This window comes from Antechinus flavipes, chromosome 6 (genome assembly GCF_016432865.1).
Source record: "Antechinus flavipes isolate AdamAnt ecotype Samford, QLD, Australia chromosome 6, AdamAnt_v2, whole genome shotgun sequence".
Taxonomy (NCBI): domain Eukaryota; kingdom Metazoa; phylum Chordata; class Mammalia; order Dasyuromorphia; family Dasyuridae; genus Antechinus; species Antechinus flavipes.
Genome location: NC_067403.1, coordinates 164,887,284 through 164,959,372, shown reverse-complemented (window position 1 = coordinate 164,959,372; position 72,089 = coordinate 164,887,284). Strand labels below are relative to the sequence as shown.

The window sequence follows — 72,089 nt, the reverse complement described above, 5'->3', positions numbered from 1 at the left end:
GTCTTTAATTTCCCCCCAACTATTAATGCTTTCCCCTCAAAATTGCCTTTTATCTGATTTTGTATATATATGTGAATATAATTGGTTTTTGTGTATGCCCAGTTTACCTAAAATGGAGGCACTCTTGTAGGAGAGAGCTGAACCTGCTACCAGGAGAAGACATCCTATGTTCCCCAATCACATGGATATGAGCAGCCTCTTTCCTTTAGTAGTTTGACTAGACTAGGCTAGATCTCCAGACTGGCAAAATCTTGGTTTCTCTTTCCAGCAAAGTCCAGGGGTGGAAGATTCTATTTACCTGTATGAGGAGAATAGCTAACTGCCTTGTCTGCCTGCTTCTTTCCTCCCAATTGTAGTCCTGTGGCTCTGAGAAAAGGCTCTAGATTTTGGTTTGTATCATTTGTCCTTTTCATTTCTAGGCATGGGCAGTAGAGTCTTTGGACCTAGGAACTTAAGCACTGATTTAGAAGCAGGATTCCAGATTGGATGGTACTGCCAGCCCATTAGGGATACTATAAGAAGTCAGGGTGCTAGGACACAATCCCAGGGCGAGTTTAGATTGGGAATTTGGTGAGACCATATAAGAATAGATTTAAATTGTGAAGTGAATCCACCTCCCTCACCAGATACTGAGACAGGGCAGGAAGAGTTTTTGTTCTTGCTATATCTTTAAACTAAGATTAATGGGATCCCTAAATTGGAGCTACACAATTGTTGGGACTAATGATAGATAGACTGAACATCCCTCATATCCTTTAAGGTATTATAGAACTCTGGAGGTATATGTGAAATGTAAGGAATATGAGGGTAGTCACTGTTACACACATACATTTGAATATATGTATACGTATATACATATATATGCATATGCACACAATACATTTATATATATTATATATGTGTGTGTGTGTAAATAACATACACACATGCACACATACATACATATCCATATATGCATACTGATGGTACTGGGGTGACACTCATCAGGGATTCCATGGATCTTTGGATCTAGCCTAAGTGCTGTTCTTTTTTAGCCATTATGGTTTATTATATTCATAAGGAAGCTGGCTATCAACTTGAGTAGGGTCCCCATTCTTATTGTCTCATTAAAACCTCATCCTGGCAGCTAATGTCACAGAAAATAGAGTGCTGAGCCTAGAATTAGCGAGACTTAATTTCAAAACTGGTTTCAATCACTTACTAGTTGTGTGACTCTGGACAAATCATTTCAACTCTGTTTGTCTCAGTTTTTTCAACTGTAAAATGGGAATAATAATATCCACCTCCCAGCATTATTGCGAGGATCAAAAAGGACTTAGTAGGTGCTATATAAATGCTATTTTCTTTCCCATCCAGGGGCTAATGATAATTGTAGCAAAAGCTATAGCTCATATCTGGGTCTCTCCACAAAGGAAAGTAAAAGAGATACCAAATGCATTATAAATCAAATATGAAAGAAACCATTTATTTGTGCTTAGAAAACAGTATTGAACCTAGAAGTATCAGTTTATCAATATAAATAATTTGTATTAAAAGCAATCAAGATTGACTTGCTTAAGGTCATATAGCTAGTACACCTCCTGCCTCTGGGTGCTTTATCCACTTCACCATCTAACTGCCCTTTAATAGAACCATTTGAACAAGATTCAATAATAACTTGTAACTATGATTACACTTGGTTGGGAGGCTAAAGTTTCAACGAACAATAAAACAGTTATGTACTACTGTTAATTAGGCATTTCCCATTTCATTTGGGCACTGGGAACAGTCTAGTTAAATAGCCAAACCTGATTGTCTTTTCAGTAGCTTTTAAACCTTTATAGTGTCTTCTCCCAGATATCTCATTCAAATCTGGCTTTGGACTTTTACTAGTTAGGAGACACTGGGAAAATAACTGAATCAATTTTTCTCAGTTTTTAAAAAAGTTTTTTATTTTCAAAATATATGCATAGTTTTCAACATTTACCCTTGCAAAACTTTGTGTCCCAAACTTTTCCCTCCCTTCCCCTTCTCCTCCCCTAGATAGCAAATAATTCAATATATGTTAAACATGCAATTCTTCTACACATATTTCCACAATTATCATGCTGCACAAGAGAAACCAGATCAAAAAGGAAAGAAAATGAGAAAGGAAATAAAAAATGCAAGCAAATAGCAACAACAACAAAAAAGTGAAAATACTATGTTGTGGTCCATCCCCAGTTCCCACAGTCCTCTCTCTGGGTGCAGATGGCTTTCTCCATCAGAAGATCACTGGAACTGGCCTGAATCACTTCGCTGTTAAAAAGATCCATGTCTGTTAGATTTGATCATCACATAATCTTGTTCTGTGTACAATGTTCTCCTGGTTCTGCTCACTTCACTTAGCATTTGTTCATATGTCTTTCTGAAATCATCCTGCTGAATTTTTTTTATTTGTTAAAGGAGCTGGAGAAATAGCAAATCAGACCAGTATCTTTGCCAAGAAAATCCCAAATGGAGTCACAAAGAGTTGGATAAGACAGAAAACAAATAATATATATATATATATGCATTTATATATTTGTATATGCTTACATATTTACATATACATATAAACATGTACTATATATACATTGCATAACAATTGCTTAATCTTCTTTTCTTTACTGAATATTCCCAATCCCAATGAAGAATAGGTTCAGACTCTTTGCCATCTCTCTCCCTAAAACATGATTTGCAAATATGATCTACTTTTAGAATAGAAATTCATGTAAATTAGTTTAGAGAGGTGTTTCTAAGTAGATTTGATGCATTGTATAGATGGTGTGAATCAATGGAAAATGAATGTGAGCTAAAGTGGAGAATGTATTATAGTATATGAGAAATACATGTAACTGAGTTGGCAACATGTCCCTGTCCTGCCCTCTAGGGTAGTATATGTAGTTTTCTGAATTATAGTGCTGCCATTTACATATGCCTCATTACCTCTCTTTACTATCAAGCTATGCACAGTGTTTAGTTCAGGTTTTTCTCTTCTGCATGTTTTTAGGAGCCCAGAAATGGGCTACAAACTCCACCCCCTTACCTCCCCCCCAACAATATCTTCAACCATTTCAATTCATGACCTTTTCTTTTCTGACATGGAAATTACTGGGAGGAGTGAATGGTGCATCCTCTCATTTTCTCAGTCAGGGAAATCTGACATAGTGGGTATTTTTATTGTGTAGCATGTGACCCCTTTGTCCTTCCAGGTCCCCAATAGATGTAATTATCTCTTCTCCTGTATTAAGATTGATTGCATTCCTAGCATGCCCTAGATAAGCTAGAGAGGAGAGTGTTAAAGAGTCTGAGATTGGCAGAGCATGAACACTGCTTTATCATAGATCTCAGATATGTCCTGAAGCACATTTCAAATCTCTTTTTGACTGACATAAGAGATTAGATCAAAATTCCTATGAAAAGCTCCAACACATTAAGTTGATAGGGCTGGATTCCTTATGGAAGGGAGAGATGAGTGCAGAATATAATTTAGAGTAAATTGCCATCTTATCAGTATCTCTGGGAAAAGATATGCAGATTCTCTAAGAATAAACCCATTTTTAAAAATCTTCCTTTTTTGGGAACAGCTTTCTACAGCTATGAACTGCAGAATGGATGCCAGTATGCATTGACAGAAGGGGTGTTCCTTATGCCAATAAAACCAGAGGTTGTTTTCTGGATGTAAGTAGATAGGTAGAAAGATAGATAATAGATAGATGGATAGAAGGGTAGATAAGTTATATGGGTAGATAGAATTACACATAGATAAATAGAATAAATAGAAGCAGAAAGATAGAAAGAATGGTTGGAGTCAAGATTTCAATATCTGGATCTCAAATCCCCAAATGGAGTCACTTAGGATAATAATATCTAACATTTATATAGCACTTTAAGGTCTACAAAGTGCTTTAAAAATATTATCCAACTTTATCTTCATAACAACTCTGCAAAGTAGGTGTTATTTTTATCCTTATCTTACAGATGGGGAAACTAAGGCAGATAGTGATTAAGTGACTTGCTCAGAACTGCAAATATCTTTCCAACTCCAGGCCAAGAACTCTAACCACTGTGCATCCTAGCTTTGGGGTATAAAAGACTCCAGAGCCAAAATTCCTCATTACTGGGAATATAGATTCTGAATTTGTGTTTTTTTCTTTGAAATTACATAGCAGTACTCCGATCTAGAAATGCTACTGAGGCCAAACCTCTTGGGGTCTGTCTCTGTCTCTCTTCTCTTCTTCTCTCTCTGTCTCACTCTGTCTTCTTTCCTCCCTTCCTCTCTCTCTCTCTCTCTCTCTCCCTCCCTCCTCTCTCCCTCTTTTTCTCTTCTCTTCTCCTCTCCTCTCCTCTCTTTTCTTCTCCTCTTCTCTCCTCTTCTGCCTTCTCCTGGTCTCTCCTTTATCTCTCTCCCTCCCTCTATCCTTCCTTCCCTTCCCTCCCTCCCTCCTTCCCTTCCCCTTTCCTTCTCCCTCCCTTTGGGGAAAAAAAAAATATGCTTTCAAAACTGTCCTGTTGGTCTGGGCTATTGGAATTGGCCTGAATCATCTCACTGTTGAAAAGAACCATGTCCATCAGAGTTAATCAATACATAATCTTGTTGTTGCTATATACAATATTCTCTTCTTTCTATTCACTTCACTTAGCATTAATTCATGTTAAGTGGGATCCAGATTCTTAAAGTTCACGACCCAATATGGAGTCTCATCACTAATATGAGGTTCAAAAAATTATGATTTATTATCAGTAAATGTTTGATTTGCATACTTATTTTATATACCTATACACTTGGGGGATAAAAAGGAGTTGAAAGTGGAAACTGTTTAAGAAGTCTTGTTCTAGGGCATGTGTTTCTGGCCACATTGGAAGGCTACCTCTTGCTGCTAGCTCCCTTTCCCTTGGACATTGGGCTGACTTTTTGTGCAATTGTAGGTGGCTTGCTATAGTTTCTCACTGGATTTCTTTCTTTTTCTTTTTGCTGAGGCAGTTGGGGTTAAGTGACTTGCCCAGGATCACTGCTAGGAAGTATATTAAGTGTCTGAGACCAGATTTGAACTCAGGTCCTCCTGACTTCAGGACTGGTGAGAAGGTGGTTATTTCTATGGTGTAGAAATGTAATCATGTAGTCATCAAAAACCCATTTTCCTATTTAAATATAATATATAATTATTATATTATATTAATTTGGACACATTTAATAGAATACAATTATATTTTATAAATATTAGATACAATATATCAGAAAACATTTTTTAAAACAGTACTTATACTATATTCATTTTCATTTTTGCATTTAATTGGAAAGGAGGGAAAATTCTGTGTAATTCTTATATATAACATTAACATTATTTTTCATGTAATTTTGAACCAACAGTTCAATCTGAAAAAGCTATCAATGAGTTAATAGCACCATTAAAAAATCATTATTATCTCCTGCCCATCCATTTTTAACCAACAGTTTATTAATTAACAAAAAAAGGAATGAAATAGCCAAACATCACAATCAGGAACATAATTTTCATCATGAAGCATAGGAAGATTATGTTAAAGCAATGAACCATTTATAAATGACTTGTTTTTTTTTTTTGGTACTCAGGTAGATCCAATTTCTTGGCTATGTGGATATTTTCTTCACAAGTCCATTCATACCTTCTTTTTCTGTGTGATTCTTGGATATATCCTCCCAATATATTGAGAATCTATTTGGTATGTTGGATATGTTTCTTCTAGATCTATATATATGTCATGGATACCGGATGTAAAGCTTCTCATATTCTGTCAAGCTTTCTTCCTAATGGATGGAACAAGGAAGATAGTGAAGTAGGAAAAGGAGGTTCCAATTCCATGCCCTTCTGCTTGTGGAGGACCTGTGAGTCCTTTATCCTGTATTTTTAAACTTTTCAGCTAAAATAGTGGTTTTCAACCTTTTTATGTGTCTTGGTCCCCTTTTGCAGTCTTGTGAAGCCTATAGACCATTTCTCAGAATATTTTTAAATGAATAAGACAAAACATATAGAATTATGAACCAATTATATTGAAATACAACTATAAAAATATTTTAAAAAACAAGTTCATGAACTCCAGGGTTAATAGCCCTAATCTAATGACTGACCCTACTACAAAAATGTGTTGAAATTTAAGTGGGAATTGTGTTGTATTGCCTACACTCCCCTTTCCTCTCTCAAGAAGATTTTGATGGATAACCAAACAAATTGGAATTCCTGGATACCAAATGGCTTCCTGGTTTAGGTATTAGGGTCATATTTACCTCATTGAAAGACAGGTGGCACAGTGGTAAGAGTGTGGGTTTGGAGTCAGGAAGACGAACTGGAATCTAGCCTCAGATACTTGCTATATGACACTGAGCAAATCACTTATCCTCTATCTGCCTCAGTTTCCTCCTCTGTAAAGTAGCTATATTAATAACATCTATCTTCTAAGATTGTTATAAATATCAGAGAAGATTATATGCAAAGTACTTTGCAAACCTAACATAAATAACATAATACTATTACTGTAGGAGTCTAGGAGAGGTAACAAACACTAGATTTTTAATTAAATTTATGACAGGAGGAAAGTATTCATTATAGTTATTTATGTTTGCCTGTTTCTTGGGAATTGACTCCATCATGTCAGGATCATAGGACCAGAGCTTAGTGTAATTGGACAGTTCAGGATAGAGGTGGATGGGGTTTGCTAGAACTGAGGAGAGCTCAAAAGCTGAATCTGACTTGGTAAATCCACAAACTTCCTGTCAAAGAATAGTTTCCAACATAGTGAGGTCATGCTGTCTTGCAGAGAGAGGGAAGCAAAGCTTAGGGATAGAATGTCATTCTATCCCTGAAAACCAGAAAGGTTGGTGCTTCCAGCCTGTAACTGGTTGGAAATAGGTATATGAAGGCTAGTTCTGGCACCTTCTTTTTAAATTAGAAATTGCCTCTAACACCATTTGGTAGTCAAGAAGAGTAAGATTTAAGTTGTCCTTTTGTTTCATCACTGATCTGCCATTGTTCCCAATCATACATATCCTTTATAATGTCTTTTTTAAAAAATCACTTTTCAAATAGAACCAAGAGAACATTGTACACTACCACAAGAAGATTATGCCATGATCAATTCTGATAGACATGGCTTTTTTCAACAATGAAATGATTCAGGCCAGTTCCAGTGGTTTTGTGATGAAGAGAAAGGACTGGGGACTGAGTGTGGATCACAATTAGTATTTTCACTTTTTTGTTGTTGTTTGCTTGCATTTTATTTTTTCTCATTTTTTCCCCTTTTTGATCTGATTTTTCTGATTTTGTACAGCTTGATAATTATGGAAATATGTATAGAAGAATTGCACATGTTTAACATATATTTAATTACTTGCCATCTAGGGGAGAGGATGGAGAAAGGGAAGGAGAAAAAAATTTGGAACACAAAAGTTTTGCAAGAGTGAATGTTATAAACTATACATGTGTTTTGAAAATAAAAAGCTTTATAAAAAATAAAGTACTAAAAAAATAAAAAATATAAAAAAGTAAAATTACTTTTCATACAATATTTTCAGTGCTATTATGTTGCAGTGCACTTATGTCCCAAATGTGTCTTTCCATTGCCCTTTGTACATCTACAGTTTTGACTTTTGAAATTATAGTGTGTCCATGATTTGGGACATCATGGGAAATATTTGGACGTCATGGAAAATATTTTCCCTTGAATTACATCAGTAGAAAAACTCATTATTTTCTCCTTCCCTCTCCCTGTTACCTATTTTTTTTCTAAGCTTCCCCTTTCTTTTGAGGAAATCATCATACTTCTAGTCACTCAGGTTCTCAACCCTAGGGTCATCTTCAATTCTACACTCACCCCATATATCCAGCTAGCTAACACCCTGAGTTTTATTTCCACAACAGCACTGATGTACTTTCCCTTCTCTCTGGCCATGTAATCATCACACCAATTCAGGCTCTCCAGCCCTCTTGCCTGCCTCCTAATTTGTGGGCCTGCCTCGAGTCTCCCTCTTCTTCAATTCTTCTTCATGCTGCTACCACAGCTATGTTCTTAATCACAAGATTGATCACATCATGCCCTCTGTTCAAAAAAATTTCAGTGTCTCCCTATGGCCTCGGGGATAAAAATACCCACTCTCCTGGCATTCAAAGGGCTTCCCAAGCTGGCTCTGGTTTTCCTTTCTCAACTTATTACACAATATTCCCTGTCATGCAGCTTTTGTTCCACTTGGATTGTCCTACTTACAAATCTTTATACCTAACATTAGATTTTCTATCTTTATGCCTTTTATAGGCTGGTTCCTATGCTTCACCTAAAAAATAGAGACCTCTTCGAATCCCTATCTCTCTTCAAAGCTCAGATCTGGTCAGCTCCTCTCTGAGGCCTTTTCTTTTCTCCCCAGAGACTAGTGGATTTGGAAATTACAAAGTATTTAATTTGCATGTCTTTTCTATTTGTTTATATGTGCATTTGTTTCCCTACATGATAGAATGGAAACTCTATAAGGGCAAGAATTATTATTTTTTGTCTGTATCCCCAACCTCATGAATCCTGGAATCCTCAAGACCTTTAATAAATACTTATTGCTTAATTAATTGATTGGAAAAAAAAACTATCAGAAGAATTGTGCCTGGAAAAAAAGACATAAAATAGGAAAAAGAAAAAATTCTTATAATCAATTATATTGTATTTTCTTCAGATGTTAATGCACATTTGTTACCTTTATTTCCTTATATTTATTATTGTTTCCCTCCTCTTACATTTATTTTCTATATATTTTACTTATACTTACATATATGTACATTGTCTTCCCTTATAAAATATATCTTCCTTGAGGGCAGAAACTTTTTAACACCAGCATTTAAAATAGTGCCAGGCATACAGTAGGAGCTTTATAAACTGCTTATTGCTTGACTGGTAGACTCTTAAACCAATAGTTGTTTATTTAAGTCAATATAAGAAAATGAAAATGATCTGAATATTATTGGGTTTTAAAATATCTCTAATACTTAATCCTTCTCTTTTGGATATTGTATCTCATTTGATTTTTAAACTAGCCCTGTGAGATATGCAGGCAAACATTATTATTTCTAGTCTTAGGGTTCAGAAATTCAGTTTCAGAAAAGTTGCCCCAAAACTCAAGGTCAGTGAGTCCATCATTGAATATATAATCTGAAAGGAATCTTAACATTTTATTTAGAATCAATCTCCCTACTGTATAGATTAGTAAAATGAATAAAAGAGGAGGAATCACTAAAGTTATCAAAAAAGGGAAAAGGACCTATTATATACAAAAAAAGTATTTATAGCAACTCTTTATAGTGATTAAGAATTAGAAATCAAAGAGATGCTGCCCATCAACTGGGAAATGGCTAAACAAGCTGTAACACATGATGATGGAGTATTATTGTGATATAGGAAATGACAAGAAGAGATTTCAGAAAAACCTGGAAAGACTTACATGAATTAATGTAAAGTGAAGTGAACAGAACCATGACATTATACACAGTACCAGTGATATTGTCTGAAGAATGACTGTGAACAATTTAGATATTCTCAGCAATATAATGATCCACGACAACCCCAAAGGACAAATGATAAAGTATACTATCTACTTCCAAAAAAAGAGCTGATATTTTCTCAGTAGAGACTGAAGCATGCTATTTTTCACTTTCATTCTTTTTCTTTTGAGTCTTCTTATACAAAATGAATAATGTGGAAATCTTTTATATGAGTGCACATGTATAACATATCTGATTGCTTACTGTCTCAAGAAAGGAAAAAAAGGAAGGATGGAAAGAATTTGGAACTCAAAACAAAAAAAGAAAACCCAAATATTAAAATTGTTTCAACAAGTAATTGGGAAAAAATATATTTATCAAAAGAGGAGGGATTAGAATCTACATCTTGGAATTCCAATTTGATGTTCTTTCCTTGCTTTCTTCTTTTCAAGTTATATTTTTATATTTGGAGAATCGAAATGCACTTGATATGTTGCAACTGTCATTAATGACTATGTCTTGCACATGTGAATAGGGCTTCTGACAGTAACTCTCCTCAAGAAGAGGATGGAAATCTTCCTGCTTTGGGGAAGAGCCAGGATGAGGGGTAATGGTAGACCTTTGGGGAGATTTTGGAACATTCATATGGTCTGTTGCCTGGTACCAAGATGGTGAATGACAGCCTCTTTGTTAGACTGCAGCTGGGTGCCCTTAGGCCCGCTAAAGCTTCAGTCAGTCTCCCTCTAGCTGTTCTCTTGGAGGTGGATGTCTATCTCAGTTTGACTTCTTCAAGAGGGAGAGAGAATGCTGGATGGGAAGAAGTTTTCTGTCTCTTCTCTGAAGCAGCATGTGGCCCCATGAAAATAGACCTCAGGACTTTGTCTTGCTGTTTTAGGTGATGAAATTTAATCTGGGAGCTCCAACTTTGTGAGTTTCCAAAGATCAAAAGTGTAAACCTCTCTAAGAATTTAGGATTATGGGAATCTGACTTTGTGCTTTTTTTTTTTTTCTAACTAGCCCTACAATGATGTCCCAAGCAATAAAAAGTTTTCTCTGAGTAACTTTTGGAACCCAACCTAGTGGCAGCTTAGATAAAGATTTATTTACTAACAATGTGCTTTTAGATCTAAACTTGGTGAGATAATATTATCTAGCCCATTCTTCTCAGAGACTAAAGTGGTATAGAAGAGAATGGGTTTCTGAGACTGTTGAATTGGGGGGAGGGAGAAAATATTTAGATTTTGCAATTGTATATCTTTGAAGCAATTAACCCTTTATATATGGCTAATTGATGTTAAGTGATTAAGTAGAATTGCATACTATTTAGTTACTGGGACCTAATAGTAGGGGGAACATAAACTGTTGGAGGTTCAAATCAATGGCTGTAATGGCAGGAAACTCCAAACTCCTCAGCGGTACCCTTAGAACCCTGAGATATATTAAATCTCAGTTTGGGGGAGTGATGTCAGAGTGTACTCTCTATAGCTAATTATGCCTGACAGCTTTTTGTTAGGTCCAGTTGAAAAGTCAAGAAACTTTTATTAAATCCTTGCCAGAAGACTCTAGTCCATAAAAGTTTTGTTCTCCCCAAAATAGTCCAAGAAGTCATAGTAGTCCTAAGGTTTAATTCAGCTAGGAATAACTGAGGAAAGTTAAAAAACAATCAGTGGCGCTATCTCATAGCCAAAGACTATAACTTTCTGATAGTCTCTTGAAACAATTATTTGAGTTTGAATTGAAAGAGAATATTACTGGGTTTTTCTTTACCAGGGTTAAAGAAATGACTCAGGATATTGAATTTCTGGAATAGCTTACACACTCTATTACTTTTTTTTCAAAGAAAGGGTTGTACATATACAAAAGCAATCTCATAGCCACGCTCTTCATCTGAGGAAGCTAAGTAAGGCTGATCAATTTAGTCTTACACCAGAATTAAGAAAATGAAGGACAAATTGAGCATGGTGCTGAATTGACTGAGAAATGGGGAAAGGTATGTAATAAAATGGTGAGAAATGGAAGTACAAAATTAGAAGGCTGGTGGAGATAGTTAATAGTATTCAGTGGCTAGGGTGTGATTGGAATATTAATACATATATATATTTATATATATGCATATTTACCAGTATTGTAAATGGACTCAGTACATTGCATTTTTTACACAAATACCATACTTAATTACTTGTACAAATAGAAGAATAGTATAGTGAACAGACATATAAACACATATATGTATACACTACACACATAGATATATGATATGTATATAGATATGTCTATATGTACACATAAATACACATTCATATACGCATATTCACACTTAGGATATATTTGTAGTAGTGTACCCCAAGTATATAAGTGAAATTTTTTCTCTTTTCTTATTATATTGTTTCATTAAGTGCTCTTAATTGAATTAATCATGACTTCTGATTGATTAGTTAACATTTGCAGGAACTTGTGAATTATGTTTTTCAGTAGATATGTTGCTATGATTCAGTCATTTTATCATGGCTGACTCCATTTGGGATTTTTACTAAAGTGGTTTGCCATTTCTTTCTCCAGCTTGTGTTAGAGATGAGGAAACTAGGGCAGACAAGGTTAAGTGGTTTTACTCTGGGTCACACAGCTAGAAGGTGTCTGAGACCAGTGTTGAACATATGATAAGTCTTCCTGACTCCAGGCCCAGAACTCTATTTACTGCCCCACCTAGCTCTTGTAACACACATAGTAAATATTTAATAAATGTTTATTGAATTGAATTTGCATGTGGGATTGCAATGAGGATTGTATTTTTAAATTACTTTGACCTTAATTTATACTAGGTTAACACAACATATTTCTCTGTCTCACTAAAATAATGAAAACTGCTGGAAAGCTTCCTCTCCTTTTTTTCTTTCCTTTATTTCTGCAAAGGGCAGGTGTTTTCTTCCCACACATCAATGACCTATTTTCCAGTCACTTTTTTTTTTTTAATCTCAGGCACAGGGAGCCAAAGCTGCCTCCTCTATTTTAACGTGACCTAATAAGGCTGACCACCCAACTGAGGTTGGATCACTTTCCTAACAGTCTTCTCAAGGTTTTGCTCACTTTAATTATTTGTGAGGTTTTTTCCAGATTGAGTCTTTTTTAAAAAATATTTTATTTTATTTTATTTAATAACAACTTTATATTGACAGAATCCATGCCAGGGTAATTTTTTTTTTTTTACAACATTATCCCTTGCACTCACTTCTGTTCCGATTTTTCCCCTCCCTCTCTTCACCCCCTCCCCTAGATGGCAAGCAGTTCTATATATGTTAGATATGTTGCAGTATATTCTAGATACAGTATATGTTTGCAGAACTGAACAGTTCTCTTGTTGCACAGGGAGAATTGGATTCAGAAGGTAAAAATAACCCGGGAAGAAAAACAAAAATGCAAATAGTTCACATTCGTTTCCCAGTGTTCTTTCTTTGGGTGTAGCTGCTTCTGTCCATCATTTATCAACTGAAGCTCAGTTAGGTCTCTTTGTCAAAAAAATCCACTTCCATCAGAATACATCCTCGTACAATATCGTTGTTGAAGTGTATAATGATCTCCTGGTTCTGCTCATTTCACTTAGCATCAGTCCATGTAAGTCTCTCCAAGCCTCTCTGTATTCATCCTGCCGGTCATTTCTTACAGAACAATAATATTCCATAACATTCATATACCACAATTTACCCAGCCATTCTCCAATTGATGGGCATCCATTCAATTTCCAGTTTCTAGCCACTACAAACAGGGCTGCCACAAACATTTTGTCACATACAGGTCCCTTTCCCTTCTTTAGTATCTCTTTGGGGTATAAGCCCAGTAGTAGCACTGCTGGATCAAAGGGTATGCACAGTTTGATAACTTTTTGGGCATAATTCCAGATTGCTCTCCAGACTGGTTGGATTCGTTCACAACTCCACCAACAATGCATCAGTGTCCCAGTTTTCCCGTATCCCCTCCAACATTCATCATTATTTTTTCCTATCTTCTTAGCCAATCTGACAGGTGTGTAGTGGTATCTCAGAATTGTCTTAATTTGCATTTCTCCGATCAATAATGATTTGGAACACTCATATGAGTGGTAATAGTTTCAATTTCATCATCTGAAAATTGTCTGTTCATATCCTTTGACCATTTATCAATTGGAGAATGGCTTGATTTCTAAAAATTAGAGTCAGTTCTCTATATATTTTGGAAATGAGGCCTTTATCAGAACCTTTAACTGTGAAGATGTTTTCCCAGTTTGTTGCTTCCCTTCTAATCTTGTTTGTATTAGTTTTATTTGTACAAAGGCTTTTTAATTTGATATAATCAAAATTTTCTATTTTGTGATCAGTAATGGTCTCTAGTTCATCTTTGGTCACAAATTTATTTCTCCTCCACAAGTCTGAGAGATAAACTATCCTATGTTCCTCTAATTTATTTATAATCTCGTTCTTTATGCCTAGGTCATGGACCCATTTTGATTTTATCTTGGTATATGGTGTTAAGTGTGGGTCCATGCCTAATTTTCCAGATTGAGTCTTTTGTCTGCCCAACAAAGTGATGTATTGAGATCTTATATAGCAGAAATTCTTCATCTGGGGAACAATAGATAGATTTAAGGATTTCTATGGACTTGGATAAAAAATTACATATTTATTTCATTTAAAAATAATTTCTCATTTATTTTTTATTTTACCATTTAAAATTTTAGCATATCAAAAAATTTTAAATGATTTTTATCATTTTATCATATCAATTACCATTTATTTTATCATTTAGTATCACTGATTTTTTGTTTTTGTTTCATTTTTTGGTAATACTATGTATTCCATTTTATAAATTTAAAAATATGTTTCTGAGGAAAGATCAACAGGTTGTATCAGTTTGTGGAAAGGTCCATGATACTCCCTCCCTCCTCTCTCCTCTCCCCCCACCAAAAAAAGATTAAGAAACTAGTATAAAATTTTTGTTTTTGTAATTTTAAAAAAATGTCACGTGAATGACTACAGTGAACCACTTGGACAGAAAGAGCCTGTTTTTTCAAGTACCTTCCTTTGTTCCTTGTGCTAATTCAAAAAGCTTACCCTGTGATAATTTTTCAGTTTCTACTTATTTCCCTGAGGACAGATAAGGCAATAATAGTCATCTTTTGCTTAGTAGGATTCCTCCAAACCTTTGCCTTCCATTAGCTGCTTCTATTATTAACCATGAAAGAATCTTAGGCTAAAAAGGACTAATAAAATGAATACTGAGCTGGTCCTCCACCAAAGCTGTCAAGTATCACTTATTGGTAAGAAGTCTCCATTTCTGCTGATGAAATACCTCTATCAAGGAAGTGTTTGTCATGTCTTCATCCATACCATATAGTACTAATTCATACAAAATATAATGTAGAAGCTTGGCAGCATCTTGGCTGGAAGGGCCCTATTTAAGAAGTACAGCTTCAAGAGAACAGAGACTCCACCATTGTGTGGGTTGCAGTTCCACAGTGGAGAGGAGTTGTGATCTAAGAGAGTAGAGACCCTATCTGGGTAAGGACTAGAGAACAGACCAGGAAGGCAGGGATCAGAACTCTCCCAGGTCATAGCACCTTAGAAGCACCGAAAAGTTACAGGCTCCTAAATATAATTGTGAAAACAGTAAGATATAAAAACTTAAAGCTTAGGATAGTCACCATCCTTCACTTTCCGAGGTAAGCAGAGTCCAACTCAAATATAATGTCCAAAGTGAAGAAATAGGCTGGAAAAATGAGCAAATAACAAAAAAGAATTGACTAAGGTGGTGACAATGAAGCTTAAGAAAAACTCAAAAGAAGAATATTATTTGAAAACATCTATAAGCAAAGACTCAAAGGAAATACACATTGGGTACAAGCCCAACAGGAATTTCCAGAAGAGTTAAAGAGATTAAAAAGGAGAAAAATAATTAATGATTCAGAGTTGTGGAAGGAAAATTGGGAAAAGAATTGAGAACAATGCAAGAAAATTATGAAAAGAGAATTGATATCTTGGTAAAAGCTGCACAAGATATATTGAAAAAACTTTTTATTGGGCAAATGGTAAAAGAGATACAAAATTTTGTCAAGAAAATGATTCCTTAAAAATTAGAATTAGGCCAGTGGAAGCTAATGACTCCATGAAACAACCAGAAACAATAATACAAAGAAGAAAATGTAGTAGATTGAGGAAAGATAATTAAAAAATTATTGAAACACCTGTAAAAATTTTAAAAAGAGTATACACAACATAATTTGAGAAATTTTAAAATTAAAACTGCCCAGATACTTTAGAACTAGAAAGCAAAATAGAAATTGGAAAACAAATCCACTAATAACCTCCTGGAAGAGATTATCCGCCCCCCCCCAAACTCCCCAAAATATTATAAGCAAATTCCAGAGCTCTCAGTTCAAGAGGAAAATATTGCAAGCAATCAAAAAGAAACCATTCAAATATTGTGGAGCCACAGTCAAGATCAAAGATTTATCAGCCTCCACATTAAAGGATAAGAGAATTTGGAATATAATCCAGAAGACAAAGGAACTAAAATTACAATGAATAATAATCTACCCAGCAAAACTGAGTATAATCCTAAAGCAGAAAAATGGATATTTATTGAAGTAGAGAACTCCCAAACATTTCTGATGAAAAGACCAGAATTAAATAGAAAATTTTATATTAAAATGCATGATTCAAGAGAAACATAAAAAGCTAAACATGATTAATAAACCACAAGGAAATTAATAAGATTAGACTGTTACATTTTCAAATGGGAATATGTATACATGAGAATACATGTAAGCTAAGAACTTTATCATCATTAGAGCAGTTAAAAAGAATCCACTTAGAAGGCCTGGGAGACTATTATGTTGGAGTGATCTCAAAGGAAAAATGGAAGGATGAGAAAGAAGTATACATCGAGAAAAGGGGGAAAGGAGAGGATGGATGGGGGAAATTATCTTGCATAAAAGATGTATAGGAAAATTTTTTTAAAAACAGAGGAGAAAATGAAAGGAAGGGGTACATGACACTTGAACCTCATTCCTATCTGAGCTGTTTCAAAGAGAAAAGAACCCACCTATCTATCTATATCTATTTATCTATAGATATGTATATGTGGGTGTGCCTGTTCTCTCTCTCTCTCTCTCTCTCTCTCTCTCTCTCTCTCTCTCTCTCTCACACACACACACACACACACACACACACACAAATACACAGTTGGAATTAGAAATTCATCTTCCCCAATAGGAAAGAAGGTGGAGAGGGATTAAGAGAAAGGACAAAGTGATAAAAAGGAGAATAAATTAAGGGAAGCTGTGATTAAAAGACTTTTCAATAGAATACAGGATTTTAAAAAGAGAAGGCTATATAGAAGAGAAAATGATAGAAATACATAGTTAGCAATCATAACTATGAATGTAAATGGGATGAATTCACCCATAAAATGAAGATGAATAACTGAATGGATTAGAAGTTTGAATCCAACAATATTTTTAAGTAAATCAAAGTCAGGGATAGCAATCATGATCTCATTTTAGTGAAAACTACTTTCTGTCCAAGGAGATAGCAAAAGTCCCCTAACCCTATTATGGAAAAATGTTATTAGCTATCCAGCAGGCAAGGAAAGATTTCAAAATTCAAACCTAGTCTTTTCTAGGAAGGAATCTTGTTAAGAGGTATCACATATAATGAAGTGATATTAATACTAAATTTACCCTCACAGATTTAGATAAATCTGTCCATAAAATAAATAACAAAGAAGTTAAGGAGATGAATAAAATTTTAGAAAAATTTCCCATGATAGACTTCCAAATAAAATTAAATGGGAATAGAAGAAACATACCTTTTCTTATCTGTATATGGCACCTGACCATATATTAGAACATAAACAAATGCAAAAAAGCAGAAATATTAAATATGCCCTTTTGGGATCATAATGTATAAATAAAGGGATATGGAAGCATAGATTAAAATAAATTGGAAACCAAATAATCCTGAAGAATGAATGGATCAAAGAACAAATCATAAAAACAACCAATAATTTCACCAAAGATAATGACAACAATGAACAATATGCCAAAATTCATGTCACACAGCCAAAGCAATGCTTGGAAGAAAGTGTATATCTCTAAACGTTTATATCAACAAAAGAGAAAGTGAAGTGCAACAAATTGGCCATGCAACTAAAAAAAATGACTAGAAAAAGAATAAATTAAAAATACCTAATTAAATACCAAAATGGAAATCCTGGATGAAAATCAAAGGAGATGTTAGTAATATTGAAAGTAAAAGAAAAGTGTACTAATTAATAAAGTCAGGAGCTGGTTTTATGAGAAAAATGCAATAAGTGGATAAAATATTGCTTAACTTCATACAAAAATGAAAGAAGAAAACCAAATTACCATTATCAAAAATGAAAAAGATGAATGCATCACCAATGAAGATGATATCAATGCAATTATTAGGATTTATTTTGACCAATTATGCTAGTAAAACTGACAATCTAAGTGAAATGGATGAATATTTATAAAAATATTAAGTGTCCAGAATAATAGAAAAGGAAATAGAAAACTTAAATAAATTCATCTTAGAAAAATGAAAAAGGAAAGCAGGAAACTAAGGAAAAGTTAGTAAATTTCTCTGATAAAAGTGACATTTCTCAATAGTCATATTTTTAAAAAAAGACCTGAATCGCTATTGATTAGAGAAATTCAAATGAAAACAACTCTAAGGTACCACACCTCATACTCATCAGTTTAACTAAAATGACAGAAAAGGAAAATAATAAATGCTAGAGAGGATATAAGAGAAAACTGGGACACTGATGCATTGTTGGTGGAATTATGAACTAATCTAACCATTCTGGAGAACAATTTGGAACTGTACCCAAAGGGCTATAAATGGTGCATGTCCTTTGATCCAATAATACCATAGATAGGTCTATATGCCAAAGACATTAAAAAAGGGAAAAGGACCCACATATACAAAAATATTTATAAAGACTCCTGTGTTGATGGTTAAGATTTGGAAATTGCCGTGATGTACATTACTTGGGGAATGGATAAAAAGCTGGGGCATATTATTATGTTATAAGAAATGCCAAGCAGGATGATTTTGGAAAAACTTGGAAAGACTTTCATGAGCTGATGCAAAGTGAAGTGAGCAGAACCAGGGATACTCTAGACTCTGCCCCCAGGGTAGCCACTGGCCCACTGCTCACCTATTGAACTACTAGTACCTGAACTGAGCCTCTTGGAACCTCACATACCTGCTGACCTCTGCCCAGGAATCTATTCACAGTCTCTGGAAACCTATTCATTCTACTGAGTTTCCATCCATTGACATGGACCTTAGCACCAGCCTTCCTCAGCCACTTGGACAACAGGACTGGACAGATCTCAAAGCACCAATGACATTGAAAGAGGAACATCCCCTCCTGGCAAGTGCAGTCGCTTGGAGCCCTGTCCATCTGTCTATGCTGATACTATCATTAATTCAGATGTGACATTAACCTAAGCATGCAACCCAGTCCATATAGTGTGACTAAGATAGCACATCTCTAGGATTCCGGTCATCCTGAATCTTTGGATTTGGACCTAGAGGAAGCCCTCAGTAAGTGCCTCTGGCTTGTCTATTTCCTTCTGCCCACTTTGTTGGGCTCTATGGACCTTCCACATGGTTCTACACCTGTTCTGGCCTCTGTCTTCCAGAATGGACACGGATGGGAGAAGATTCCTTCCTAGAAAACAGTAGGTCTGAATTTCAGAATCTCTTCTGGACTGCTGGATATCTACCAACATTTTTCCACAGTTAGGATTTAGGGGCCTTTTGCTTCCTTGTTGCAATTGCCAGAGCCTGTTTCTTGGTCACCTAAAAACATGAGGTAAAAGCCATGTGGCTTCTAGGCCTCTTTAACTCTGTGAATACCCGAGATATGTGAGTCTCTCACTATATACCTTGCTGACTGGTTGACCAGACAAGTTTTCTTAAGGAGGTAAGGTGAATCAAGTTCACTAAAGCTTCAACTAAGGGCCATTGTATCATTCTGGCATATGCTTGATGTGTTAGGGCAAAGTCAACCTACTTTTTGTTAATAGGGCAATGACTTACCTATGAATGCCTTATTTTGTCCAAAAATTGAATTTGAAGCAAGAAAATGGTAATTTTGGGCCAGCTTCTCACTTTGGAATAGTTAGCAAATTGGGATGAGATGGCCTCCTGGCTTACAAATCTGAGTGTACACCTCCTGGTGGTCCCCATTTGCTTGAGTCTTTTTGGTCATGTGTGGGGAATCTCGATTCCCATTGATACAGAGCAGTTATTCCAGTGGATATTAGGGGGTCTGACAGGGAGAGTATTGAGTATTGGGTCCAGCATTGTTGACCATTCTATGGGTTTGCAGTCTATCCAACTGCCTGCAAAATTAAGAGTGAAAGGTAACTGGCCCAGTGCACTTGAGCAACTAGAGATAATTCTCGGTTTTTGAAGCTTTCAAAGATCATCCACCAAGTTCCTGGGGATAATTAATGGAGTTGATCTCACCTGAAGGGGTAAGGACCAATTGTGTGTACTCAGAATACATAGTCCCAGGGATGGAAATAGTCTTTGACCAGAAGTCTTACAGCACAGTGATGAAAGCAGAAACAACCCAAAGGATAGTAGCAATGAGGAAGATGTAGGTATTATGACCTCGGAGAATACAGCCCCAGCTTTCTTTATGACTACACCCCAGAGTATGATTTCCCCCACTGGGTGGAGTCTGTGTGGAGCAGAGGTTGGAAATGGCCAGTAAAATGGAAATTTCTGGAGTTAGGAAAGTTCAGTTAGTACCCTGATGAGTGGCTGGGGCAATTGCTATTTGAGGGTGAAGTCTAAGGGAGCCAATGAAGAAATTTTCTGCAATGGAATTACAGACTTGGGGAACTCTCTGAGAAGTCAACTAAATCAATTAGAGTCCAGACAGTGATCACGCTTTATTCCTTTTTAGGTGGCTGAGATGGGGAGTAATAGTGGCTAATCAGGGTATATTGTACAAATGGACATTATGAGGTGCTGTAAGTCAATACCTTTATGAGCACTTTTGGCAATGAATTTGCTGAATCTCAAAATTACTGCTCCCTCAGGGTTCTCTAATACACTCTGGGGAAACAGCTTCAGATTTCTTTTCCCCCAGCGATGGTTTAGATTATTCTTCCTACAGGGTTTAGCAGATCTGTTGAATGAACTTATTGAAAAGTTACCTGCTTTCTAATGATATGGGAAAAATGAAATTATCTTTATATAACTCTAGGTGACTGAATTTGCATGGAAAAAAATGAGATAATAGCCTGCTTATTGCAAGTCCTTGGATGAAAGAGAAAGATGGTCTCTATCCAGCTCTTTTGAAAGTGGTCTCCAAAGGGGAACCTCTAAAGGTTGTTATTGCTTGGGCATTCAGTCATGTCTAATTCTTCATGACCCATGGACCAAAATATACCAATACTGTTCATGGGTTTTTTGTTGATTTTTGGCAGAGATACAAGAGTGGTTTGCTATTTTCTTTTCCAGTGAATTAAGGCAAACCAAGGTTAAATCCAGGATCACACAGTACTAAATGTCTGAGATTAAATTTGAACTCAAGACTTCCTGATTCTAGGTTCATCACTCTATCCACTGAGCTACCTCGTATCATGCCCTTATAGGAAAGGGGGAAGTTTATTTTTTCTGAGGCAATTGGGATTAAGTGACTTGCCCAGGATCACACAGCTAGGAAGTGTTAAGTGTCTGAGGCCAGATTTGAACTCAGGTCCTCCTGACTTCAGGGCTGGTACTCTATCCCCTGCACCACCTAGCTGCCCCCAAAAGGAGTAAATTTTGGTTGGGAATACTAAGTAGGAAGGAGTGATATAAATAGAACCTTAATAAAGATATTCCAGGACAGATTGTAAGAGGCTTGTGTCTCCTTAGTCACTTCAGTAGAGATGTCAACCGTGTCTCTGACATCACTGCTGGAAGTGTCCACGCTGTGTCTCATGTTTCTCGAGCTCATCATGAGTACCCCACACTAGGTGAAGAAATCTGTGATGGTATCAGAACCACTCTCTGTCTTGTGGTGCTGATGTTCCTTGTATTGCTTTGGTTCATCTTCACCATCTTGAATTAGAAGAACTTTTATGAACAGCAAAGACTTGGCCATCACCCACCACATGGGTCTGATTGTGAGATGTGAGAATTGGTCCTTCTGAAAGAGGAAAAGCCTTGGATCTCTGATTTTGATTCTCCTCTACCCTTTTACCTCCCTTTTTAACTTTTTCTCCCTAATTAAGGTAATTTCTTTGAAACAGTTAATTTTTTTGGTGTGTATATACACATATGTGTATATATAGCTATACACACATGTATATATGTACAGCTATATAGTCATGTATATATAAATATATATAAACATACATACACACACATATATATTTTCCCCCCTCTTTTCTCCTTAGTACAGCCCATGTCAAAAAGACTGTCATCTAAAAGCCCTAATAGCATTTAAGTGATGGAAGGTCCCATTGAAGATCCTAAGAACCTTGCCACCAGAGGGTGCTCTGTAATGGGACTAATGTCTATCAGAGTTTTCCCACAACATGGCAGATGTGGACCTGGGCTTATCTCTTAGGACTGGGATTAACTTTTCCCAAGGACAACAAAGCAGCCCCCCAGGGGCCCGTGTTTATCTTGATGCTGACCAGATGAGTTTTTAAGGTTTTGTAGGAGGAGGATACATTTACCAAAGCTGTGGCTCAGGGCCTCTGTATCCTTAGTGCATGGGACAGAGTCGATCTTCTCTTTAACTGTTCAGTGACTATGAGTTTGTCTTCAAACTGAACTTGAACTGAGAGTGGGGACTTAGGCTAACTCTTACACATGTGCACATCACGGGCTGATCATGTACTTACACATTATGCCGCTAGATCATAGAGCATAATATATTGATGCTATACACATCGCATGTTGATTATGTGCATATTACCCTTAAAATAATCAAGAAAAGTGATATAATAGATATCTTAGATGTATTGAGTATTCCGGGAGAATCTTCCAAAAAAGCAAAATTTTTTGAATTTACACCGGAAAAGAAATTGCTATCATGGAAAATAATGATTAACAAAAGACAACTGAAGAAATAACAGTAGAACACAATGGTGATTTGTAAACAGCTCAGAAGAAAATAAAACTACTTTCTAGCACATCAAATAGTCCAGCTTCAAATGATGGTTTTCTAGTGGCCATCTTCCATGCCACAGTATTAAACTTCATTATTATTTTAAATAATTTATATTAGTAAAAGTGAGTTTGCTAACCAGCAGCCAACTCAGTACCTTATGGGATTGGGAAAACATATCACATCATACACTCAAAACAAACTCAGTAGACAGCACCGGATCAGTCTTTTTCTGCCAATACTGATTAAGCTTCTTGGATTATTGAGCAAAGTCTTCTAACTGGAGGATTTGTCCTCTTTTTGTTTCTAAGTGAACAACTTTCTATGAGTCAGCACTGAGTCTTAGCATGTCCCATTAGCAGCAAATCTCCAGCCCAAATAATGCAAAAGGATGCATGTACACATGGACAAAAATTCTCTCTCTTTTTCTCTCTTTCTCTTTTCTTCAGATACAAAGTGACTCATTCTCACGGAGAGTCCAAGAAAGATGGATTACATGGCAGTTCCAATAGCTTAAAAGGATTCTGTCAAAGCTGTCCTCAGTCAGTGTCTGAGTCTCACACATGATGACTTAATCTGTCATCTGTGGGAAGTCTGTCCTCCATTTGTTCTCAAATAAATTTGCTTTCCAGATTCACATAAGCTCTCCTTCCATCTGCTGGGTTCAGGGCACCCGTCACTTTCCTACCACTGGATGCTGAAAACAACAATGATGACGTGATATATTCCCAAAGGAGCTAATACACAGCAGCGATGGTGTTAGCTACAGCAATGGACATCTCTCACATTATGCTCTGCCTAAGAAGTTGGACCTGAAAGAGAAATTAAACCATCGATTAGAGAATATCATGGATCATAGGGGGTGAGCCTGTTTATACTTGTTCTGTAGCTTATTTTTACATACTTAGAAAATGGAAAAAAAGGTCCTAGGATTGTGTTTTTTAAAATCACTTTATTCTGGATATTAGATGATACTTTCCTTCATGAGTTGAAAGGCAAACGAATTTAGATGAAGGAGAATTAGAAAAGGGTATCATTAAACTAATCTTTAAAAGAGGCTACTTCATGCAGTTCCATGTCAGAAACTGAACAGAGACAGATTTTTTCTTTGATCTGAGGGAAAATAATGATGGAAATATGGCATCTACCAATTGAGGATACATTAAAGAATTACAAACTCCTTAATTTCTTGTTACTTAGCTTTTAACTCTGAAAATATGAGGCAATAATTAATAGAACTATTATTTTAAAAAACCCAATTTTTTTTTTGGGGGGGAGAATTTTTAAGCTAAATGGGATTGCTTTAACCTGGATGGATTCCATAGATAAGTAGTTTGGCATTTCCTATTGATTTATCTAACACACACACACACACACACACACACACACACACACACACAGGAATTAAGAGAGAAAAAATAGTTAATTGGCCAAGGAGTTTATTCAGTGGTTTTCTGGTTCCTGTTGGAGTCTTTATGTCCATTATAATATCTCTCCTAAAATTCAATCTGTGGGGCAGCTAGGTGGTGCAGTGGATAAGAGCACCAACCCTGAAGTCAGGAGGACCTGAGTTCAAATCTGGTCTCAGACACTTTAACACTTCCTAGTTGTATGACCCTGGGCAAGTCACTTAACTCCAACTGCCTCAGCAAAAAAAAAAAAAAAAAAAATTCAATCTATGCACAAGGCCAGCTTGGTGGCAAGGAGCTCTTAGTTAAGAACCCCCTCATGAGGATTTCAAGCAGAGAAGCTAGATGATCAATTAGCTGCCATGTGACATCATGCTGGAGATTTTCTTATAAGCTGGACTATTATGGCCACTGAGGTACTTTCAAACTGCAGTTTTGAAACACTGGACTCATTCTTCTTTAGCATGTACTCTGGACTTACTCTACCACTCTTCAGTTCATTCCATCCTGGGAATTCATATACATGAAGTGTCATTCTACATTCTGGTTTCTGCATTCTGAGCAGATGGCTCCTCCTAGAATCTCCATTTATAGAGGGTACCCTTGTCTCATTCTTTTCTACGTTATTCTTGGAACTTTCTCTGCCACTTTGTATGACTTGTGGCAGATACCTTTCTTTCCAAACTTTTCCTTCTTTCACACACTACCTTCCCCATTAGAATATAAGCTCTCTGAAGGTAGGGATTATCATTCTTTCTATTTGTATTTATATCCCATCATTTAACATAATGCCTGGTACACAGTAAATATTTAATACATGCTAATTGACTTGGACTGAGTCAGAAAAGCTGGCTTAAATTTTCTGACAGTTACATATCAGCTATGTGGCCAGGTCACTTAACAGTAAGGATAGCCTTCAGTAACTTCATTTGTAAAATGGGAAAAATAATAATTGTACTACCCATCTCACATGGTCATTGAGCTGATCAAGTGACAATGTGCCCAACTATCATCTTTTTCATCTGACCAAACTATTCAGATGAACCACAGTCAGACTTTTAAAAAAAGACAAATGGCTTGGAGGACAACTTCAATACTTTTTTTTTTTTTTTAAAGAAGGCAATCAGAACCTTAAGCTTTTAAAGGCAACCAACAAGCAAAACCAGGAAAGATTCCAGTTCTGTCTTTTGTCTCTTTTTCCTATAATGTTAATTAGAATGGGAGATTATATTGAAAATATACCCCTATTCCTAAGACATTGTACAATCACAGTATATTTGACATATTGAAAGAAGCACTAGTAGATAGTTCTCTACAAAAATTAGACTACTACTAAGTATCTGACTAGTTACACTTCCATAATTACAGGCTAGCGGTCAGTTTCTAAGATATGTAACTGTAGAGAGTGAAAGTATGAGTTTCTGAATGTTGGGTGAATAGTGTCTAACGCTTCTGTTTCCTTTCCTGTAATTGAAAAATTAATTATTAAACAATTTCTTCAGAATTCTCATTGCATTTTCCAATAAGGTGAGGGATAATTCATAGTGTGAATATTGAATTTTTAGTATCTTTCAGTGGAAAATTTTGGCAAATTTAGACAAGAGCTATCTTTTATCCTGACTCATTCCTAAATATACATCTAACTTAAAATAGGTTTGATTAATGGTCCCCCCAAAAAGCTGAAGGAAGACTAGCTTCAAGGCCTCTAAAATTTGGATAAAAATATTCTAGTGGAAAGATTTAAAATTCCTGAATACTTTTGTACTAAAAATGCAAATAAAAACAAGATTATAGTGTCTTTGAACAACAAACTTACTTATGTTAACCCTTTAAAAAAAACCTCCTCTCTTGACTTTGCTTGATAAACATTCTTTCACAAATAACATGATCACAGATCACAGAGGTGAAAGTGACCTCGGAAATGATCTGGTCCAAATTGTACCCTCATTTTAATTAAAGAAATTGAAGCCTAGAGGTTTGCAACCAGATCAAGATTATACAATTAGCTTAGCCAGGGAAGGTGGAAAAGGGAAGAGTAGGTAAAATCATCCCTAGACCCCAAAGTCCTGCTTCCTTGTCCAAAGTTCATTTCATTATACCATGGGTTAAGAATAATTCATTTCAGAATATGAAATAAGTGAGAGGAAAAAATAAAACTCAGATAGTTACTTAACTGTCAGTTTCAAAAATAAAGTGACAGAAGTGTACCAACACCCAGGATAATAGTGAATCTACATGGGCTTTCCATGCACTATGGAGAAGAGGAGTTCATTGTAAGGGAGGCAATATAGAGAAGGGAGTTCATGTGGGTCACACTGAAAATTTTAGGAGATTTCGCAGAACCACATAGAGTGACAGACCATTTCATTTTTGTCTTTAATTGAGGGACTATAGTTAGACCATTATCTCACTTAGATTTGTTGATAAGCAACAACCTTTGGCACATACCTTAGAGACTTCCATCTGTCCTTTTCTGTGTTATTTTCTGGGCCTTCACTTTCATAGGAAGCCAGGTAAAGAGCTGCAATTAGGAAGAAGAGAGATATTAGCAAAGTAGACTGTACTCATCGCAAACATTCAATTACCCAACTGCACCACTATATGATAAACACTAAAGACGGATTTGTGGATACCCAATTCCATTAAGAATATAGGTATCACTCACTTCTGATAATGTGGTGACTGAGTTCAGAAAGAAAAGCTTTTTCAGAACAGAGCTTATTAAAATGCTTAGGAGAGAATTCATGCTGCATGCATACCCAAAGACATCCAAGAATCAGAGACAAGAGGGAAAGAGAAAAACTATTTCTTGATTTTCCAAAACTTTTTTAAACTAGAAGAATTGCACGTGTTTAATCTATATCAGATCATTTGCTCTCTTAGAGAGGGGGAAGGAGGGAAGAGAGGGAGAAAAATTTGGAACACAAGATTTTTTTTTTTTGGAACACAACATTTTGCAATGGTGAATATTGAAAACTATCTTTGCATGTATTTGGAAAAATAAAGTACTATTAAAATAAAAAAAACAAATAACAAGAAACATATCAACATAAAAAACAAAAACAACAACGAAAATTTCTTTAAACTAATAAGAAAATAACATTACTGGGCTGACTTTTCAGTTTTGTAAATTTCATTATTCATTGCTCTCACTTCACTCATCAGACATTATCCAGAGTTGTCTCTTTTAGAGAAAGTTCAAAAGTATCAGCTAACCCTGAATAATATAAATCCCCAAATTACAGTTCACTGAACTAAAAAAACAGAAACTAGAATAAACTCTTGATCATGCTGACGATCATAAAGGGAACAGGTAATCAGAGGACAGGAAGAATCAAGGACCATGTGCAGCCATTCTGATAATTATAAGAGCAATGTCAAGAGAGATTTTCAACTGAACGTGATGCTCACCATCCTCACTGAAGACTGGAACAGTGAGCAGATACTGCAATGTTTTCCGCTCTCTCTCAAAGGGACACTCTACTTGTTTCCATATCATAAATTCACTCACTTGTTTGGCCAGTTCCCAGAATTTCTGAAAGATAAAGGAGGAAATACATAAATCAAATCTGAAAGGTCCTCACTAATATAAGAAGGAACCAATTCTATTTAAAGTATTTTATCAATGTGAGTGTTATCATTCTTTCTTTAGTTCAAAATAGTGTTGTGAGATTTCCCAGTGGTTCTTATCCATTACCATAAAGGTTCTATCTCTACCCATAAAGAATTCTGTAAGAATCAAACTCCTGAATTGTAGGACCTGTATATTAGTTTTGTTACTTTGTGTTTCTAATATGCTTAACTTCCTTCTCTGTCATCTTCAAGACAATCAATTCATTATACATGTAGTCCTACAGAAAAAAATCTAATTTCTCTTCCAAATGACAGACCTTTCCATATTTGGGGAAAGCTTTAACACCCATGGTAGACATATAACATTTTCAAAGTTTTGAGGTACAAGGAAATAAAGTCAACAATAAAAGTACCTCAAAAGAAAATTCAGTCTTTCTTTTTATTATTCAGAGGTCATGGAAAAGTCTGATGTTGATATCTCTCAGGGGCACCACTGGGAACATGAATATGACTTTATAGGAGAGACACATAAGTTGGTTGATAAGATGCTGCGTTACCCTGCTTTTTAATAAATTGCTTTTTGTATACTAGGCAACTAGGTGGTGCCACAGATTAATCATTTTGTATTTATTTGGTGATAACTCAATTAAGAACATGGAATTAAGCAAAAGAACATTTAGGGAATTAGGTGGTTTGGTGGAGAAAGTGATGGAAGTGATAAGAGTCAGGAAGACCTGAATTTAAACCACACCTGAGACACTTACTAGCTGTGTGAATGAATATAAAATGAATATTTAATCCACTCACCTCAAAGTTAATATGACCATTCGGAAGGCGATTTGCACAGCCCTCATTGAGGAAATAGATATCTTTGATAAAAAGACTGAAGAAGGGTATCACAATCTAAAGAAAACACAAAATTCTGGTTTTTCTTACGTAAAGAAATGTGTCCAATAATGAAAAGAGATCAAAATCTTAACAGTAATTATAGGATAATAGTAACAATTTTTCCTAGGCAATATTATAGGATATTACCAGGCAAGAGACTTTCATTCAGTGGGAGGAAACTGCCTCAGTTTCCTACTTGAAGGATTCTAATAAACTCGAGTAAATAATTCTAAATAATTTTAGTAAAAGAGACAAGTCAGTGATTCCATTTTACAATTAGAAGCTATTAAAGAATCCCTAAGCAAAGTGATGGGGAATTTTGAGGATGGGAATGAACTGGGGTCAGGGGAGAAATGATTGAAATATCCTAGTGGGAATGAAAAAGAAGCTTGTGATAGGTTTATTCCCAATTCCACAGATGAAAATTAGAACAAAATCTCACACAAAATCTAACTATTTTCACCTTCTTTATTATACACAATATATTTAATAGATGGTTATCAATTCCAGGTCTAGGGTACACACTATTTTAATATGAACAAGCATCTGTGGAAACCCTATCTTCCTCCATCTCCAAAAACCTTTGCCCACTGAGAAGGTAAAACACTGGAATAGCCCAGAATTTCCAGGGCCAGCTGCTGCTTTCTAGTGAGAAAATATGATCTATATTTTACAAGTCGTGACAGCTACCTCAAATGGAAATCATACAAATACCATTGTATGGATCCTAGGAGAAATATACAAAAGAGGAGAGGGAAGAGGGTTGTTTTGCCTTTATCCTCTCCTTTCCATCTTGGGGTCTCCTCCTTCACCCCATTTGCCATTTGACTAATGCCTTCCTATTCCCTAAGCAAACAGGAAAACATCTGATATCGATTATGTTTTCATGTAGGGGTCAGCAAACATGGCCCAAAGGCCACAAACAGGAACCGTTCTTAGCTTTCAGGCCATACAAAAACAGGCAGCTTGCAGGTCACAGTTTTGCTGACTACTTCTCTAGTGTGATTGAATTAGTTATCTTAAGCAAAAGTTGTTGCTTTAAGCATTTCCTTTCTAACTATGGAATGACAGACCTCCACAATTAGTAGAAGCCTTTCAGCTACCAGCAAGCTGGTGAGGAGCTCTGATAGACTATTCAAATTTGGGTTGACTGTTATCACATTTGTAGCTAAAAAAAAAAATACAATGGGTAAGTTGTTACTGATTTTTTTCCCATTCAGTCACACAAAAATCAGAGAGACTTTATTGCATGATATCTGCGTCATGCATGAGGTGGTACATTGGGTAAAATACCAGGTCTGGAATCAGGAAGACTCCTCTTCCAGTTCAAATCCAACCTCAGACACTTATTAACTGTGTGATCTTGGGGGCAAGAACTTGACCCTCTCTGCCTCAGTCCCCTTATCTATAAAGTAAGCTAGAGAAAAAAATTGGCTCTAGTATCTTTGCCAGGAAAATCCCTAATGAGGTCATGAAGAGTTAGCCATGAGTGAAATGACTAAAGAACAACAACAAAATGTTGGGAACAAATTCTTTCTTAATATGTTATTGCAAGCTTTTGGATAACATTTTACTATTTAGCAAACTATATCATAGTATTTTCATTATTATTTCACTATTATTATAATACCGTAAACTACAGTAATCACTGATTAACAGTTCTTTCTCATTGTTTAGTCTCTTCCTAGTTTAGGTATCAAGCCATTCTATGAATGGTTGATAGAATTCACTTTTAAGTTGATCTGGTCTTGGGATTTTTTCTTTGAGAATTCACTTGTTACTTGCTCAATTCATTTTTCTAGAACTGAGTTATTAAAAGTATTACTTGTTCAGTTAATCTTAGATGTTCACCTATTTCAAAGTTTTGTTGCCATATAATTAGGTATATTAATTTCTGAGAGTTTTCTTTTATTTTCCTTTCTTTTGTTGAGAATTTTTAAAAATTTAGTTTGTTCTTTTCTTTTTAACCAGATGACATATTTACCTTTATTTTAAAATTTTTTTCAAGATCAGTTTCTAATTTAATTGATCAGTTCAATTTCTTGTTCCCGATTTTGTCAATCTCCTCTTTGATTTTCAGGAGGGTTGATTTAAAACTAGTTATTTTTTAATGTAATCTTTCCTCAATCTTTTATTTTATTCTTTTGAAGATAACTCAATTTGCCTTGGTAAACAACAGTGAAATATAATAGGCACCAGGAAATAAAATAATTAAAAATAAATAGTTCTTATTTCCAAGGAGAAAGATAAGGTTTGGGCCTTCTTCTTCCATGTTCACATAGGACTCTTCTGAAAGCTAATAGGGAAACAGATGGGTGAAGACAAGGAGAGCAGGGCAGTATATCAAAAACTTTAATGCAGTTGTCAAGGCATAGTTACCAAGTTAACTATTAACAAAAAAATAGAAAAGCTTCTCACTCATGGTCAATTCATAGTATTATTTATCATACCCTCTCTTTTAATTGTATCTTTTCCTCCTAGGTATTAAAGGAAGTGAATATAGTAGGGCTCCTCTGGTGTGTCCAAAAAAAAAATGAGAAGCACAATAAAAGAACTGACATTACTTTTCATTTTGGAACAAAACATGTGGTCTCTCACACTTAAAAAGTCTCTTGTATCAGTCTATTTTTGCAACCTACCTTCTCCCTGCTGCTGTGAGCTGTCAAAGACCTTTGTGCTGCTGCTCGGAGAGCTGTTCGGTAATTATAAAAATTGCTTGAAGGGTCCATCTGATGCTGCACACAGAAAAGAAATAGCATTGCTACTCAGCATCTCCTGATAATAAAAGACAATTATATTTTGTCTAAAAATGATAATTTTTAAAATAGCAAGCTTGTTTCTGTGAAGGCGCTTAGATTAGAGGTAGAGTTTATTTTTAATGTAGAGGATAGATGGTAAAGTATAAACCTTTTTAGATGTCTTCAGATTTTAATATTTGTAGGAATTGATAAGCTTTAATGCTGAGTAGTCCAAATTCATAGAACGTTAATATTTGGAAATAAATCCATCACTGGTAATTAATTATCAAATAACATTAGAAAAACTCACTAATTTCACAATGAGTCTTAACCTGGGATCCATGAACTTAAAAAAATTCTGGTGACTACTTTGATACAATCAGTTTCTTTTGTATACCCAGACATCTTGTTTTATGCATTATGCTGAGAGGAAGTCCATAGGCTTCACCAGACTTCCAGGAGGGTCCATATGTTACAAAAAAGTTTTAGAACCCTTGATCTAAAGGATAATGAGCATTGAGTTGGTTAGAGAAATGTAATGAAGCTTCATTCTGTCAGCCTCTGCAGATAAACTGCTATTTGCATTTGATGAAAAAAAATCACTAATAAAACATTGGATGAATAAGTTATAGTATATGAATGTAATAGAATATTATTGTTCTATGAGAAATAATAAGCAGGTTAATTTCAGAAAAGCCTGGAAAGACTTACATGAACTGATGCTGAGTGAAGTGAGCAGAACCTGGGGAATCTTGTACACAGTAACAAGATTATGTGATGATCAACTGTGATGGATTTGGCTATTTTCAATAATGAGATATGATTCAAGGCAATTTCAATAGATTTATGATGGAGAGAGCCATCCACATCCAGATAGAAGACTGTAGAGACTGAATATGGTTCACAGCATAATATTTTCACCTTTTTGGGGTTGTTGTTTGCTTGGTTTTTTTAATCTCATTTTTATTCCTTTTAAATCTGATTTTTCTTGTGTAGCAAGATAAGAATTTATCATTTAGAAGAAATGCACATATTTAACTTATATTGGATTACTTGCTGTCCAGAGGAAGGAGAAAAATTTGGAACACAAGATTTTGCAAGGGTGAATGTTGAAAACTATCTTTGCGTGTGTTTTGAAAAAATGAAAAGTTATTATTATTTAAAAAAACTAATAAACCATTGAAGGAGAAATGAAATGAAACCTATTGGAGCAATGCTAGTAAATATGAAGTCACTCATATAAGTTGTGTGACCTTGGATCAGGCAATGAATTTTTTGGTGCTTGAGCACTAATGCTAAAAATTGAAGAAAAGGTACTGAATTTGCACTTGTAGAAAACGTTTTTTTACATGGGAATTTGCCAAATCATGCAATCACAGGTGCAGTCCCTGCCCTATTCTTAGCTATTCATAACAACAACAGCATCTAATATTTGACTAGAGATGGAGTGGGGAAATGAATGGATTACTGGCGTGCAAGTCAGGAAGTCCTGTCCCCAATTCACACAATTTACACTAGTCAATTTAACCTTTGAATATTCCTGGATAACTCTCTAATATCTTAAGTTGCAGAAAGGTTACCAGAATGCATTGGGAAGAGTTTTCCTAAACTTGAAGCTCCGTATCAAACATATCACAGGTCGAGAGAGAGAGAGAGGGAGAGCTGAGGAAAGTGGGAGAAGGAGAAACAGAGAGAGAGAGATACAGAGAGATAAAGCCCAGAGAAATAGACAGAGAGGGATAAAGATACAGAGAGAGAGAAGGTGGGAGAGGGAAAGATACAGGGAGACAAAGAGCAAAGAATGAAGAGAGGGAAGGAGGGAGGAAGAGAAAGATAGAGAAAAGGATGGAGAGAGGGAGGGAAAGGAAGAGGGGGAAGGAAGGAGAGAGAAAGAGAAGAATACAGAATAATATTAAGGGAATGGAGCATTAGGAAACTTGGGTTTTAATCCCATCTAATATATTTGCATTCTATGTGACTTTGGTAAATTCTGCTAAGTTTCAGTTTCCTATCTATAAAATGTATATGCTTGTGTGTCTCTCTGTCTGTGTATACTATTGCATATAATATATAATGGGCTTTATTAAAATGAGTACATAGATATGGAATATTATATGTATATGTTTATATACATATGTGTGTATATGGTTTTATTAAAATGAATATACAAAGCCTACACCATTATTCCACAAAGTTGTTTTGAGGTTGTATGCTATAAAAACCAGTCATTATTTCCAAATAATGCTTTGAGATTTATATTATTAATAACAGTAACTATTTAGATATTGAGAGTTATGTGAGTTTTTTCTCTCAAAGTCCTCAAATTTTGCAAACTTCCTCTCTTCTGCCACATCAAGTTTTATACCCAATGCTGCTAGTCGAAATATAGTTCAACAAATTAATTCTATTGATAACATCGTTTTTAAAAAGGGAAAACTGCCCACTCATGATGAATCCAGGGCCTTGTTTGTGTCTCCCATCTCCTCTAATTGCATCTCTCTTTACCCTGGGTCTTAAAAAAATGATTATTCTAGGTCTCTTTGGTGGTTTAAAGCCAGATCCATCCAAGAAAATGGGAAAATTGCTTCCCTTTGCAAGAGCCCAAGGATGCTGGGATCCCTTCAGAACATCAAATATATTTACCTCAAGAATGTCAAACTTGGCAGTCTTCACTTTGGCCCAGGTTTTCTTTAGCCGTGAGACAGGGCTCATATTCATACCAGCTTTCCATGTAAAATTAAAAAATAAAAAGACAAATCAAATGCAGAACTTTATTCTAAATTCTGATTCTAAAAAAGTGCCCATTATCAATAATGTTTCTGCAAATGACTACAGATTGTAAACTCTAGTGACTATACTTTCTATTCCTCAATCTCATGCTCATGCCAACTTTCCATGTAAAATTAAAAAAGAAAAAAAAAACAAATCAAATGTAGAGATCTATTCTAAATTCTGATTCTAAAAAAGTGCCCATTATCAATAATGCTTCTGCAAGTAACTACAGATTGTAAACTCTAGTAAGTATACTTTCTATTCCTTATTCCCCTCTTCTCCCCACTTCCCACCTTGTGACTGCTCTATTATTTGGCACACAGCAGGAGTTCAATCGAGTTTTAATAAATTAAATGCAAATGTCTTTAGAATTAAATAGGAAAATTGCTCCCAATGGCCCAAATGATTTTAGGTCTCTGATATTCATACTTTAAGAAAAAGAGATAGATACTCTGGTATTACCCTATATTAAAAAGAAAATTACAGACTGGTACAAAAAAGGTAAAGACTGGACCTGGAATCAGGAAGATCTGAGTTCAAATGAGATCTCAGATATTTCTTAGCTGTGTGAACATAGATCATTTAACGTCTCTGCACTTCAGTTTTCTCATCTGTAAAATGAGGATTATAATAGCATCTACCTTACAAGTTGAAAATGAAATGAGATAATCTTTGGAAAGCACTTAGCACAACAGTGCCTGGCTACAAATATTTTATAATCCTATGTATTTTATTTCATGCATTTAAAAATATTATTCTGTCTAGGGACCCATATGTTTCACCAGACTGACACAAAAATTATTAAGGACCCCTGCAGTTTAAATGGATGACTTGATTTTTTTTCTCATTTCTATTTAATTCTCCAGCTAAAGTGGCAATGAACTTTGTTGGATTTTTTTTTTTTGTCACTATGTGTTAAAGATTTTTTTTAAATGGCAGAGGGGAAGAGAGAAAAAAGACCCAAATTACAGACATAATTCCATTTTGTCAATCCTCTAATTTTATTTATCTAAGTCAGCCATATCTATACTTCTTCAAATACTATTTGGATTCTATTTTTGTCCAAGACCCTACACCTCATATATAATCTTTCCAAACCCTTGTAAGAAGTGCTTCTGCTGTCTTTAATTATACAAAATCAGTCAGTCAGTATGGAAGAGGAAGGAAGGAAAAAAAGGGAAAAATTTACATGATAATTTCATTATAATTTTAAAAGGAATAGCAAGCTGTACATCTATTATGTACTCTATTATGCACAGTTTCATTATGCTGTTATGGAAATACTTGTTTTATTCCATAAGTTAAAAATTAAATGAATTACTATTTTTTAAAAAGTCAGTTATTCAATAAGCATTTATTAAGCACCTACTGTGTAACAGACACTGTGTTATGTCATAGAAGATAAGGAGAAAAGCAACTACAGTTTGCTCTCAAAGAGATGATGATCTAAAGCGAGAGCAAAGTACCTGTACAAAAGGAGCAAGGCTAATGGGAGATGATGGTAAGAACTTATGTCAAAATATTCTTAGACAAATGATGAGAAGTCTGAAAGCATTGCCTTTAGAAATATATGTCTCCCTTTCCTTTCCCTCCCAATTACACTGCCAGCAAGCTGAGGATTGACAAGTTTCAAGATGGACCAATGCTAATTAAGGTGTTCCAGGTGTCTTACAAAGCTGCCTCTCTGTGACTTTAAAAGGTGTTTTATATATTTTTTCTTTTAAGAGTTCCAGTCTGGCAAAATTTATAAAACCCTCATCTTCTGCTCATTTTTGATTGACAGTTGTTTTTTCTATCAATCCCCATTATGAGGAAAATGGCAGGACCCTTCTGAACATACTCACATATTATTGCCATCAAGGAGTTAAAGTTTCCAATGTTGAAACACTCTCGGGCAACATCAATGAAATATTCAATCATTCTTGCTCGATGCTTCTTTTTCACAGGCTGAAAAAAAATAGCAATAGATTGTGACCTACCAAAGGATGGACAGAAAGCCAAGACAACCAGTATGGAGGGGCAAGTACATGCTGGAAAGCCAATGCAATGATTACTGAGATCAACAAAAGGAAGGCTGGAAAGGCAACACAAAGACTACTGAACAGGTCTACCAGAGGATGGATGTAAATGCAATACAGTGACTATTGACAAGATCAATGAGGGCTAGCTGCTAGAGGACAGGACAGGATCTGACTCTCACCATGCAAATTTCAGTGGCAACTAAGTAGCTGAGTCGATTAAACCATTCCACATAAGCTTCAAGGTTTCGTGTCTTTTTTGGCTCATCGTAACAACTCTGAAGAAACCCAAGGAAAAAAACAGAAGTTATTATTACTAATTATTAGAAGAAAGGAAAGGCTAAAATCAGAAAACCTGGAGGAAATGATATAGTAAAATATTTTGCCTCTATTCAAGGGTATGATGGTAAAAATTTAACAACCAGATCTCTAGAGGAAAAAATACATGGCACTTTTGAAGTTTAATCTACATTACTAAAATTCTCTCCATTACTTTCTTATATTATATATATATATATATATATATATATATATATATATATAAAATCAAGGCACCCAGATGTTAAATGACTTTGCTTAGTAGGTGACATAGGTAAGATCTTATATAAGTTTCGAAGTCTGCCTACATGGTTTTTTCCACTATCCCAAGGTGCCTCTTACTCTCATTACTATGAGGATTTCAAAGTCCTCCCCATCTCTGGGACTCAATCAAAAGTAAAGCAGTTTTTCCCATTCCCAGTGCCTTGTACATGGGAAGTGCTGAATACATGAAGGTGTCCCAAAAGTTTTAATGCTGTTTAAAATTTTGACAGCTTAAAATTATCTTTAAAATAGTGTTACAGATGGTATCCCATAAGTCTTAGTGCAGTTTTAAGTTTTAATGGCTTAAAATTATTAAAGGGGGTAAGGTGTGTGTCCATATTTTAACCTGTTAAACTTTAATATATTAAACCTCCACTAAGACCTTTGGAACACCCTGTATAAAACTTTATTGAATGGAACACATGACAAGCTAGGTGGAATATAAGGGAGAAGCAGAAATGTTGGAATTTGTGATCTCTTAAGGTTGTAAAGAAAAGCCTTCACCAAACAATCATTAGAAACCACAAGGCACTTAGCTCAAAAGCAAAGTTCCAAATCAGGTTAATTATTCTTTGCTTTCTCTCTGGAAAGTCCCCTTTTAGCCTTTCATTGATGAATTTGATCTTTAGCCTCCTGTGCTGCGAAGAATAATAAGGACAAAAGATTGTTACCCTTGTTTTCCCAGGATGGTGAATTCTAGGAGAGTTCAGAATGTTCACTTACTGTCTGATGAACAAAAATGTGTCTTACACATTTAGAGAGAGAGAAGCATTTGAAAGATTTATATGTTTGCTGGCTTCTCCCTGACAATAAGTAAATCATTTAACGAGGAGATCTAACCACATTTTAAGAAAAGAAAAAATATTTCTAACAACTATTTGTCAGCCAGGTAAGTTTCCCTACATTGTCCTTTTATCTGGATCTAAAGGTAAGTGACTTCTATTTTCTAACAATAGTTGCTAAAACTATGACATTTATCACCATCAAAATCAAGCATCAAAATCTAGTTATAATTACTAAAGTTCCCCAGGAGGGAGAAAGAGGCAAAAAAAAAAAAAAATCCATGATGAGCTAAGGCACTTGGGAGAAGCACCTATTGCCACAAATTAAAAACAAAACAAATATTGTTTATTAAACTTGTTCATAGTAAACTGGGGTAAGGAAGTTCCTAGAAGCTCCAAGATTCTATTCTATAGAGTTCAGTACAGTAGGCTCACAGATGCAATTTTAGCTTCTTAGAGAGTAATTGCAATGGTCTTTTACCTTGTCATTGTCCAAAGGATCCTTCTGTAAAAATGCCTGGACAAATTCTTCTGGTCCAATATAATTGAGTCTCTCCTGAAAAATTTAAAAACAAAACAAATCATGGCAAATTAGCAATTTTCCCAACTACATAATTAAACAGGAGAGGCAATGTATCCTAGTGGATAGAGAGCCGATCTTGGAACCAGGATGATTTGGGGTGAAGTCTATCTTTGGCACATATGGATGGCCATACTAGGTAAGTCACTTAACCTATTAATTCCCTGCACAATTTTCTAAGATTATAGGTTGCAGTATGGGTGCAGATTTAATTGAGTAGAGGGAGTTTCCTCACTGTGAAGTTTCCTATACCAATGCCATGTCTGATTCAAAAGTAAAAGCATTGACTATTGGCAACTATACTGTTTTTCAAGTTGTCCTGAGAGAAAGGCTTTCCCTCAATTGTTTTAAGGATTTTATTTGGAAGAAAATGGTTCTCTTCTCTAGTGAGTTCTTTGTGTTGGTCTTGGAAAAAATCTTTTTTGGTCTATTATGAAGCAGCCTATCTGGCTGGGATTAGAATAAGAGGAAGGAATAAAGAAGGAAATGGGATCACTTTGCAGTTCCTCATTGATTAGGTGAAGTGAAATTGACACATGTGCCTATTCTTGATTGCAAATATAAAAATTAAATACAAAAGTTTTTTGGATTAGCTACCATTTTGAATTATTCACTTCTCAGATGCCTACCATTACTATGAATAATCAAAAGTTTGAAGGAAGGCATGATGATTTAGTAAAATAACTTGTGGATGTCCCATTAGCCTGTGGGGCCCTCACTCTTTTTAACACATAGTAGGCATTTAATAATACTTGTTGACTGACTGGGTGTAAAGTGGAGAAAAAGCAGCTATCTTACCAGTTCTATGTGAGTCAACTGTTGTGCCAATGTGTAAGGATCACTGCAGATGGTAATTATATCTCTTTGTATTGACTGCGGTTTGGACTTGAGAACTGTAAGCCGATCTGTGGACGTTGCATTAATTTTTGCGAGGACCTCCTCATACTGGCCAAGAGTAGCGAGCTTACGGATCAGACTCTGTATCATCTGCTGAACAGTCTTCCTGTATGTCTGCCATGACACAAAAGAAGAGAAACTATTGCAAAGAGTTTCAGATTTTTTTTTTAAACATCATAATTATTAGAGTCTACATGGCTGTCTTGCAACATCCATATTACAGGTCTGTTCTGATCACTAGAGCTTATTTGGTCCTGCTCTCTGGTGACCTTGGTTGCAAGCTAAAGGCCCCAGGGACATGGCAGAAAGAACTGAAACTTCTCTATCAACAATCCTTAGTCCTGGGTCTGCAATGAGATTTGTCAGGAAAGAATTCAGTTACTCAATGTAGACTCTCTAGGCCATCCTAAGTGTGGAGGACGTAACACATGGGACAGGTAAATTCATTTCATTCCTTAGTATGTTCTAGTATTGAACAGGGAACCAGTAACATTTGCTAGATCTTCTCACCAAGTACTGCCATCCCCTCCTTGTTACCATGACCACCCAAAACTACTAGTGACATTTAGAATGAGAAATCAGGACATTCTCCTCTCCCCAACCAAACCAGACGCTTTGTTCATCATAGCAGCTCTGAAGGAGCTCAGATAAGGCAAGACAAAGAGAAAATGAATTTTTTATACACTAGCCTGAGGTGCACAAGACAATTTTCCTTTCAATACAGAAGTTAATTTGTTTTCACATTAAAGGAACCAATTTAATCTAACAATTTACACAGCTTTGTTTGTTCATTCAAAAAATATTCATCGAGTGCCGTCTATATAAAGAGTTTAAATTATTTTTCCAGTGTCTCTGAGGAGTTAATGCCCAATCCTGCAATACTATTCTACTTATCTGAGAAAACTTCTTAATCTTCTGTCTCTAAAAAAATACTCATTTTGAAATTTCCCCACAGACAGGACCTTCTTGGGTCACAGATATGTTGGGTATGTAGAAGGGCTATTGTTATTTTCTTAGGGAAAGGTAATTGCTACTTTCTTTAAGAGATGATTCCACTCATCAACAGCCCTTTCAGGATTCCTCTCTGGCTCATACTCCAGCCCCTGCCCACGTGCAGAAATAGCTTTCTAGGACTACCAGATGGAATGGCAATTAGAATCTGAATAACCTGCCCATTGCAACTTCTCAGCAGGTCATCAGCTGAGTGTACCAGAGACAGGCAATGGACAGCCAGAAGAAAAGAGCTGGACTCAATTAGGAATAACTCCTACTGCTTCCTTCACTTCTCATGAACAGTAAACACATCCAAAAGGGAACTCAAGGTATTAGGTACAGGATCTTTCATCCTTGTGCAAAGGTCAGGGGAAGAGTCAAGTCAAGGGGGGTAAAATGAAGATCTAAGATGGAAAAGAATGCTAATGTGCTGCTTAGAGAGAAGTAGAATATAAATGAAGAGCATTGTGAAACACATGGAGAAAGTCATCAAAGGCCATTCAGAGAACAAAGAACTAGCGAGCATTTATATTTCCATTCCTGAATAATTACTATTCCTACAGAGCTCAGTTATAGAAGCCTAACTCCCTGTTAAATGTTTTTCTATGTTCATTTTTTTTACTGTCAAATATTTACTCCCCCTCCCCGATTTTAAATACTGATGACAGCAATTAACTGGAAAATCAAGTCAGAATTTAAATATAAAAGTAACTCCTATCACCTAGAGTTATTTGTCACATAACTACCAATATCAGCTTCAATTCATATTTTGGTTACATGGGATGTCACTGGAGAAAAAGACAATGTGCTAAGCCCAATTATATAGATTTGTCCTAGTAGAAAAATTTACTAGGAAAAAAAATCTGAAGATACTGTCATCACTGATGAGTAAAAAGTCTCATCTCCAATCTAGGGAAAAATCTGACACCTTCTAATGATTGATACCTAGAATGTTAGAGTTGAAAGAGGCTCTGAAAACCATTTAGTCACAATTCTCATTTTATAATGAAGAAAAATCAGGTCCAGGAAGTTAAATAGTCACCCCTAAGATCACAAAATTAGAGCAAGGATAGCACAAGAACCAAGCCAGGCCATTGTTTTTACTGACTCTAAGGCAACACAGAGAGAAAATAATGAAACTATAAAATGATAATTTAATGGAGTGGTAGTGTGAGCCTCTGCCCAATTTACCTTTGCCCCCAGCCATGATCCAGCTTTAATCAATAGTAAATAAGAGCAGTAGAACAACTAGGATAAAAATCAGCAGCTCCCCCCAAAAACAACAACAATAAAAACTACCAAACAAACAAAAAACCAAACTCAATAACTCAGTTAGCGATGGATAAACCCAGTAACAAATTCCTTCTGGCAAGAATTTCAATAAAAATTATATTATAGTTTTTCCTTGCCCTGACCATGTTTTTGTTTAATATGTTTACAAGAGTTTTTTTTAAATACTAAATGCTACAATATTTTCAAATGGATACTTTAATTAAAATATTAAAATTCATATGATTTTTAAAAATTGGCAGAAAACAAAAGGAGATATTGACAATGATGATGAAAAATGTTTATGTAGTCAATGTTAGAGGCACTGTGGGAAGTTAATTATACACTGTCATAGTTGACCACCATGTTGGTTGATTTTGCTAAAGTTTTTCTTTTTCTTTTTTATTCTGTTACATATTTCAGAAAGTGAAGTTTCCTTAATTCTTCTACACCCTTTGCCTCATCACTAATCACAGCTTGTCTAGCCCTGACTTATTCCCAGATTTATCTATTTCACTCCTATTTAAGTTTTGTTGAAAGAAGCTGTGCCTTTTACCTTTTTTAAAAAAAAAATCACTGACACTTAGGCACAGTGCCTAGCACATAATAAACACTTAAAAATAGTGTGTGTTTGTTTTTTTAAACTGATTGGCAAACTTTAATGCTTTAGGCTGATTTTTGATACTCTAAGTTATGAAGATGTCAACTCTTAATGGTAGAAAAAATTTCCTTACTAGGGAGTTTCCTATACCAATAAAATCTCAGGTTCAGTCCCAATACCTTAAACAATCATTTCCCACTGGATATACAAGGCAAAACTCTGACATACTTCAAGTCTTGATCAAAAACAAAGCAGAGACTAAACATTCTAGAGCTGTAAAATCTAGACCCAAGAGTGAGTCAGTAAATATTTAACAACCAGTTTGGGGATACACACATGACACACTTTTAATTTGCATTATTAATATTTTCTCATCACTTTCTTAAGTCTAGACAATCAAGAAAACAATAAATCAAGCCCTGATTGTAGTAACTGAAGAGTAAATGCTTATAGTGAAAATCTGGATATTCCTGTCTATACCATATAGCTCATCGAGTTCAACATACTCATTCAGCACAATTTCCCACATTTCTTTGATCTAGTTGGGCTAAATTAACAGACTTAGGGTCACCAACCTCCTCTCCATTGGCTATTCGATGAGTAAGGTCTTTCAAATTCCTCATCATTCTTTCATCTCGAAAATCATATGGAAATGTCTCAGTCCATTCTGTTAGGAGTTGAAGAATTTTGGGTGCGATTTTTCGAATTTGGCTCTAGAAAGAAAAAAAAGAAAAATCATATCATTGCTTTCCACCAGAGAAGGCTACTAAGGAATAATCATGTAAATAAAAATTCTGTTGGCTGGGAATATAGGTGAGAGGAAACTAAAATTAGAGGATGAGTCTATGTTTCCATGGTTTTCTTTGTTATATCACTCTCAAATGGATAATTAAATAAAGGGATACAACCAGAAACAATCTAAGGCATTTTTTTACTTCCCTTTAAAAAAACCCATTCCTTGTAATCTATGCAGACGCATGATGAGATGCAATATGGTATAATGAACTCTGGACTTCAAACTGTGGTTCAGATCTGCCTTTTACTAGCTGTGTGATTGGGCATGATAGCTGTCTCATCTATGAAACAGGACAAACATTTCTGTACTACCCACCTCATGAAGCTGCTGTAAAAAAGCACTTTGTTAATTACATAAAATGCTATTTTAATAATTTTAATTTAATTAACTGGAGAATCTAGGTGGAACAAAAGATAGTGCTAAGTCCAGAGCTAGGAAGATTTGAGTTCAAATCTAGCTTCAGATACTTCCTAGCTGTGTGATTCTGGGCAAGTCACTTAACCTCTGTTCACCTCAGTTTCTTCATCTGTAAGATGGGAATAATAATAGCATCTGGGTTGTTGTGAGAATCAAATGAGATAATATTTGCTTTTAATGAATTCCATGCTATGTCTACTTAACTTAAGAACTATTAAGTTCTTATTAATTAAATAATTAAGTTCTGTTAATAGTACATAAAGTTCAGAAGGGTCACACTATGAAATGTGTTTGTCACACTTGGCAACAAAACTGAATTAATATTTCCAGATTTCATCCTTACCTTGTCCAAAGTGGGATCACTTAACCTCTGGTGCTCAAAGCACAAATGGCAAACCTTGGCCATTAGTTCAAATGGATGCATGAACAAACGAGAACTGAGTAGAAAGGTAAATATATATGTTCTCTGCGGGCAAAAGAAAAAGGTAAATATAAATTAAGAGAAATTGTAGGTTCACATTCCTGACAAAATATATGTCTCCTACATAGTGAATTTATCATCAATTCAGCAGTAACTTTGCAATATAGTATAAACATCATGTATATAGGTATGAATTTTTAACTATAGAATTCAAGCTGGAATAAGAGGTACTGTGCGTGATGGAATTACATATTTTATTACAGCTAAGTTAGTTCAATATATACTTTAAGGGTTGTATTTAAACACTGGATTTTCTTTCCCTATATATTCTTAGGTGGATAGACTATAAGCTCTTTTGAGAACCAGACAGTTTTGTTTTTGTCTTTGTAGCTCCAGTGCTTGGTACCCAGTAGGTAATTAATAAATATACAATTACATGAGAAATCCTCATCACATTTAAAAAGGAGGTGAGAGTTGAGAGCTTGGGTCCTAAGGTTATCCAGCAGATATTTGTATTTGGTCTTGAAGATGTGAGAATAGGCAACGTGACTATCATCCATTCTTCTAAAGTCACCAGACTTGTATTAAAAATCCAACCCAACATGCACCAAGGGCTTTTTTAAAAAATTACAATATAATAAGTTAACTCCTTTTAAACTTAAGAAAAAAACAACACACCCTATGAGCAGCAGCACACTGAAAGGAATGCTTGAGCTAGAACATTTGAAAGCAGGTCTGTCAAGTAATCTATTTGTTTGCTCAAGAACTGAGTTTGAGTACAACATACCACTATATACTTTACTGTAAACTTCTTGTCTCCTTGGAAGCCAGTAATGAGGCAAGGACTGTTTGTTACAGTCCTTTCAGAATTTCTATGAACCAAGGAACCCCACAGAGTTTCATTTTTTCCCTCAAGCAGCTCATAAACAATTAAGGAATTGAACAAGAAATCCTTCTTACTTTTGATTATAAGTAACCATGTGGTATTATTTCTGAAAAGACCTTACAAGAAATCATAAACACACATAGCTTAGCAATAGTCATTATAGCAAAAAGAAGGCTATTCTTTTCACAGAATCTTTTATTAGGGATTATCACATTTTAAAAAGCATTGAAAATGACCAAGATGTCCAATTGGGGTGGGTGGGTGGTTTTTTTTTTTTTTTATGAGGACTTAATAATCCTGCCTCTCCTTACCCAAATACCTCCTCCCACAAATCACAAAGAGTTTCTCAGTAAGTCATTCCAATTCTAAGGATAATTCTAAAAAATGAGAGGGCCAGAGAAAAAAGCTGGCTCATGGCCAAAGATCCATACAATCACCAATGAAGTATGGCTTCAGTCTGAACCTTTTAAATGCTAAACGCTAAAAGTTACCATCTTTTCATACAGCCCATTCTCTCTCTGTCTCCAAATAGATACATATATTATATTTCATACATTAGAATGCTAGGACTTAATGAACAGAAATGAAATGGTAATAGTCCAAAGGAGAATCAATGAATGTAAAGAAAGAGAAAGAGAGAAAGAGAGAGAGAGAGAAAAAAGAGAGAGAGAGAGAAAAAAACGAGAGAAAGAGAAAGAAAGAGAGAGAGAGAGAGAGAGAGAGAGAGAGAGAGAGAGAGAGAGAGAAAGAGAGAGAGATAGACAACCTTGGAAATAGAGTTAGATTTAAATCTCGCCCATCTCTAACACAAATAACCCAGGGGCAAGCCATTTAACTATTCATTAGACACTTCTCTAAAATGTTTTGTCCATGGATAGGGCTTTCTCACTGGAAGTTCCCTATAACAATGACACCACAGGTCTAAGCCCCAAAATCTTAAGATAGAGAATGTACAAGGATTATTCTGACAAGAGTCAGGAAGAGCCTCCATTTGCATGACAACAGAACTAGGGGTCTTTTAAAAGCTTCAGTAAATTAAACAAATTGGAAATATAGTAACGTCTGTGAAAATTCTGCTGTGCTAAAAGAAATGAGTAAAAAATACAGCTTCAAAGTGACATGGAACGATTTAGATGAACTGATACAGGATGAAATGAGCAAAACCAGAAGAACACTTCATATTATAACATTAATATTATAAAAAACAATCTTGAAAGATATTGATCAACTATATAATCAACCATGATTCCAGAGGACTGATAAATAAATTAAAAAATGATAATCTCATGACAATGAGATGATGGGATCAACATGCAGAATAAGACTATATTTTTTAAAATTTATTTTTATTTTCGCTGAGGCAATTGGGGTTAAGTGAGTTGTCCAGGGTCACACAGGAACGTTAAGTGTCTGAGGCCAAATTTGAACTCAGTCCTCTTGATTTTAGGGAAGGCTATGTTTTTAGGCATGACCCATGGGGGATTTATATAATTTGCTTTATTATACTTCTGTGAGTTAAGGGTTTTTTGTTTCTTTCTTGGGGGGTAGAGAGAAGTGGGAGAGATAAAAACAAATATTTTTGAATAATGAATAATTTTAAAATGAAATAATACAATTAAAAAATTAACTCAAATACATATTGCCAATTTAGCCTCAAGGTATTGAATTAGATCATCAGGAATGAATGTGGCACAATTCTCAATCATAGGGATTCAAATTCTATGATATCATTGCAGTTTCTCTATCCCCATCTTTGGGGGAAAGGTGGGAGAAGAAGGGGTTCAGATACTTACATCAGGATAATAGTCTATGCTGGGTACTAAGTGCTGGATGAGGGCTTCCAGGGATCCTGATAGCAAATTGTTGTCATGGTAATACAATCCTTCACAGCTATCTTCTTTGGACTGATACAGGGGCCTGTTATATCCACTGCTGTCAAACATCACAGCAAAGGGAGGAGTCTGAGGCATTTTTTCCTGAAGGCAAATAGAGAGAAGGGAGGAAAACAACTATCAGTAATACGCAATAAAGAGAAAACAACCCTTAGTACATACTGAATAATGGGAAGGGAGGGAGAAAGCACTTCCAAAGATGAGTTTTAAGTGTGATAAGGGATTGGAACAAGGAAGATAACATTTTTTTCCTCCAGTTTATCAAAAAGAAACAAACAAACCTACACATAAATGCCCTTGGTAACTTAAGCTCACTAAATCAAATACAAGAAAATATTTATTTAACCCAATGGTGCAGATGCCATTTAAAATGTATATTCCCAGTCGTGAAATTTAAAAAAAAAATCAATTAAAATGATTCAGCTTCTAGTTGCTTGGGCAAATTAGTTGGTTTTAAAAAAGAGAGACTAAATTGAGAAAATTAATTTGTCCATGCATGCAGTGGGGCAGATGCTACATGTCTAGCAGCAAAAAAGATTTAATGCCTCTGGTCTTCATTGGAAGACCAGATGCTACTGATTTTCTCTTCTTTGTGTCAAATCCTATTGGGAAGAAACTCTCTTGAAAGCCCCAGTCCTCAGTCAACACCAGTCTATGAAGGCATCTTATTTTAGGAACAAGGAGTAATGTGACATCTTTGAGATAAGTAGCTTCTCTCCATCTGTGTGCCTGGAAACTCACAAAGCACTTTTCAGAGAGAGCTCAGGGTGAATTAGGGCTATTAAGTTATTAGTGAGATTCCTAGGACATAATGCCCTGCCCAAAGAGAGCACAGACTCTCTGCTCCTGGCAGCAGGCCTGGACAATGGAGACATTCAGAGCCGCACAAGACCGGGCGATTGAGTAGGTAAACAATGTGGGGAAGCTGTCCACCGCGGCTGGGCCGGGCAGGGCCCAGAAGTGGGGAGGGGAGGCAGGGCAGAGGAGCTGGGGAGGGGGCTGCTCCACGGAGAATGCAACCTGTACTAACGCCCCCTTTCAAGATTGCCAAAATGGATTTGCATCAAAATGGAGAGAAGTCAAGGGACTTTGTCTGAAAATTCACTCCTTGCATCTGTTCAAGCTGGGTTTGATTCCCTACAGAGAAGAAAATGAGGGTTGAGAGTGGTAAAAAGAACAGAATGGTGAGACCACGTGCCACGGGTGGGCAGAACCAGGCAGCAGAGGGCCAAATGGGCGGATGAAAACGTCCATCAGGATCCGGCCCTACACCTTTTCTTTTACAAAAATAAAGCAAGAGCAAAAAGGGAGACCAGAGATTAAGCGGGCTGTCCTTCCTGACCATCTACTAACTAAGGCTGGGGTGGAACTCAATAGGAGATAATGGACCACTGATGGGAGGCAAGTCCTTGGTGAGAATTTCCCCACGTGGAGGAGCCTGGCCCCGGGTCATCATTGTTGGGACAGCTGGGGATGATTTCAACAGCCGAAGGATCTGAAACAGCAAGGAATTCAAAGCACACGAAGACCAAAGGTTCTTAACCTTTTTGTGTGTCATGGACTTCCCCCCTCCCCTTTGGCATTCTAGCTCTTCTCAAAATAATGTTTTTAAATGTACAAAATAAACCACAGAGGATTGCAAAGGAAACCCAAGTTTAGTGAAAATAAAGATGTAATTACTTCCCAATTGAAGTTCATAGACTCTGAAACCTACCCCCAGACCTCCCTTGGAGGTGGATGGGAACTTAGACTATCTATCTATCTATCTATCTATCTATCTATCTATCTATCTATCTATCTATCTATCTATCTATGTGTGTATCCACTACTGCTAAAAACTTTATTCTGAATAATATACAATGTTAAAAACCAGAATTCTATTTTCAGTTCAAATTACCAGGTATGTACATGGGCTATCAAGGGATCTAATATTTGGTATATTCTGTGTCTTCAAGGAAAACCAGTTCAGATGAATTAATTATATTATTATCATTATTGCCTCTTATGCTCCAGGCACTGTCCTAAAGCCTGGACATCCAGACAAAAACGGTACAGTCTTAAATTTCCATAGGAGGAGACAACAGGCGCGCACACACACACACATACACACACACACCCCTTAAATACTTGGTTCCCTTTAACACTCCTTCCTAAATCAGATTAAAATGTAATTAGGAAATATTTTTAAAATATTTAATTTTTAAATTTTGTTATTTTATAATTATATTACATATAATTACAGATGCAATATACATTATATTATATAATATATACATTATATTTATATCGTATATGTAAAATATTATATTCCATACATATAGATGTAATATACATATTTAATTATAAAAATATTTAGTATCATAAATAAATATTTAATAAACAAAATGCAATAGAACATACATAATGTTATCATGTGGTTTTCTAACTCATTATGTAGGCTGCAGAGATATCCTTATCTACAGTTTGGTGGATGTTGTTTCTATTTGAATTTGTCACCAAGATCATATATACTGCATAAATGCTATTATTATTATATTATGTCACAATATAATAACATGTGATTATATATTATATGATATTATGGTGTAATATATAATTTATTATCATATAATATGTTACGTAATTTTATATGTGGTCATATTTTATGAACAAATGCTATTTGCTATTGTTATATACAAAATATACCTAAGATAATTTTAGGGGAAATGCTAGCAGCTGAGGGGCTGGGGTGGATTAGGAGAGGCTTCCTATACAAGGAAGTATTTGCCTTGAACTTTGAAGGAAGCAGAGGTGAGAAAGAAAGCATTCTAAATCTGAAAGATAACCTGGGCAAAGAATAATTAACTTTATGCATTGAATCAAGAGATTGGATCTTGTGGTCTTTTCAATGCTCTCTTTTAGAAATTATTTGGAAGAAATACTGCTTTTACTTTGAGAAAAGGTCTAAGCAATTGGCTCTGTCTTTACATAGGGAAGGATTTAGGAAGATTAGGAAAGGTGATGAGGTCTCAGTTTCTTCCTAAGAATCCCTGGTAGAATCTCCTCTTACTTAAATTTGACTTCTGATGGTTTTAAGCCTTAAATGCTATTAATAATTAGTTGCCTATAAAGGAGGACCACAAAATTAAAGGGATCTCAGTGACTCTCTGGTCTAACCCATATATAAAGTACTCAGTTAGCTTGTGTTTCAAGCCCTTAAGTTTTCTCCTGTGCTTCACAACCATGACTCAGCTACCTTCTCAACCATGAATATCCCTTTACTATGCTACTAGACTTCCATTACAGCCAAATTAGTGAGTGGAAGTGGAAATGGCTTTTGGGAATGTATTATGTATGACGTTCATATAATCCTGCTTTTTCCCCGTCAAGATTTTTGTATTACTATTTGTGAGTTTTAACTGAATTATAATATTCTATTACATTAATATGCCATAGATTATTTCATAATTTTTCTATTGTTGAACACTTAGATTGCTTAAAAACATAGGAGAGAGAATTTATTTTCTATTTGTTCAAGTAAAAGGATTCCTTTACTTGTAGTGATCATGAAAGGCTGCTGTATTAACTTTACCAACAGCAGCATTCATTCAGATAAGCATTTATTAAGTGCTTACTATGGATTAGGCACTGAGCTAAGTAATCAAGGTACAAAGAGGCAAAAACATAGTCCCTGTCCTTAATTAGTTCACAGTCTAATTGGGGGCAGAGCAATAAACTTATAGAATATAAATAGTGTGAATAGAAGAGAATAATAATAGCTAACATTTATATAGTATCTTCTGTCCTGAACTTTGCTAAATGCTTTATAATTATTTGATCCTCTCAACAATCTTGGAAGATAGGTGTAGTATGTTCCTCATTTCTCAGATGAGGAAATTGAGATATACAGGGGTTAAGTGATTTGCTCAGTCACATAGCTAAATAAACACCCATGGCTGCATTTGAACGCAGAGATTCCTGGTTCTAGGCCTAATCCTCTATCTATTGAACTACCTAGCTAATCTTGGAGAATATCCACTTAAATAAAGCTTTTTTCTTCCTGTCATGGATCCAGACTCACAAAACCTAGATGTATTACTTAAGAGCCTATACATACCAGCCTGGTGCTAGTTTACAAATATTTTAATATTTAAGGAATATTATTGTGGAATATATTAATGTTCAAAGAACTGAAAATAACACTTCGGGTAGTTTATCCTAAAATTAAAAAGGACAACTTTTATCAGGAAAGAGAATCCTGGAAAGAATTTTTAAAAATCTGTTTTTTTTTTTCTTTAAAGATAAAAGTTTAAAAGAAATAATTAGGTTTAACATGCTTTAATGTAGATTTCATATTAATTTCCAGGTATCAAAATAAATCAAGAATCAAAATTTTCTTTCATAAAAAGAAACTATATTAATACATTCATTAAAGATCAATGAATTAAATGTTATGTGGGTGTATGACTCTCTGGTATGACTCTCTATGACTTTCTCCATTCCCTCCCCCACTTTTTCTGGTGGGAGTAAAGGGATTTGTGATTTCATTGGTATAGGAATTCCCTCGACTAATGAAAATCAAGATTTAATCTGGAATTTAACTGCTTCCAGAGCTCCTTGCCAATATCATATAACCAGTATGTAGAATTCCAGACTATGGAATCTCTATCATGTTATCTTTTGAGTATCTTAGCATAGTTTTTGAAACCTTTCTCAGGTGTTCTGATTTCTCTTGCCTCTGTTTCTATGATTGGTGCTTTATTTCCTAAATGTTAGCACAATCAGAGATTTTTTAGTGATTATGGTGACAAGAAAGTGAGAATAACTAGGTGAGACTTCTTTAGCCTACAGCAATATAGTCCTTAGAAAGTTTGGTCTGGTTTTTGCCATGGTTGTGTGTGTGTCCCTGGAAAAATCTTGTATGTTGCCTTGTGTGGTTTAAGATTTCAAGTATAGAGTACATTAGAAAACTGGCAATTCATACTGTCAAAAAGTCACCACAAATATATCCTCAAGACTGTATTTTCTCTGGTTTCCCAGGATGCATCTGTGGTAACATAATTAGTAAATACCCTAATGGCCTAGATTCCTTTCCTTTATCATTGTTTCTTCATCCTTCAAAATGCTTTATCCTCCATTTTAAACTTTTTAATATCTATCCCTCTCTACCCTCAGTCCCATCTTTAATATTGTTACCTCTTTTCTTAACTTTGGCACACCAGAGTAAAAATGTATTTAGTTCTTTTTTTTTTCCCCTAGAGTAAAAAAAAAAAAATCTAACCTTTCTATTTAATCAGTGATTCGTACCTTTTCCTGGGTCATAGGACACCTTTGTTAATCTGGTGAAATCTAAGAAGGCCTTCTTAGAATAATGTTTTTAAGCAAAATAAAATAAAACAATAGGATCACAGAGGAAAGAACTGTATTTAAATATAGTTATCAACATATTAAAAGTTCCAAGTTCATGAATTTTTCTGAAATATATTTATGAACCCCCAAGGAGTCTATGAATCTTAGGTTAAGAACTCCTGATCTCTTTGACAGGATCAAAATATCAAGTTAAATACTCACTTTCCACAATGATTCAACACTTAATCTTTCCTGGAGAAAGTGAGAATTGTACTGTACAAATAACAAAAAGATAATCTTTCATTTGGTTTACTTTCAAAGTGACTACTCTAGAGGCTATTCTTGTATATTTAGTCCCCAAACAAATGGATTGTATTTCAAAAGTTTGTAAACAACTTAAAACCCAGAGCCCATTTTTTTTTTTTTTACCACAGTTAAATGGTTTTTAACTTCACAGGTCATGCCACAAAACCCTATATATAACATATAATTTAATCAAACTTTATTATTGTTAATACACAATGTCCCAAAAGTTGCAGTGTAGTTTTAAGCTATTAGAGCCTGTTTATAGTTAGTCTTCATGAGGGGAAGAGAAACAGAAAAACATCTTTTCCCATCCCTTTTTTCTCCCTTCCAACCCAAGTTCAAAGATTGCCTATATTAACAGGAAAGGAACATACCATATCCAAAGGTTCAGAGGATGCTTATTTTCCGGGCTTTGGCAGGAGATAGAGCTCCAGCAAAACTGAATACTGATTCTTGACATTTCCTGGGCATTTGTAAGGTGGGATGTTAATAAAGGAAATGTTAATGAATCCATTAAAATCCATGGTGCCAAGATATGTCAGTATCCAACAAAGAGACATCCAAGAATCCAGGTTGAAAGGTTTGTTGAATAGAGTTCAAAAAAGGGGAAACACTAAATTGATTGTCTTTTAGACAAAGATATTAAACTTACACATCTATTTGTATTAAATTTCTGCTATCATAGAACCCCCTTCTGCAGGCTAGGGAAGCCTATGGACTCCTCAGAATCATATTTTCAAATACATAAAATTCATAGGATGACAAAGGAAACCCTCAGATACTAATAGGGCTGTAATTGAAGAATACCTAAGGATCTCTGTGTCAACTGATACATTTTTTTAAATCCAAGAGACAAAGAAAAGAGAGAGAGAAGGATGAAGATTTGTATTTCGGAGTAAAATTATAGATTTTTGTTTTGTGATTTTGTTTTTTGCAAAAATTGACATGCCTGGTTCTTCTAGTTTTAAGGGCCCTATTAATCTTTCTATAAATTTCTCCTCATGATAACTAAAACAATTTTCCTTCTGATTAGCAATATGATAAGCTTAGGAGAGAAATTCCTTGCTTAGGTAGAAAACAATGTCTCAGAAGGTCACCTAAGCTAGAGATCATGCCCTTCCTAGACCCTGTTTTGCTAGGTTCAGCCTGATTGATTCAGGAGTGATGGAGGCAAACTTTTTGTGGTTCAAAGGACAGATTGATGTGAAAGCCATGCCTAATGGCTTCAGACAAGCTGAAGAACAAGATGAAAAGCTGCCTTCTTCTAAATCACTGACTAAGATGTTATTTATGATCAAGCAGGTGCAGTAGAGAAAGAAAAGGAGGTTTCAGGTGGCAATTCAAATTGCAAAAGAGAATGAGTAAAACAGAGACACAGGGGCTGATTCAAAGTATATTTTAATATCCTGTCCATACTTTCTAAAATCACGTAGAGTCTAGTCAGTGCTGGAAGGAATATGGGAGAACATTTATTCTGATGAGATGCTTGCCCAGGGTGGGTTCAGCATTAAGAATTTCAGGAGTTAAAAAGACCTGGGTTCAAATACCAGTTTCAAACATGTATTTTTGTTGTTCAGTCATTTTGGTCATGTTCAACTTTTTGTGACTCCATTTGGGGTTTTCATGACAGTTGTTTTCCCCTTTCCTTTTCCAGGTCATTTTCCAGATGAACAAACTGAGGCAGTGTTAAGTGTCTTGGCTAGAGTCACACAGCTAACCTGGTTCAAACACTGAATTTGAACTCAGGGAAATGAATCTCCTTGACTCCAGGTCCATCATTTTATCCATTGCACCACATTAGCGGCCCTTTCCAATAACTATAAACATGGACAAATCATTGAACATCCCCAACTTGAATTTCATCATCTATAAAATGAAGATAATACTTACTCTATTTACTTTATAGAAGTGTGCTGAAGAATGACCTTTATAAACCTCAAAGTGCTTCATAACTATATGTCCCCTGACTATATAATATTATCATAGTTTTCTAATCTAGCCCATTCTTTCTCTTTTTATAATTTATTTACCTGTAAAGTCTTGGTGAACATCAACTCAAGTCTTTGCTTAAAAGAGTTTTTGGTTTTAAAAAGAGCTTCTAATCAAAATATTAGAGTATTATCAAGATAGCTTTTTATATAAAGTTGGTAGGTAATCTTGAAGGAGATGTCTTTTTAGCATTTGGAGATGTAGCTTTGGAACCCAGAAGAGATCAAGGTTAAATATAGAGATTTGGAAACTGCACAGAAGGGTTAGGTAATATAGGAGTAAACCAAATTACCAAGAGAGCAAAAAGGGAGCCATCAGGAGCATCTTGGGGGGGGGCATTGTGTGTCTACCTTAAGGAACCAGAAAGGAGTTAGTGAATTGGTAGAGATAAAGAAGGACCATGCAGAAATAAAATAAAAAATAAACTAAAACAGAATGAAGGTAAATCTGAAGCTAAGGAATAAGGGATTACTAAAAAGAAAGAGTCAGTAGTGTCAAATTCTGTAGAAAATAAAATACTAATTATATGATATATTCCTTCTGACTAAGTTTTAAAAAATGAATGATTGCTTTCCCTTTGCTCTTTCTTTCATGGACGCTGAAGAATGCTAAAGTCACAATGAGAAACTGAGTACTCATCAAAAGAGACTCTTTGGATTAGATGACTAATGGATATTTTCCTTCTTATGGACATCTTAGTCCTTTTCAACTATGGGTCAAGAAAAATGAAGTCTGAAAAAGGTTTTGAATGTGAAGAATAAAAGGTCACTGATGATCTTTGAGAAAACATGAATGGAAAGGGAAAAAAGCAGTTACCAAGCACCTACTGAGGGCCAAATACTAACATTTTCCCTATGTGATGTCTAAGATTAATGAAATCTGGTTTGGAAGTGAAGCATGGTCTGGGTCCAGTGAGGTTTAGTGGTAGGTGAGTTTTCCATTATCTGCCAATTAGAAATGCTTCTTTCCAGACAAAGTTCTAAAACTGAGTGGATTACCATTCCTCCCCCCTCCCAAGGGGAAAAGATTGATTTCAAAGAGACATCTATGCACATTATATTTTCTGTTCTGTTACCTAAGGAAAAATCTTCATATCTGGCCCTTTGGACGTGTTTTACACATGGTTTTTCCTCATTCATTTTTTTCTCAAAAGTCAATTAGGGAAGAAATTGAGGCAGGAAACATAATCAACTTTCTCAAGAATTATGGCCATAAAGGGGAGGAGAGAAAAGAGAGGAGATCCTCTTCTTGCTATCTTCCTCCACCTCTTTCAGAATTAGATGTCTGAAAATCTGTAGGCAGATCAGAAGGAACCAGTAGGAAGGGCCAGATGGAAGATTCATGAATTAGAGGAGCTGAGACTATTGGTTCCAGGTCCTAGGGAAACAGCAAGGAATTGAGGGCACCTGCACAGAGAGATTAGCAAAAGACAGGCAAACCTTTTCTCCTAAGACAAAGACAAGAGAATAAATGAAGTCATGAGAAGTCTGGTTGAAGGAACTTTTTAAAGAAAACCTTAATTTTCTCAGTAAAAAAGAAGGCTGTTATCAGCTAATAACAATATTAACTCAGTCTTATGTAGTACTTTGAGATTTATATAATACTTTAGCTATATTGATCCTTGATTCTTACAACCCTGTAAGGTAGGTGTATTTCTATCTGACTGATGATAGAATTGAGGTTGAAAGGGATCATCCGAGGAAGAACTGAATCTGGCACTCATTACCCCACACAGCAGCCCTTTAAATATGGGGAGAGACAGGAAGGGAAAGATGAAGAGATGGGGGAACTTGTGGGAAAAGGTCTAGAAGAGTCACAGTAGTGAATGAAACAGAGTGAACAAAGTTTCAGTATCATGATTGAACTTTGAATGTATATTTGTTTTGTGAAAGAAATCCTACCTAACATCCTGGAATTGCTAGCTTCTAATTCCCTGGCTAGATTCCAAAAGGATTAGGAACCTGGTGAGGGGGCATAGTTTAGGGGAAGGCTCTTTTATAGCAGTATTTGGACCTTTTTTTCAGACATCTACCTTGGATAGATGGTTGTCCAAAAGGCAATGGAGAGGTACAAAAGAGACATAAGAAGTCTGCAATATTTTGAATAGAATTAGCTTAAAGTAGGTCAGAAAGATGTATTACCAGAAAGGTGAGCTGGTCATGTGCTCAGAGGCAGGGAGACCAGTGGATAACCCAATGCTTTTGATATGATTCCAACAGATCCAAAGCAGGCCTTCCTGGCCATTGTGGTTAGACAGTAGAAAACTGATGGAAGGAGGAAGGTAGAGCAATAGTAGCTGAAAAGGCATAAATAGGTTGGAATGGACATACCTTCTGCAAGAAACTTTTCCCAGTCCTTAATCTTAGTGCCTTCCTTCTGAGATCATCCTCAACTTATTTTGTCTGTAGTTTGTTTTTTTTACAGTTTGCATGTTCTTCTTCCATTAAATTGTGAGCTCCAATTTGGAGCTATGCCCAAAGGGTTATCACACTATGCATATCCTTTGAGCCAGCAGTATTTCTACTAGGCTTGTATCCCAAAGAGATCTTAAAGGAAGGAAAAGGACCTGCATGTGCAAAAATGTTTGTGGCAGCCCTTTTTGTAGTGTCAGGAAACTGGAAACTGAGTGGATGCCCATCAGGTGAAGAATAGCTGAATAAGTTATGGTATATGAATGTTATGGAATATTATTGTTCCATAAGAAATGATGAGCAGGATAATTTGAGAGAGGGCTGGAGAGACTTATGCGAACTGATGCTAAGTGAAATGAGCAGAACCAGGAGATCATTGTACACGGCAACAAGAAGATTGAACAATGATCAATCCTGATGGACATGGCTCTCAGATGATTCAGGCCGGTTCCAATGGTCTCGTGATGTAGAGAGCCATCTGCACCCACAGAGAGGACTGTGGGAATTGAGTGTGGTTCCCAACAAAGCATTAGCACTTCTTTTCTCATTGTTGTTTACTTGAATTTTATTTTCTTTCTCATTTTTTCCTTTTTGATCTGATTTTTTGTGCAAGATAACTTTATAAATATATATGTATATATTGAATTTAGCACATTTTTTAATCCTGTTTAACATATATTGGATTATTTGCCATCTGGGGAGGGGATGGGGTGAAGGGGAGGGGAATCAGAACATTTTGCAAGGGTCAATGTTGAAAAATTATCCAAGAATATGTTTTGAAAATAAAAAATTTTAATTAAAAAAAACTGTGAGTTCCTTGGAGCTTTGGAAGCTCTTTTCCTTTCTTTGTATGTTAATTGCTCAGCATATAGTAGATACTTAATAAATGCTTGTTGACTTAACAATAGTGAGATCACTTTTCTGCTGAAGTATCAAACCATTTTGCTGGGTAATTTGTAATTTTCCTCCTACTTATACTCCTTTTTTTTTTTTTTTGGACTCTGTTCATCTTTATTTCTAATTAAGGATATCAAGGAATGTTACTTTTTATCTGCTTATACAGTTCCATCAGGAAAAAAAAGTGAAAGTCAAATTATTCTTTAATAGACTGCTACTATTTCATAGGCGTTATTTTGGGAAGGAACCTTACTGATGGATTTGAAAACCCCAGTTTTACAGGAAGAAATTGATGGTAAAGGAAATAAACCAAGTTTCACAAGAGTAAGCAGGTAGTAGGTGGCAATCGAGTTTGGAGTCCAGCTCCAGTGTTCTTTCCAGCACTCTACACTCAGTGACTAACATAATCCAAAGGCAGCCCCTTGAAGACTTGAAGTTCTAAAAGATGCTATTTTCCCATTTCCTTTACCATGATAACTGGTGATATAGTGCACTGCAGAAATGTGATACCTTGTCAATCTTCTAAGAAAGAAATGCACCATGATAGTAGCATAAATAACACTGAGTGGTCAACTTTTAAGCCTGACTTTCTGGGAACTCCTCCAAATTTATGAGGGTCTTCTGAAATTTCACCCCCTTCCCAGATAATATTGGCAGTTTCCATCAAGGGTCAAAAACCTTACAGTTTTTAAGGAAGGTCTGATTTCTTTCTTGGTGATTTACGTTAAAAGGTTGTGTAATTTTCAACTCTTAAGCCATTATACCAGAAAAAAAAAACAAATAAACTTACAATCCATTTAATTTCAACTTCACTGGTTACCTGTTCCCACACAATTAGGCCCCAGCTAGTCTTTCTAACTTCAGTAGACATTATTTCTGCTCCCTTACTCTGCAATCCAGTTCAAATGATCTCTCTTGCACAAAATGCAACCCTTTACCTTCTATCACTCTGTCCCCTACTGGCTATCCTCCAGACTTGGAACACACTCATTTTCTCCTCTCCATCTCACAGTCTCACTCTTTCTTAAAGACACAACTCAAGTGAGACATACATCGGAGGTAATGAGTCCAAAAAGCCCTGATTCATGAACCTGGATAGGGAAAAAAATTCTTTATTTTAATTAAATTCTTTTGCTGACACTTAGAATTTCCTTTAGTGATGCATATAGAAAACAACCACAATAGGATTAGCAATTTTCACCAATAGCAAAAACAGATATTTTCGTATTTCTATCAAAGGATATTGTCATTTCCTTCTCCAGTGCATTTCACAGATAAGGAAACTGCAGCAAATAAGAGTTATGTGACTTCCCCAGGATCACACAGCTGGGAAGTATGTGAGGCAATATTTAAACTTAGATTTTCTTGATTCTTAGCCTGGCACTCTTATCCACCGAACCCCTATATCTGGTTACTTTTTATCTATTTGCATTTGTTCTTTTCTTACTGATTCTATATTTATGTAACAATATGTAATTGTTTCCTCCTATTCCTTGTGAGTAAGAATTCCTTTATTCTTTGTATTAGTAACCTCAGTTTAAGACTTAGCACATAGTATTTGCTTGTTATTCAGTCATCAGTCATGTCTGATTCTTCCTGACCAACACCTCATGACCCTGTGGAGCATGCTGTCCACCGGGCTTGCTTGGCAAATACTAAAGTAGTAATCCAGTAGTTTAAAACAACTTGAGTTGAGAGACAGCTAGTAAGTCTCTGGAGGCCAAATTTGCAGGTCTTCCTGACTCTAGGCCAGTGAACTATCTAGCTGTCTCCCAGCACATAGTAGGGCTTTAGTAAATGTTTGATGATTGATTAAGAATTAAGCAAAGTTATATATGTGGAAAAGGCAAGACTCAAACCTTTATCTCTGCCTCCAAGTAACTGTTCTTTCCACTCCTCATACCTATGTAAGAAAGAGTAAATCCTTTATTTCAGTTCAACTAACAAACTCTAGGAGACGATTAAAATCTCTTAAGCAATTTCAAATTCATTGCAGTATCCAGGCTCCTACACTAGGTGGATCTTTGCCTCCTCATCATTTCAAAATGTTGAGTTTCACTCTTGCAACATGCTAATTAGAAAAGCAAAAACAAGTAATCATATCTCACTATCAAATGTTCTGAAATTGCCTTCTGTGCCCTTAAGGAGTATTTATGAAAGAATTAAGTCACATGATATATTGTTTGGAAAGTACACTGGGTGAGGACAGTCACTAACCCTTTGTTCTCACTGGATAGCCATCTTTTACAAGAGTGGAATATTCCATTCTCTCAGGAGAATAACTTATCTTTTGATTTTTAAAAATGGGTCCAAGTACTTCAGAGGACAACAGTTAAAATCAGTGAAAGGTTCAAGCCAGAATAGTTATGTGGAAAAAAAATAACACAATGATGACACCCTTTGATAAAACAAATTCTTCTCTAAAGACTATTCATCATACTAGGAAAACAAAATTCAGTAATGGCTCTTGGTGGCAGGTGGAATTTTCTATTTCCACTGTATTATGTAACACTTACTATAGTGCCAGAACAGAGAAACCTGTTTAAAATACATTATCCAAACAAGGTTCTTGAATTAAAGATTAATTGTCCCTGTTTACTCTCTCTTAAATTTTATGCTCTCACACATTTTATAAAAATTTACAAACATCACACATTCTTCCTTTTCTAAAAGAACACTGCAATGTAATGCTTTGCCAAATGAATTCTGATTTTAAGACATATTTTAAATAATCTAATGCTAAGAAAAAATCCTTCTACATGGAACAGTTGAATAATATCCAAATATTGGAGAAATATAAAGTATATTACTGAAATTATGTTTCATATTTAAATTTAACAACAGTGATCACTGAATAAAGAATTTAGGTTAGTCTTCTGAAGAGCACCTCAAGTTAAATGCTTTCAACATTTCATGAACCAAAATAAAATTAGGTTCCAAAGAACCTGACTTTTGAGATGCTCTTTAAATGTATTTACAGAATGAAAAATGGGGGTTCAGGAGGAGGGAAGGCAGCTAAGAAGAGCATGTTTCCAAAGTTTTACATATTATTGATACATATATTTAACTTTCATATTAAAATATTAATATATTTGCTTTTCTCTGTTCTCTTCTACTCATTTAAAATCAAAACAAATGATGTTTGTTTGCTTGGTTTTTTTTCTCATAGGTTTTTCCCTTTTGATCTGATTTTTCTTGGACAACATGGCCAATATGGAAATGTTTTTTAAATTGCACATATTTAAACTCTATTATATTGTTTGTTGTCTTTGGGAAGGAGGAGATAAAGGAGGCAGAAAAATTTGGAAAACAAAGTTTTACAAAAGTGAATGTTGAAAACTGTCTTTACGTGTATTTGGATAAATAAAATTTGAAAAAAAAATGAATAAGTTAAAAAAAACCCAAACAAATAATGCATCTACAAAGTCATTGGACAACTATGTTTTTTAGTGTTTATTGCTTTCTCTCTTTTCTCCAAAACAAACCAGGGTTCCCTAAGACTCCCACTCTAACTCCTTTAAATATGAATTGGCAGCAAGGAAACTGGATTCCAGGATCACAAAGCCAGAAGGGTCTAATTTAGTCCAAAGTAACTAATTTCACAAAGAGAAAGGGGGAGCAACAAGAAGAGAAATTAAGTGATCTGTGCCCAGATTCACACATGTTTTTTGTGGTTGTTCAGTCATTTATTCACACAATTAGTGGATGGCAAATATTTTTGGATGGTTTGCTTGCTTGACCAGGCCCTAAAGTCAAATGGCCTGATTCAGTGGGTATGGTGTTTTCTTTTCTTGTCTGTCATTCCTATATCACATGATATTATCATTATTTTATCTATCATTTTGAAAATTTCAAAATTGGGGAATATTAATCCTTTAAATATTTGGGAGAACAGTAGAAGGAAAGAGAAGGCTCTTGGATTCAACCACTAATTATATGAAAGGTCATAAATTTTAAAACAAATGAAAAAGACAGGGTTCATTTAACCTAAGACCCTACCAAAAACTAATCAAGCAACCAACTCTCCAACTGATATCTTCCATTCATTGTACTCTGGATCAAGTTACAGACCCTGCCTACTCTGCCTTAAAGCCCTTCAACCAGGGGGACTTGCACACCATTCAGACTTTGCACTCCAGTGGTAAGAGCACTGAATTTGGAATCAGATCAGGGCGGAAACAGCTCTGACACTTAGCAGCTGGGCCACTTATGAGCTTTTTGATCACACATATCCCACATAGTGTCCTCAACTTTAAAGTGGAAACTACCCCCTCCTTAAAGTGTTATTGTGAGGAAAGTGCTTTGTAAAATGTAAAAACTAGACAAAAGTTGAGTCATTAGAAAATAATTTCTTCTCAGAGGTTCAATTCCTACAAATCCTCCTCTGCTTAACATCTTTCCTATTTCTATCATTCAAATCCTATTTTTTATAAGAAATCTCATTAGATGAGAGTATCCTTTTTTCTTTCTCTATCCTACCTGATAACAGACTCGGGTTGAATACTAAGCACATCAAGCTGTACTATTTTTCCTGTTGTCAAATATTGAAAATATTGTATTCTCAACTTATGTCATTTTTTCCTCTTTTTTTGGTCACATCAATGTACTTTGCTTATTGTCTCAAGTAGCACAGATTCTTAGATAAGATCTTGTGTCTCTTTGTGTCCTTCTTCCAAGTTACACATACTACCTGTCACCTCAATGAAGCTTAATAAATGCCTTTTATAATTATGATGGAAATATGCATACCATGACATTCTAATGGGATCAATGACTAAAACAGGAAAGGACATGGGAAAAAATGTGGCGGAAAGTAAATGCCAAGAAGTTAATAATATTAGTCCTGAATTAACAGAAATCCAATGAAGCTTCAAAACTTATTGACTAGAAATGTCACCAAATCCAAGGGAAATAAGAGAATAAGAAATGTACTGATCAATGACCACTTTCCTGATCTTTGCTTTATAATCTAAAGTAAAGGTTATTAGACCATGCAAGGAAACATTTACTTAACTCAATTAAAAAACCTTTCTCAGTGCCAGCAACCATCGCTTGCTAAAAATAGAGTGTCTTAAATAAGAAGCAGGTCCCAGCCTTCACAGAGGTTATAGTTAGGAACTCAGGTTTGCTCTGTACCTTTTCACAGGTTAAAATCATCAATAGGAGGACACCTTATAATAATGTCCCCTCAAAATCTGCCAGATTCAACTTCTTTCATATTATGATATAAACTCAGAAGCAGCAAGTGCTTCTGAAACTCAAGTCCATTGTAGAAATACTTTGAAATAGAACTTTCCAGTAATGAATAGACTGCCTCTGAGGTAGGAGTTCAGAGGGGGAGAACCTAGCCTCTAGGTGGTTCAAGATATCCAAGGAATTCATACACAGGGTAGTGAGTTGGCTTGGGACCCTCTGGGCTCTCTTCCAACTCTATGATTCCATGAATTTATAAATCACATTTTTGCTTGTCATTTTCCTCCTAAATCATGACAATCATTTTTTCCAATATTTTTATTTATGTCAATTGAGAATATTTCCTGTTTCTCTGAACACAAATAGCTCCACAGTCCAACTTCCCCTAGCTTCCGAACAAGTGTGATCATCACATGCTTTGCTCTAAGCACTATTTTTGTGGATGTAGGAAAAATTGCTTGTTGATAATGTATCTGACTCCACATATCACCATCCAAAGGTGAACACAATAGCATCCCCCCACTTCTTTCCTTTTAACACCCTGGTCACACACACACTTTACATCCCATCCAACAATAAATCTCTATGTACACACAGTAGATAAGCTCCTTGGAAACTAGGACTCCACAGAACAGACATACACAGCACGTAAGTCGTAAGTACGTGTGTACACTATTTTGTGCAGGTGCCAATGGAGTCCGTGGAGATGGGCATGTTACACACAAGGCATAGTAAGTGCATGACTCAGCTCACTGCCCTCTCCTTCGGACTCTCTCGAGATCTGCTTCCACCACTTAAGAGCATCTAGTTGAAATGACTTTTTTAAAAGATGGGCAGAATTGCAGTTCACCTGAACTCACCCAGCTTAGGTCTTAGAGTTTGGAAGGATTCTCCATGTGTTCCTGGGCTTCATTCCTTACCTCTCTTTGGTACCAGCCATTGTTTACGTTGCCTGTACAGTTAAGTCAGATTTTTACTAGCAGTCGGGCCATTCTTCAGCAGGCACATAGGAGGTGGCGTAATACAGTGTCAGCAGCGCTAGCTCTGGAGTTTAAAAGGAATGACCTTGGCTCTAGTTCCACTCAGAATGTTTATTACCTGGGTGACCCTGGTCGAGGAACTGAGTTACCTTGTTTTCCTCAATTGTAAAATGTAGTGTGTGTGTGTAGAAGGGTAAAGAGTGTTGGAGGGAGGAGTTGGGAAGAACTAGCCGGTCTCTGAGATCATTTCCAGACCTTGGAACTATGAGGCATCTTAGAGACACATGACACCTCAAACGTCCAAATCGATGAGAAAGACATTCTAGGTTATAGTCAGAGATGGACATTCTAAATTGGCTATTCCCTCCTACCCGAATTCGTAAACGAAAACCAACAATCGACAAAATAGTTAATTCCTGGGAAAAGCGCTACGCAGAGTGGAAGCTTCCCAATTCCCAAGGTTCTCTAGTACTACCTATCCATCTTCATTGTTGTTTGTCCTGCCAGATAATGGCACTTGAGTCTTCCGCAACCGAACCTAAACAACCACCCACCAAGGAGAAAGAACGGAGAGAGGTAGACAGCTGCGCTGAGGGTGGCAGAGGAGAAGGGGAGAAGGGGGAAGGTCGTGCCCAAACAAAAACAGTGCGGATGTCCCAGGGACCCAAAGGGGGACGGTCTATCAAAGTGGGGAAGGAGGGGAAGATCAGAGTGAGAGACCCCGGAAAGCTGCTTTCTGCCTATTAGGTCGAGGCCAGCAGCACTTGGCACCTGTTGGGATGGGAAATAAAACAAATAAAGTTGAACCAACCTTAAACCCCAGGTGAGACAGATGACTCAGTGCTTCCCACCAGTATCAGCCCGCTCCGCAGTCTGCGCGCTTGATCGCCCGCTCTTTTCGGAGTGGATTTTTTTAGGGAGTGGGGGCGTGACGCTCTTCACCAGGCAGAAACCAGTTTACTTCTTCGTTCCGCCTTTCTCGACCCACTGCTGCTCCTTTTCAATCCCGGACTGCAGTGTCAAGCGACCGTAATCTTAGGGACCTGGTTCCAAAGCCCCTCCATTCGCACCGGCCCCCGGGGCGCAGTGAGCAGCTAGAGCGAAAGGCACAGGCTGTCCTTCCTTTCGCTTCTCCCCCGGGAGATGACCTCCACAGAGACCGGGTACGGGGCACCTGGTTAGGGTTAGCCGCAGACACTCGGAGCCACCGATCCCGAGAACAATGCGCGGGGGCGGACGCGCCAAGAGCGGCCAAGAGCCAGATGCCAGACTGTCCACCAACCCCGCGGAGTCCAAGCGCGCACACCCCCTCCCCCCTTTCCGGTAGGTCCGCGGCTCACTCCGCCCCTCCCCGCCCCTCCACGGAGCCGAGCCAATGGAGGGAGCTTCTCCCTAACACACACCACCCCCTAAACCTTCTGCCTGCTGCCCTGCCCCAGCATTGGAGCAGACCGGGAGACTGGGCTCCATCCGGGGTGCTGAGGCTGGGCTGGACAGCTGCGGCATCCCGAAAGCACCTCCTCTTCTGCTGGGTTTGCTAGCGAAGGTGTGCACTTCCTCTTCCATATACCTGCCTCGGGCTGTTTTTGCTGGCCTGGGTGTACCCGAAAAGAAATATAGACTCTCTAAGCTGACCTGCTAGACGAGTAATGCAGTATCTATTAGCATAGTTTGGAACCAAAGGGTAGCTTTGCCTGTAACTTTTTCCTTTTTTAGTTCATTTTTTTCATCTAACAAGTTTAAAAAAAATAAATCTACCCCTCGCAATATCCCCTATCCCCCAACAAACAATAACTTTACAATAAACCACGTTAAGTATTTAAATAGTCTGGCAAAAAAAAAATTCCATATAAGCCGTATTCAAAAATGTATGGCCTTTTTTGCATTCTTTAAATTCATCATCTCTCTGTCAGGAGGGGAGTGGTGTGTTTCTCTTGTCATTCTTTTGCATTGATAGTGTTCTAAAGTGTTTCAAAATTTTACTCATCAATACATCAATTTTTATCATGGTATAAAATTGTTCCGGTTTTGCTCACTTCCCTCTGCGTCATTTTATAAAGGCCTTCTTCTGAAATTGTCCATTTCATCATTTCTTGTGGCCCAATGTTATTACTTTACTCGTACTTTTCCAAACGAAAACGCAAAATAAATAAGTGTGTGTATGTGTGTATATATATATTTGGGGGAGAGGATTTCGGGTTTAGTTCCTCTTTTAATGGCTAATACTTTGATCTTAATAGCTTGGAAAGATTGGATTCTATAAATCATTCAGAATCAAAAGCAAAAATCCCTTTTCTAAATTAGAAGACTGAACACGAAAGACTACCATTAAAATTATGATTGTTTTCAAATTACTTTTCCCATTTGGAAAGAGTCTTTGTTCTAGACTTCTTCCCTAAGTCTTACTTTCCTCAGATTCTGAGAATCTTATCACAGTTCTGGTACCTAATAGGCCTGAATTGCTTATGATTGATTTATGAATGAGAGAAGAGTGAAATAGGTGGTCTTTAAGGGCCATCTCAACTCCAAAAGTAATCTTAAAATGAAGAATAAATGGAAAATGGGGCAGAGAAATGGACCTTTTCAATTTTTTTTTTTTTGGTCTTACCTGTGACTTTATTGTTATGGGGAGCTCCCAATAAGGAAACAGCTGTCTATCAATGTAGGTTGTCATCTGCTTTGCAGGTTATAGTTTTTTTTTTTTTTTTTTAGGAGTGATAGTTTGGCTCAATGTGACCCATTTTTAAAAATAATTATAACTTTTTATTGACAGTACATATGCATGGGTAATTTTTTACAACATTATCCTTGCACTCACTTCTGTTCCGATTTTTCCCCTCCTTCCCTCTACCTCCTCCCCATATGGCAAGCAGTCCTATACATGTTAAATATGTCATAGTATATCCTAGATACAATGTATGTGTGCAGAACTGTACGGTTCTCTTGTTGCACAGGAAGAATTGGATTCAGAAGGTAAAAATAACCTGAGAAGAAAAACAAAAATGCAAACAGTTTACACTCATTTCCCAGTGTTCCTTCTCTGGGTGTAGCTGCTTCTGTCGATCACTGATCAATTGAAATTGAATTAGATCTTCTCTACGTCGAAGATATCCACTTCCATCAGAATACAGCCTCATATAGTATTGTTGTTGAAGTGTATAATGATCTCCTAGTCTGCAGATTATAGTCTTAAGATTTGCTTGGCACACAGGCAGGGGTGTCAGAGGTCAGATTTGAAAGCAATTTTCCCCATTAATTACAATGTCAGCTCTCTACACAACATACTCATGTTGAATTTATTTTGTGAATATTTAACAATATAAAATTGTCTCTTTTCTGAGGAATGATTTCATCTGTATCCCTAGAGCTTTGCACTTAGTAGGTACTTCATCAATTCTTATTTGACCATCTGTGTAAAATGATCCCTGCTGTATGGATAAGGGCAGTTTAGATTTTGCCCAGTTTTAATTTGTCTCTAAATTCCCCAATCTAAACTTCCTATTATCTTTACCTATTTTTGAATCTCTATTTCTTGGCTTCTCTCACTTTTTTCTTTTTCTTTTTTCTCTCCTCCTCCTTTTCTGGAGGAGGGAGAGAACACTGTAGCTTCTTTCAAGTCACTAAGTCAATAAATAAGTCACTAAATAACTTAAATCAATATCACAATTTAAGCCAAAACTAACACATGAGGTAGTTCAACTGCTATTCAGAGCTGAGCACATCTTTTCCCAAGCCTAGATAACCTGGAAAGTGTCAGTTTGGAAGGTAGTAGTGTCTTAGAAAGAGAATAGGAGTGAGTCAGAAGGCTGGGCTTAAAATAAACTTGCACAAGGAATATAGCAGTGTAGAAAAGGAAAGGGGAGGGGGCAGTACAGACCAGGCCAAGCATTTCTTAAGCATCTACCTACTATGTGCCAGGCACTATGCCAAGCCAAATATTTTCTCATCTGATCCTCCCAACAGTCCTGTGAGGTTGGTGAGGAAATAGCTATATTTTAAGCTAATGGATCCATGTTCAAAAATCATAGCTCCACCATTTGATACATGTGTGACCTTGGACATTTCACTGCTTTGAGCCTCAAATTCCTCATCTGTAAAATGGAATTGAGGGCAACTGGGTGGCCCAGTGGATAGAATGCCAGGAAATTCAAATCTGATTTCAGATGCTTACTAACTCTATGACTCTAGGCAAGTCACTCAATCCTGTTTGACTGTTTTTTTTTTTCATCTGTAAAATGAGTTGAGAATGAAATAGTGAACCTAATATCTTTGTCAAGAAAACCCCAAAAGGGTTGAATATGACTAAAATACAACTGAACAAAAAATTTTGATGAATTAGACTTCAAATGTTCTAATTCTCAGTATGTGGTTCTCTAATCCTGAATTACTTAACCTTGATGGAGAGGGTTCAGAGAGTGGAGAGACCTTACCCACAAAATGGGCCTGTGAACTTTGGGAAAAAGAATGCCATACTTCTTTTTCTTTGACCTCTATCTGAAATGTAGCTTTTCTATCAATTATTTAAATTTTTTCTAAGAAGGGGTCTATAGGATTGACCATATTGCTAAAGGGGTGCATGATACAGAAAGAAACATTTCTTTCTTCTCATTTTACAAAAGACTGAGGGAAACAGGATTAATCAACTTGTCCAGGATCACACCTAGTGAGTGTCCAAGTCTCACATTTGAACTCAGGACTTCCTGACTCCAGGTCTGGAGCTCTATCTACTGTTGTCCCAGTTAAGCTATTCCTTTTCTATAGGCTATAATTTCCCCTCTTGTAAATTGAAAAATTCCTCTAAAAGCTGTTTCAGTTTTAGAAGTCTTCGAATCTATAACTTGTTTTAGTAAAAATTCTATTTTTTAAAAAATCATACTCCTTTCAATTCCTTTTTTCCTCTTATAATTTGTGATCTAACCACTTAAATCTCTATAAAAGACAGTTAGGTTTACTAAATTCAGACAAAAGAGGTACTAACTAAAACTTGATCAGACACAATTTTAAACACAAATATGGAAAGTTTGCTTATAGATCTTGTTGAAATAAAAAGTTAATAAAAATTACATTCCTGTGGGTCCCTGGGATCTCTTGACATATAGGAAATAGTTTAGGGATTGTGTTTTGTCATTCATCAAAGAAGCATTTTATAAATTTAGGGTAGTACATTAGAACAAACATTAATTTCAGTAGTTCAGTCTTGTCTGACTCTCTGTGACTCCATCTGAGATTTTCTTGCCAAAGGAGTGGTTTCCTATTTCTTTCTCTAGCTCATTTAACAGATGAGGAAACTGAGGCAGATAGGGGTAAGTGATTTGCCAGGATCACACTGCTGGGAAATGTCTAAAGGCATCATTTGAACTCAGATTTTTCTGATTTAAGGCACAGCTCTTCATGCATGATGCTACCTAGCTGCCTCCCTGCCCCAATTTCAGTGTCAATTTTTATTAAACAGAAGAATAAAAATACCCCATAATAATGCACAATGTGTTCTATTTTACATACACAATGCTTAGCATTGTGTAGATGCTTAATAAATGTTTATTGTCTGATAAAGATTTCATCATCATGGTTTATGACTTCATTTAAAGTAACTTGCTCTCTTCTATATTTCTTTAAAGCCTGAATTTTCAAAGTAGATCTATATAGGTCATTGAATTTCTATAGAAATTTCTGAAAAGCTCATGGAAGAATTTAACTTATGTAACTTTGTTTTTCCACAGATGGAAATGTTGGTAATTTGGCTAAGTAATAATGAGAGCCAGCATTTTATGACTCATTTGATGCTCAATCCTGTGAGGTTCACACTACTATTAGCATACCTATTTTGCAGACTAAGGAAACTGAGTTTAACAAAAGTTGTGTAATTTGGCCAAGGTCATATAGTAAATAAGTTTCAGAGTTGGGATTAGAGTTTAAGTTTTTCAAATTTCAAGTCCAGCCCTTTATGCACTATATTACTTAGCTGGCTGCCTTTGTAGTTCCAAGCATGTGGATATTTATTCTTTCATTTGTTTTTATAATATTGCTGTGAGGCAGAAAGAACAGAAAAAAAAGATGATATATTTTTATCTCCACTTTATGAAGAGAGAACTCTTCCCACAGGCCAGGAAAGTGGGTCAATTCAGACTGCAACCAAAGATTTCTGACCTCTACTCAATTACAGCCTCAGACTAGATCATTACTTTATAACTAATGTTATAAAACCATATCTCTAACATTTATTTAAGATGCCAGAGTATCTTTTAAAACAAAAGCATAAAGTATTTTCTGACTTTTAAAGGTGAATGTGACAATGTGATTGAATGTTATATAATATAAATGTAAATGAAAGTTATGGGTTATAGAGTAACTTAATTTTCTACATATTATTGTGGAATAGACTTTTACTTAACTGCACATCATCCTGCAAGTAGCCTCCCAGAAAGTCAGTCATTCATATTCAATAAATATTGAATACTGGAGTGGTTTGCTATTTGCTTCTCCAGTTCCTGTTATAGAGGAGTGCTAGTGATACAAAAAGAGGTAAAAGACAGTCCTTGTCCTCAAAAAGCTCACAATCTAAGGCAAACAAATATATGCAAAGCAAACCATGATCCTGATAAATAGGATATAGAGAGGGGTTAAGAAAGGGTTCTTTTAAAGATAGGAACTCTACTTCCAATTGTGTACACACATGAACCATTCAGGTACACACACAAACTTATTTTGTATTTAATAGAACAGTCTAAAATGATTTCCCAGACATAGGTTGGCTCATGGCTCATTCATTCAATCTCACCTAAGACATTTAGGCAAATTACTTAACTTCTGTCCCCCTCAATTTTCTCAATAGTACCTATCTCCCAGGATTGTTGCAAGTATAAAATGAAATAATAGTAAAGCACTTAGCTCAGTACCTGGCACATAGTAGGCACTTATTAAGTGCCTCCTTAAGTATTTATAATAAATGTTCATTTCCTTCCTGAAAATATACCATTTAAAATTTATAGGTATTAATATTATTCATACTATAAAACTATGCTCCAGTTTAGCGTGTTTCTTTTTTAAATGAGCTCTGAGGCTTAGTATGAGGCTACAGAGTCATAATTTAAGAGAATTAAGATTGCATATTTTTTCCCCAAGCTTTTAAAATCCTTTCCATCATTCAAAGCTCAGGTGAAGTCGTTCTTTATCCCCCAAGCCCCAGCCAGAAGTAATCCCTTCTTCTTCTGAACTCTTGTAACAACTTGTACCCTTTCTATGAATTTATAATATTCCGCCTGTTTTTTTTCCATCAGTGAATGACAGCATGCACTGTCATATTTATCTTTAGTTCCTCAAGCTACTTAGCACTGGGCCTAGCATTAAATAACTATTTGCTCACTTGAATTACATATTAATAAATTCCAAAATGACCACTCACAGAATTACTATTTTTTGTTGTTGACTGATCTTCACCTTCAAAAGAAAATCAAATTGTAAGCTCAGTTTGAGTAGGACCCCCAGCCATTCCCACTTCTCAGTCATGATCTTTGAATGCCCCTAACACCTAGGACCAGCTCTTCATATCTGCTGAGTGAAAATATTAATGTTATATCGTGGTGAAGTGTGGGAAAGTCCATGAATTTTTCTCCAAAGGACTGACAAGTTTTCATGTGATACATCATGTTGTGCTCACCTGTTATTCTCCAGCAAGCATGATATAAAAATTAAGAGGCTTAAATGATGAATTACAGGAGGGACTTTTAGAAAAAAGCATAGTGACTTAGGGAGTACCTTTTTCCTGAGGAGCTCTCCCCAGCTCCTTACTAATATTTGCCAAAAATCTCTGGTTATTACAAAAATAGGAAAAACACAAAAGATAATATTGGGTAATACCAACTCACTCTGTTGAGCTATTTCCTCATGCTGCCACTAAGGGATAGGGCAGCTTCAACTTGTTTTAGGAGATTTCTTTTGACATTTAATGACTATAGAATATCTATTGAATAGTAAATCTCTGAGATGAATCAGTCATCAAACTAAGTATAGCAAGCCATAACAAAAGGAGGTAATTTGGAAAATTGGATTCAAGAGTCATTATGATGAGACAGGTGAAAAGGGGTTTCAAAGTCCTGCCAAAAGCCAGGCTTTTGTCAGATGCAAATGTGATCTTGGAGGGCTAAATCACAATGTTAAATAATGAGACTGTTAAAGAAAGGCATAATAGGATCATAGATTCAGAATTGTAAAGAGACAGGAAAATGGACTAACTGCTGGTTTTGGAGCTTCGGTCTCCAACACATAAAGACTATGTGAATCTGGGAAAGTCACTTCTCCTCTCAATGCTCTAGGCAACTCTCTAAGGTGATAAATTGCAAGAGAAATTACAAGTCCATTCCCTAACCCTTAAAGTACTTCCTTCTAATTTTGTAGATGTAGAAACTGATGTTCATTGAAATTAAATGATCATATGACAAGGTCACCCCAGTGGTTTAGATGGCAAAACCATGATTCCAACCTCTAATGATAAATTCAGTGCTTTTATCCTTTTGGTAGCATTTGATGAGGTCCATTGAATTCATTTGGTTATGAAGCCTTCATGATGTCACACATAAAATGGTACTTAAAAATATTTTTTATGATCATAATGATGACTAAGGACAGTATTGATTTTTCTAAAGTATAGCTCATAGATACTGAATGGTGAGGAGGCTTTTCAGCAATACAGATCAGGAGTTGGATCCCTGAACAATTATTAGAAATTTAGTTTTACAGAAGTCATAAGGAAAGTTAAATATTTAATATCTGAATATTTTGTTAGGTTTGAATGACTC

At 35.9% G+C, this 72,089-nt stretch overlaps 1 protein-coding gene across 1 annotated transcript; it reads right to left on the bottom strand.

Moving 5' to 3' along the window:
* Positions 1 to 22,508: 22,508 nt before the first annotated feature.
* Positions 22,509 to 64,408, bottom strand: RASGEF1B (RasGEF domain family member 1B). The gene is made up of 14 exons (XM_051964732.1): positions 64,106 to 64,408; positions 46,092 to 46,274; positions 43,335 to 43,457; positions 42,354 to 42,491; positions 38,817 to 39,029; positions 37,920 to 37,994; positions 36,257 to 36,352; positions 35,901 to 36,003; positions 33,928 to 34,007; positions 31,186 to 31,281; positions 28,466 to 28,561; positions 27,497 to 27,620; positions 26,534 to 26,606; positions 22,509 to 23,488 (listed from the first exon to the last, which is right to left on the bottom strand). The coding sequence occupies exons 2-14, from the start codon at positions 46,266 to 46,268 to the stop codon at positions 23,464 to 23,466; spliced, it is 1,419 nt and encodes a 472-aa protein (XP_051820692.1). The 5' UTR covers positions 46,269 to 46,274; positions 64,106 to 64,408; the 3' UTR covers positions 22,509 to 23,463.
* Positions 64,409 to 72,089: the final 7,681 nt, after the last annotated feature.

Coding starts and splice junctions, on each gene's coding strand:
- RASGEF1B (XM_051964732.1), bottom strand. CDS start 46,268: ATGCCTCAGACTCCTCCCTTTGCTGTGATGTTTGACAGCAGTGGATAT. Junction 34,008..35,900: donor CTCCTTGATGGCAATAATAT/GTGAGTATGTTC, acceptor TTACATGGAAAG/CTGGTATGAATATGAGCCCT. Junction 26,607..27,496: donor TCCAGTCTTCAGTGAGGATG/GTGAGCATCACG, acceptor TCCTAATTGCAG/CTCTTTACCTGGCTTCCTAT.